Here is a 68043-nt window from a genome sequence, read left to right as displayed (position 1 = left end):
TCTTTCGGAATATTGTGGGCATTCCGGACTCCCCTCCTGCGTTAGGAAACGAGTCGCTGGAAGTGCAGGGTTAGGGGAAGGAAATGGCCGAGAAGATTGTTTTGCGGAGAGAGAGAGAGAGAGAGAGAGAAAGGGCTCAGAATGACACGTTAGTGGTTTAAAGCCACCAATCTATTTTAAACGGCTGAGGTCAGCAGAGGTAGAAGGCAGGGAATGGGGAGCGTGTAATGGAAAATCATGGTGAGCCACTTGCGAGGTACCTGGATGCATCACTGTTCCTTGATGAAGTCGGAGCCGATCTTTGATTTCAGTATGTGAGAGGTGGTGTTGGAAACAGCTGAAATAAAGCCTCTGATGAAGACTGTGACAGTGTCCTGTTGCTCTGCTGGTAGTAAACGAATAGCAAGGGGCCAGATCTGTAACTGGTGTAACCAGCGGAGCCCAGCTAAATCCATAGAACAACACTGATTTACTCCAGCTGAGGATGTAGCCCACTGACTCAGCACTTCGGGTTTTTGCTTTTCATCCAAAGACCTCGTCTCAGGGAATGACACTAACTGAGCCAGGTCCGTGTCCTAAGGGGCTCACTTTCCCAGCCAGATGGGTAAAATGAGAATCAGGCCAATACAACCAAGGGAAAGGGGAAACTTATCACAGTTCAGGGCAATTGTTCCTGTATTTCCACTCTGTGAGCTAGCCAGGCTTCCAGCTCCCCAGCCATTGCCTCTCGTGGGTGGAAACCTGCCTCTCTCTGCTTTCTGACTGTGCTAGCTCAAGGCTTCAGCAGAGCCTCTACCTGAGCACCCACGTTCATTCTGTTAGCCCAGCAACAAACGATCTCAGCAGCCACGTTCACTTTCTCTTCCAGGATAGTTCACAGTGCAGCGGCCCACACAGTCACATTACCTACCACGCAGCCCTTCCTGTGCAAGCCTCTTTTATTTGGAAAGTAAAAAGCGTGACAGGGAAAACATCCCCGATACCAGAAAAGAACCATCACAACTGCCAGAGATCACCCCGACTCTAACAGGGGTGTGGTTGGAGCACCCTCCGAAGGAGCAGCCTTGTGGTTTCAAGTTCCTTTTCAGCTCAGAACAAGCATCCAGCTTTATGGGGCATCCGTAGGCCCAGTCCTTCTATCACTCCCCTAAACATCAAGGTCCTCTGTGGAACAGGGGCCTGTCCATTTCCTGGACTAGTAAGAAGGCCTGGACTCCTTCCGCCTTTGAACCAGCATACGTGCCTCTCTCCAGGGGTTGCTTCAAAGGCTGATAACCAGAGGAATTATATTAGCATCTCCCTTCACCTAGAGAAGTTGCATACAGGTCTACAACACCACCTGCCCTAACCGCATTTTAATACAGTGGCCCCTATAGTTACTGAGCCTTATTCACTCAGGTTTAATTTGGTAAAATACATGCAGGATATGGCAGGAAATGATCCGTCTGGCCCAGCTGCCCTAGGAGATTAGCCATGTTTGTGCTTATGTGGGCTGATCCACCAGGAGACGTCACTGTCACTCCGTTGACTCCTTAGGTCAGCTCCTGGGGAGGCATTTGCATAGTGGCTTGGGAGCTAATGAGCAGGCTGCAGGCAAGGAGAGGGCCAGCGAGAGAGCAGATCCCTAGTGCGGAAGTGATTGGTAATTACTGCAATGGTTAATGCCAAGATTGTATCCAGCACAGAAAACAGGGCCATAAAGAACCGCAGTCACAGCTGGCAGAGCACGGTAGGACTCCAGCGCTCAAGAGATGTTCGAGACGTGTTGGTTCCATATGCCTGGGCACTGCAGGAATTGGGACAAACTTCCAGAGGCAGGAAGGAGGCAGAGCTTGAGGAGGGGCACCAGGATATGCAGTTAATAATGGGGCTACTGGAGAGACTAGGGCTGGGGCTATTTTCATTCTCTTCAGTACGCCAGTCTGTGGCTGCAGCACACAGAAATTCATTCAGCGTTCGGTGACCACCCGTCCCGTATTAGGTGGGACGGTCCCGTATTTGGGATGACAAAAGGCGTCCCGACTTATTTTTTAAAAGGAACCAATTGTCCCGTAGTTTGGCCCTCCCCGCCCCCACCGACCTCTTCCACCAGCAGCTGCTGGCTGGAGACCTCATAGATCACTTCCTCGAGCTGCGGGGGAGCCGGGGGAGCAGGGGCAGCTGCCACATCCCTGCTGCTTCCTGGGGCTCCCAGGGAGGGCCGGGGGCTGCTGCCTCCTTGCTGACTCCCCAGGGCTCGGTGGAGCCGGGAGAAGCCGCCTGTCCCCCCATATCTCCCTGTCCCGTATTTGGAGCAGGGAGATACGGTCACCCTGCTTCAGCATGTCCCTTATTAATGGAAGCTCAGCCTAGGCATTGCTCCTTTATAAATAACCCCCCTGCCCAACCCGTGTCCCGTATGCGTCTTGCTTACTACGCGTGGTCAGCTCCTGCTGCTATTTCATCCCCGACCACTAATCTGCAAACTCATTCTGCATTGGGTGTGCCGCGGGGTGCCCCACACCCTCCCTCTCACACACCTTGCTGTGTTCTTCTATTTAATGGGTCAGGCGTCTAGGTCACGTACATGCACAGGGAGTGGCCCAGTGGTTAATGAGTAACACAAGGAGTTTCCACAAGGATGGTGTTGCTGAATAGAGCAGGGATAGGGCCGTTGGCTGGGTAAACATACACTAGGAACACCAGCTGTTCTTTCATGCACCTCCTAAAGAAAGAACAATGGACTTGGGTGTGTGTGGGGGGTGGAAGGGTGGGGCTGGATGTGACACCCTTCCCACTTGCCGGCTCTGCTCCAATGGGGTGGAAGTAGAGAGATAAGGCTCTTGCTGGACGCATGCTATAGCAGATACATTATCACTTCCCTGCATCCTCCAGGCCCCTCAGTAGCCCTCAAAACCATCCTCATACAGCTCCTCTTCACAGTGCTAGCCCCTGGCAGAGGGAGGTTTGAACCCCGCACTGCTACTCCTTGGGTCTGCCAGGAGGGTTGTTAGTGAGCAATATTAGGGAGAACCTCCCACTTTCTCTCCACAGGAGGTCAGGGACTGACCAGTACATTGGACTCCCCTCAAGGAACACTAACATGTGACTTGCCTGAGGTCCCCGGAACTGTGGGCTGAATGTGCACGTCCAGGCCTGCACGGCCGCAGGGAGAAATTCACCGCAAAATACATCACTTCCCATCGCAAGGTAATGTGAGGAGAACAGTTCCAGGCTGTCCCTTCTGGAGCCCTTGGTAGGGAAGCCTCTTACAGACCACAAAGGGCCAGTGTGCCTTGGCTGCAACATTCATTGAGTTGGGCACAAGGACCACAGTGGGGCAGGACAGGAAAAGGCTAAGCTCGTTCTGATACAGCGATGGCCCCCGCTGTCCTCAGTGGACAGCACCAGCCCTTGGCCCACCAGGGTTCCACCTGCAACCTCAGGGCCCCCTGTTCGCCCTCTAGCACAGCAGAGCCCTGCGCTTACCTGCTCCTCTCCCTCCCAGCACTTTTGGAATGTGCGAATCACCTGATTCCGGCTCCGTCCCCTTCCTGGGCTTTCCATGGGAGAGCTGAAGTTTCAGCCACAGAAGTACCAGGTACTAGCCTGGGAGTTTGCACAGGGGGCGGGGAGGGGCTTAGTGTTAAGTCCTCCTGGGTCAGGCAGCCTTTTGCAGCATCAACTACTTTCCTGGACGTAGACTTACAAACATCAGTCGTGGTACCTAATGTCATATGCCCATAGCTCTCTTTACAGCGTAACTGCCCTCAGGCAGGCTTGGACGTGGGGAACTCTGGAGCTTACTGCAGGCCTCTCTATAGCTTGAAGTAAAGGCCAGCTGGCGCTCAGCTTAGGCTGTAGAGGACACTTATTCTTCCTCTGTGATGTGGCCTAGGTACCATGACATGGGACAGTGAACTGCACCTAGGTGTGTGGGTTGCAACAGCTGCAGAGGACAGCAGACAGACCACATTATCTCAAAATCACTACCACTTTTACTGACCAAAGCTCTCCCACTACAGCAGCAGCAGCTTCCCCCACAGCTGGGGATGGGCCGTGTCACCCACTACAAGAACATGAGATTTCAATGCCCTTTGCCTCTGCCTTGCAAATGACATCCACCTGTGAGCCAGCAGGGGGCCAATGGGAAGCCACTTAAAATAGCAAATAACTGCTGACACAACTTGTGGCTTATTTCTCAGAGGAGCTGAGCACCCACACACATTTGCGTGTCCAGCACCCCTGAAAGATCAGGCCCAGGAGAAGCTGAGGACCAGGGACACTGCTTAGAAGCCTGACGTTAGGCAGGTCTGGATTCCGCTCCCAGCCTCCAAAATGCAGCATTTTGGGGCCAGGGATTCAGTGCCTCAGAAGAGGAACTAACCCTGAGCCCTGCAGTTATCAGTCAGACTCCCAAAATAACGAGGCAGCCTTCTAAAGAACCTCATAGCTTTAAAAGTCAAATCAAGCCCATTGTTTTGTACCAATATCTTGATTATTTTCATCTTCAGAGGAAGCTGCTATCCATCCTCTGTTTGTGAGGGATCATTTCCTGTCCTGTTTCTCAGCGCACTCCCACTGCCTGCTGTGACCACAGCCCGTTCCTGGCATTTTGTCCTATTCCCTGCCTGGCTCCCCACAGCGGCTAATTGGCCGGCATTTCTGAGAGCAGCCTGTGGCGAGTAATGGAAAATGGTGGCCATTTTCAGTACAGACAAGCCATCCCAGGACTGAAGGCAGATAACAGCAACTCAGTGGAACTCTTACCTTCCCTCCCAACAATCTTCCCAGATGCAGAAGCTGGCAAAACTACATCCCTAAAATTTCAGGGACAAATCGTAGTCCACTGAAGTCCACGGGCTATTTGCTCCTCGCCTGAATTTGGCCCATTGCTTCCCTCTATGTCAGGTTGCACTGTCAAACGTCCTGGCCTGGAGCCAGGAGATAAACGCCTCAACCCAGCTTGGGTTTCAGTGTGGCGTAGCATGGCCGGATCCTGCTCTCCCCTGCCCCAACGCAAGCCACAAGTAACTGGAGGGAAGCCAGTGGAGCTACTCCCAACTGACTGTGGAGCAAGTGAGATCAGAATCTCTTCATCAGTCTCTAGGGAGAGGCCTTTGGGCTTCAGCAGTCTTCGGTTGCAGGAGCAGTTCCACGTTTCCCTGGTAACTGTTGCCAGGTGAGACAGGGAGGTAGAATTTAGTCCCTGGGTTGATAACAGAAGACGCTCCCCATTAGGGTGGATAACAAGCTACACACTGACCAAGAATATAATCCGGCTGCTAGTGTCACCCGCTGGTGACTGCCCACTATGTGAGAGACTCAAAGAGGCGTGCGGAGGAGCGTGCTGGCACCAGAAACTTCAGGGGCTGTTTAGCCCTTGGCCCACGGGACCCTGAAGAGTGGGCACGTAGTCTAAAAACCTCAGTGTGTGTTTGTGCATTGCTGCATTGCCCGAGGCCCAGCGAACGAGGGCGGCTGTGACGTGCAGAGGCTGGAGAAGGACCGGTGAGGATGGGCAGGCAGTGGTGACTCGCTCTGAGGGAGACTGCCTGGGAACCGTGAGTATGAGTGAGAAGGGGCCAGATTTCCTGTTATGAGACCCATGAAAAACGGCTGGGAACAGCCCAGTTTCGTGAGAATGAGCTAGACCGAGATAGAATTAGCAAAGATTGGGAAGAGTGGTTGAGGTTAATGAGGATTAGCAGTTAAAATCAGTAAGGCTCGGGATTACCTAGCACCAATTAGAGATGATTAGTTAGCGCCGAGAAAGTATTTCTTCAGATTCAGGTAGGTCAGTGAAGAGAACAAAACGGTGGAGGGACTGAGCCCTGATCTGGTCTGTGGAGGAGGGAGGAGATCCGTTCTCAAGGGGTCCACCTGACGCCTTCATAGAGAGCAGCAGGATTTATCCACTCTAAGCTCTGCTTGCTGTTGGGGAGGGCATCATTTCCTCCTCTGGTTCCCATGGGGGCTTGGTAATATCCAGCTGGAGAAAGTGTTAATTTTTTGGGGTGCCTCTTCGAATCAATGCTAACAAATCAAAGCAAAATTGTGTGGCAAATATGGTTCAATACCACACTGTCCCTTTAAATTCCTGCGCAGCTCTGACCAGCTAATGATAAGTCGGATAATGGGGGCTTTAGACTTTGTGAACTAATTGCACATACACACCACATGGTCTGGCTCGAATCACAGGATAACTGCTTCTTGTCCTGAGGACAATTAGGTGCAGATGAATCCAGAGCTCTCTGCAGCCTGATGCTGACTGACAAAGACCAACCTTATCCAGAGCTGCTGGAATAGGAAGACCCACATCGTCATTAACCCCAGTAGCTAAAAGTACATGTGCCTTGCATGTGGCATTAGCTAAAATTCAGCTTGCTATTGGACACTGGCACCCTGTCCTGGTATGCTCCCAGCTTGGCAGTGAACTGTAAGCTGAGTTCTCTTTCCCCATCAATAGCTTTCAAAAGACATTTGGGGAGCGTGGTTAAACGTTCCCTTTGAGCTGCTCTCCCACTCCAGGGAATGACAGCAACCAAGTGAAGAGGGATAAGCAGCTTCCCCTGGTATAGTCGAATCCAGCGTCTGACAGACAGTAGTTCATTTCCTTTTGAAACAAAGACGTTTACACACACAACTGAGGGGATGGCTGAGAAAACAGACAGGCCTGAAAACAGTGAAGCAAACAGTCCCCAGTCTGGGGAAACAGCCAACCAGAAGCACCAGATTCTTTCCCTCTGACTCCATTGGGTTTCACTGGGAGCAGGTCAGGGCGATGCAACCATCCGGACGAGGACTTCATGCTCTAGGGCACAGGAAGGATTGTTGTGTGGTTGGCATACACAGATGTTTGTTTGGGCTGGATTCAATAGGAGAATTAATCCCAGCCTGGCTGTGGAGTGGAGCGGAGCAGCAGTCCCAGCTCTCCATAAAGGACAGCCTTCTGTAAAAGCACCCAGCCCCTCCCGCTGGAGGAGTGAACCCCTCCTCACAGCAGTTGGCTGCTGGGGGACAGAGGCTTTGTGTGTTCCCTGCCATGCCCGGAGGTTTGGAGCGCATTGGGCAGGAAGCCGACCTCACACGCAGCACTGCTTTTCTGTCAGACATTTGCCTCTGTCCCCCGTTTTTGTGCTGGGTTTCACTGGGGCACTAGCTTTAAACGAAGACACCAAGCCCTTGCCAGAGGCAGGACGAGATGGTTTTCTCTCATGCTGTAGTTCTCAGCCAGGGGCCCGGGACCCTTGGAGGCCACGAGCAGGTTTCAGGGCAGCTGCCACAACAGAGCAGAGAACAGGGCCAGTGCTAGGCTCCCTGAGCACCAGGGCAGGATGCCAAAGCTCGGGTGCCTCCTTCCCAGGCTGAATCTGACTCCTCAGCAGCGGAGCTCTGCAGGGTCCCCTGGGCCCTAGCCCTGGGCAGTAGCTCTCCTGAGGCTGGGCCTGACTTTTAATTTCCCATCTTCCCTTCGGCCAGCTGTCTGTTACCCTTCCTCTCCCATCTTCCACACGGGGAGAAGTTAGCCTGTAATTTCCCTGTGCTTGACCCCACTCCACAGATCCTCTCCATTCCAGCATGGGGCCTACCCCGCCCCTCACCTTCGATCCCAGGGATTCTGAGGGGCAGTGCCGGGCTTGAAAGGCTGCTGGGCACGAGAGGGTTAACTTTCACTCTGCATGGGCTCCATTCCTGGAGGCCTCCTCCTGCAGCTTGCAGCAAAGACAATAATAGGCATGATGGTGTGAGAACTCCCGCCCCCGCCCTCCTCCTCGGCACAGAGGGGGTGACCAGCTGCCCCCCTTTTAAAGGGACAGTCCCATTTTTAAGCCTTCCTACCGTTGTCCCAACTTCTTCTTACAAGCAGGCAAATTGTCCTGTATTTTGTGTCCTCCTTGCTTCCCCCACCTGCCTGCCCCATAGCACTTGGTCCTGCTGCTCACCAGCTGCCCTGCCAGGGACGAATGGGGGGGATCCAGTGGCCAACAGTGGGGGTAGGCGTGCCAGGCTAGCAGCAGGGCAAGGATGCAACACGTGGAGTTAGCAGCTCCTGCTCCCTCTGCTGCATGTGGGTCCTTGGCCAGCAGGGCCCTGGCCGCCCATCACATTTCTGGCCTGCAATGGCTGCGTGCTGGGGTGGCTGGTGCTCGTGGACAGCTGCCAGCTGCGTCTCCTCTGCTGCCCACCCGTCAGCCCTTTACGTTCTCCCTGTCACGCTGTCCTTTCCCTGCTTTGCCCCTCCAGCCCCACTGCTCCTCCATATCCCCACCGGCAGGGGAAGGGGGCCGTGCCCCACTCCCAGCGCTGTGTGGAGAACCAGACTTAGATGGATCATTCAGTTGACCAACAGACTGGCCAGCAGGCTCCTGTCTTCCCCCCCTGCCTCAGGCTGGGCTGGTGGCCCAGGAAAACCCAAGGCCCTCTGGCCCAGTGCATTCGCCAGGAGGTGCTGAGCCCTGCACGTGCCAGTTCTGTGCAGCACTGGCGTGGGGAAGCCTCTTCACCTCCCAGCTAAGCCCTGGAGATGGCAGAAGGGAAGCAGTTTCCAGCCTGTTCCTGCCCCAACTCCACAGCAGCTGCCAGGGCAGGCGTTTATCACCCTTTTCATCCCACACCCCACCCTGGGTCCTGCCTCCAGGGAACACAGGACTGCACTGTTTCCTAGGCACGCTTCTCTGCTGATCTACCCGACCGGTCAGATTTGCTGAAGCTGCTGCAGTCAGGTTCGCTGGGCCCTCTTGCACACTGCATCTTTAGGGCTGAACCTTTTCCTCCCTGTGCTGTGGTGTGAGTGGGCGGTGGGAGTGGGCCAGGAGGTGGCTGAGTTATGTCAGTGGCCAGTAACAGCCTGGGGTGTCTGTTGCCTTTCCACGCTGTGAGAGGAAAAAGGGACACGCTTCTTCCAGACAGCGGGTGGGGGAGAGAAAGAAGAAGAGCTGACTCTGCAAAGACACAGACCAGACCATCCCTCCTTCCCTATGGCTGGAAGCAGCTCCTGTCTCTGACCTCCCACGGTGCCAAAAGGCCACATTCTGGTGTGAACCTTGGCTGAAATATGGAACGGGGGAATGTGTCCTCTGCCCACGTGTTGGCTCACGAAGACATGGCACCGGGTACCCGCAGAGGTGGATCCTTCCTGGAGGTCTAGCTAGGCACAAGAGGCAGAGAGGGCCAGGCAGGAGAGTTGGCTCAATCGGTTGCCTTCCCCTGACCCCCATTTGAGAGGTGTACGGGAATGTGTGTGTGTCCCCTCTTCCCATGTGTATGTGGGGGTAGGGATGTGTGTCACCCCTCCATGCACGAACCATAACGCCTTAAAGAAGGTTAATAACAATAATCCATCTATGCAGGATTTTAATGGGATCTCAGTCAACTTGACGTGAATTTGAATATTTGTATGGCGTCATTCTGATGGCTGCTGAACTCATCTGAACATGTAAGTTTGCCAGGTGTCCCATATTCAGCATAGGGGAATATGGTCTCCCTAGGAACAACCAAGCTGCTCACAGCCACATTCTGGCTAACTTAGGCTGTGTCCACACTAGCTCCCAACTTTGAAGGGAGCACGTGTAGCCGCAGCTCACCCGCAGGTACTTCGAAGTGCCCGGGCTACTTCAAAGTCGTCCAAATTTTGCTACATGCGAGCCGGCACTTTGAAGTTTAACACTTCAAAGTTGCCGCAGGGGAGAATTAGCTTAATGAAATGCTGCATATGCATCACAGCACTTCATTAATAATATCCCGACACCCTACTTACCATGCCCCCTTTGAAGTTGGGAGCTAGTGTAGACACAGCCGGAGTGAATGAACAGGACCGCATCAGGTTAAACACCAGGCTACGTTTACACGGTGCTCTAAACTCAAAATAAGATAGGATAGATAATTTACATAGTGCAAGTTGCATATCCTATTTCGAGTTAATTTTGAAATAGGCTGTTTCAGGAGTTGGTGCTGTTTACCCAGTGACAAATGTCGAAATAGCGTGCTATTTCAAGGCATTCCTTTTCCTTCTGCAATGAGGTGTACAGGGATGCTGAAATAGTGCACCTGTTATTTTAAAAAATCGATGCAGAGTATCTATTTTGGAAGACCTCAGTATCCCAGAATCGCCCTGCAGTGTAGACATAGCCACAAGAACCACGTGATTCTGTTCGTTAAAGTGACAAATTCTTACCAACAGGCTTATTGATACAGTGTCACCTGCTGTATGGAAGGGAACAGCAAAATAATCAGGCAGAATTTGAAAGAATCACACTAAATGATCCCACCAAAATAAGATGTTCCTTTTAACAGACAAGTCACCAAATAGGCAGCAATAAAACTTCCAAAGCCTGAGCTTTACCACCAGAGGAGCATTAAAATCCCCGTCACTAGTATTAAGTCTCAGATAGCAACATGGTATTATTCGTGTGCACTAAGTTATTATCTGCTCAGTATCTAATTGGGTATTGATCAGTCACTCTCATAACAAAAGGTTGCTTTTATATAAGTCTGGCCCCACGTCTACAGTTAAATCCATGGAGTCTCTGGCCCCAAGACTCCAGGCAGATGCAGGGTTCTGCCTATACAGATCTGATAGCAGCGCTGTGGCCTAATGCTGAACCAAAGAGCAATAAGATAGTCTCCAGGACGTCAGAAAGAAAGAGCGTATCAAAACGTTTTCCAAAAGCTAGCCCTGTGCACTGTTTGCAAGCCAAATATTGCTGCACGATTTTGCGCGGGGACAGCCTGAGAGCGAAAGGAAGCAAAAGCAAAACTGACACACCTAGGCTGGAATGCAAAAGCTGCAAAACTCCAGCCTGAGTTTTAAAACAGAACCGTTCGGTTTCAGTTTGCAGTTCTGCAAAATTAGTGAGGCGTTACTGGCTGGCAAATTATTTTGAGCCAACCTTTTCCATTTAGTCACCACCCATCTCTTTAATTGCTTTGAATCCAGAGTTTAAATGTTGTTTCCCCTTGTTTGTTGAATGTTTAAGTGGTAATATGTGGTGATTCCCATTTAACCCAGTTCCTCATCCCAAGCTGCTCTTTGCCTCTTTTCAGGCAATGGAAAGAGGGTTTCGAAACATGCCTCCTCCCATGTCAGACCACATGGCCACAGCTAAATATTTAACCATTCCTCACTGCAAATTCTGTTTGCAGACAGATTCTCCATCCAAAAGCGGAGCGGGGGAACCAGAGCTGCTCGTCTCCCCACTGAGATCCATCTGCCTCTACCCTTGCTCATGACTATATTTGGGGAAGCAAACAGTGTGTTTCTTGGCATCAGCCAGCGATTTCCTCCAACAGTAATGCCTTCTCCGGGGTCCTAGTGCAGCAGTGTTTCCAGGCAGGCTCCAAAGAAAAGGGAAGAGGCTTGTTCTCAAACTGCCTGTGCTGGCCTCTCTGGTCTTGGAGTTTTGCATTTTAGGATGAGCAGAGGTTGCCAACTTCTGAATGGCACCAGACTGAACGACCTTGTCCCACCCCCTCCCTGGGGGTCCCTTCTCCACTCGCTCCCCACCAGCTTCACCCACCTTCTCAGGCTAGGACGGGGGCTCTGGTGTGTGGGGGGGTCTGGGCTGGGGCAGGAGGTCAGGGAGCAGGGTGATGAGAGCTCCGGCTGGGGGTGCAGGCTCCAAGGTAGGACCAGAAATGAGGGGTTCAGAGTGTGGGGGGGTCAGGGTTGGAGCGAGCTGAGCTGTCTCACCTGCAGGATAAATCGGGGCAGCGGCTCCTGGCCCTGTGGTGCCTGCCCCAACTGTTCTACAGACGGGGAGGAACTGAGGGATTATGGTGGCAGCAAGGGTCACCTCCCCCCACACAGACCATGTGGTGGTGGAAGCCAGGACAGCCCAGGAGCCCGCTCCACTCTACCGCGCCACCTTCCCGGCCCTTTGTGCTTGGCTTCTCTGGGCAGCACTTCCACCTGCTGCAGAGAAGCGGGGTGCAGCAGGCTGGAAGAGTGTAGCAGGGCAGAGCAGGCTGCCAGGCCTCTCTGGCTCCCGCTGCCCAGGGTGTGTGTGCAGCGTGACCCCTTCTGCCATCACACCAGACCCCTGTAGGCCTGTAATGCCCTGGGCCTTGTTGTTTGGGGGATGGGGCAAAGGGGGAGAGCCGAGACAGGGCGTGGGGAAAGGGTGGAGCAGGGATAGGTCAAGGTCCGTCGTGGTGGGGGCATTGGCCCAAGCCTTGCATCCCCTTTGCGGGGGGAGGCCCTGGGGCCAAGGGCCTCAAAGTGCAGGCGGGAGCTCAGGGCTGGGGCCGAGGGGTTCGGAGTGTGGAAATGGGCTCAGGGCTGGGGGCAGGGAGTTGGGGGTGCAGCAGGGAGCTCAGGGCTGGGGCACGGGGTGTGGGGTTTGCAGTGGGGGAGGAGGCTCAGAGAACTGGGGCTTTAAGTAAATGCCAAATACTATGAGCTTTGAGAAAGGACACACTTGTCATTCAGACCCAGGGCTGGGAATCACCAAGTCTAGGATCAACTTCCTGCTCTGCTGCAGACTCCTGCGTTTCTTCTTGGACAAGGCACTTCCTCTCTGCGTAAAGTGGAAAACTTTCTCCCCAGCTGTTAGTCTCGTCTATTCCGAGGGTGACCTCTTCCTGGCTAGTCTGCGTTTCACTATGAATCTGTACAGGGCCTCGTAGAATAGAACCCTAAGGGCACGATACACAAGTACTCGTGTATTTGGAGCAGGCTATGGGCAAGGTTCCTAGAGACCATTCACAAGCAGCTCGCTTAGCTGCTGTAGAACCATGCGAGGCTATGGCTGGCTCTGAAGCGCTAACCTCATGTGCAAAACTGTGATTCTTTATCACCATTTTGTAATTTCTTTTGGGAACTTTAGTCACCACTTGCCCAGCTAGAAATAAGCAGTCCCCCTGTCGTTCCATTTCTTAGCTGTCCGATGCTACCTGCTGCGATGCTCATCTTCTCATAGCTCAGGGTCAAGAAAGAGCCGGCCCCTGGGTTGTCAGCAGCCGGTTATAAAATGGTCTGCAGGCAAGATGCAGCCTGTGGACTGGATCCGCCCATAGTCTGTATCTTGCTTGCTCCTGCAGTAGATAAAAGAGGGTGAGGTAAGACATGTGCAGCCCCGGAGAGCTTATCAAAATTCACAGTGTGCCATCCCTCCCCACCCCCACGCAAAAATTATTGCCCATCCCTTTTGCAGCATGACAGCTAGCGCAGTGCACAGCTCACCAGATGGGAACTGACTCTTGCTTCAAATGGAATGATTTGTTTCCAGTCCCTCCTTCTGCTTGCACAGTCATTCCTTGTTTATCTGTCCCGTTTTGTACTGCTGCTCCACAATAAACCGAGAGTTCAAGGCCTTCTCCATAGTAACCTCAGGTCCTGTTGAGTGTGCACAGAGACAGAGGCAGATCCAAACCATTCATTATAGTGGGGATGCTCGATAGATTGGAGAGCAGAATTCAGCTGGAGATCTTACGCTTGGTTTCAACGCTGTTTTATGGTCGGTCGTTAAAGCACGACATCGAGTCAGGTGTAGGATCTGATCTTGGCCCTACCAGTGACTTGCTGTGCAAACTGGGACTGATTCTTTTATTCTGTCTCTCTGAGCCTTGCCTGCAAAATGGAAATAATACCAGCCTCTTGGTGGGGATTAGGCATCTTAATTGGTTAATTCCTGTGAAGTGCTTTGAGATCCTTGAACAGAAGGCAGCATTGGAGTGCATTTATGCCTAATTATAATTAATTCATTTATCATCAACACGGAAAATATAATTAAGAATCCTTGACTACATTGAGTTAGGAGATCACAGGCATTTTGCTCAGTTGAAGGCAGGCTGCACTGGCAGCTTGCCAGCATCCTCAGGGTTGCGTTTAATTTGCATAAATGGAACAGATTACATATTGCTCTTAGGGTTAATGAACAGGCGTGGTCATGATTGGCCCCAGCATGCTGTGTTCCTTCGGCACTCAGCTGAAAGGGGTGCATTACCTTCAAGTGCATTACAGTCCAGCCCCTGGGCTGCACCTGTGCATTGAAGAGGACACCCAGCTGTGCTTCGTGCTGGGGACAAATGAGCTATGTCACAATGTGGCATGAATGCCATTGTACTATGATGCTGTGTCAGCCCCTGATGATATTTCAGTTCTGTCTGGAGAACAGGCCCACTGCTATTGAGTGTCCCATAAAAAAGAGGGCAGGTGGCAGCCGTCCTGTGTCATATGGAGACCTCCAGAAAGCAGAATCATCCACTAAGTAAGGTCTAGACTCAGCAGGTACAAAGATGCTATAACGTTGCAGGCATGAGCCAGGACCTTAGTGGTTCCACCCAGGCTTCCCATTCCTTTTCCCTGGAACAGAGCTCTTAGTGGGGTCTCCTCATGCTTGTTGCACCCGGTATTAGCAACTGGTACAGTGCTGTCGAGGAGCAGAGGAGAAACACTTATTCATTTGCCCTGCTGACGAGGGCACACTGATGAAGTAGGCTGGTTTCCATGCCTTTCAGAGGGAAAGGCTCTGATGGCGGAGAGAGCCTCCCAGAATCCCACCTCTGCTGCTGATATGCTAAGGGGCCCTTGGCAGCTTTCCAGTACCTCACTTTCCCCCTGTAGGCCCAGGATAACATTTGCCCGCACCTCAGAGGGGTTGAATAGTAGCAGAGAGGTAGCCATGTTCGCCTGTATTCTAACAAAACAAAAGAGCCATCATGTAGCACGTTAAAGACAAATGTTGCTAGTGTTTAAAGTGCTACGTGACGGCTGTTTTGTCCTCACAGGGGTTGTAAGGGTTCATGTCTACAAAGCAGAGGCAGGACATTGGATGAAGGCTCCTGCAGAAGGAGTCCAGCGTAGTAGTAGCTGTGGACACAGCATCCCCACAGCTTGGGTGAGCACCTTCCAAGCCAGGCTTGCTGTAGTAGGACTGTCTGGTAAACAACTTCTACCCATGGCTTCTGGGTCTCCCTAAAATAGGAATAATTGGCCAATCACAAACTTCCCATGGCTGAGTCACATCTCTCACAGCCAGTAGGCAAGGCATATGACCATAGACCACCTATGGAACTGACATTGAAGATAACAAGAATGCCTCTGGAGGCCTTTTGATAGCAATTGACTAGCCCATTGCAGTGGTAGTGCTCATGCATTCGGAAAGGGGTCAGACATCCAGAAAATAAGGAGCAATTCCTGTGTATTTGGTGTGGCCCTGGTTGATGGAGAACTGGGCACAGATGGGGCATGAGGGCTGTGGCACCAGTCACCAGCTATTTCCCACATCTACAGCTGTGAAGTTTCCACAGTGCAAAGCCCTGGCCTGCAGGATGAAGGGAAAGGTCCATTCTGTTGCCTTGTTTCAAATTTTCATCTGCCTGTGTTAGACAAGGAGCCATCCCACTTGTCCCTGGCTCACAGGCATATGGAGTCCCTGGAGATACAAGAGAAAGCACCCTAATCAAGAGGCCAGGGGAGGGATTCAGGTGGGACTCAGAGGAACAGCTAGGAGGTGGTGCAGGTCAAAAGAGTTTAAAAGCTCCTCAATTTCCCATATTTCCTACATAGATTATAAGGGAACAGAAAATACTGGCTTTGTTTACTACCAGCCTTCCCCCCAGAGCACTGCAGAGGCCAGCTGCTCCTTCCCACCTCATCTTATCCAACTGCTGGCAGAAGCCATGATTTCCTGGTAAGGTCTTCCCACACAGGCTCGCCTTATATGGGGAACAGGTGTGCTTGTGTGACTGCCCACAGGGGGCTCAAACCTGGGACCTCTAGAGCTTAGTCCAGGTGCCTGGGCAACTTGAACTAAAGACTGGCTGGGTCTCTGCTTAGGCTGTAGAGGACACATTTGTTCTCTGCGAAGGGGTCTAGGTACCACTACGTGGGACAGTGACCCACACATAGCTGTATGTGTTACACTTGCATGTATCATACAGAACCAGGTTACTCCCGTGACCCCTTAGCCAGCTTCCAACTCTGGTCTCACTGTGCATTCGAAGGATCCCCACTTTCCTGCCTCACCATTTGTAATTCTCAGGCAGCGTGCAATCTCCCCACTTCTGGTCTTACATCTATGAGTTGATCTGCTGAGCTCTGTTCACATGCTAGCTCCTGCGGGCAGTTCAGCGTTCTCTTCCTTCCTCCTTTGCCACACAGACGAAGGGGCGTGGAGAACAGCGCCGAACGAGAGGAATCTAACTAGGGCCAAAGTTAGATCTTCAGGGCTGCATCTTGGGCCCCGGGGCACGAAGCAGTCAGCTCACTGGTTTCATTTTTAAAACCTTTCTGGCCCTCGCCGTTGCAAAGAAAACCTTCCAAATGCAACGGGAGCCCAACTGGCCTTCCTGGGTCTGCAGCCCCCCCCCAGATGGGGGCTCCCCCATCCCTCATACTTTCCCCAGGAGGTGACACTACTCAGGAGCTCACACATAGCAGGTTGGCTTTAATTTCAGGGCTGACGTCTCAGAGGGGTCGCCCTGTCGGGAGGGAGCTTTGCCAAAAAACAAGCAGGCCTGGAGCGCCTCAAAGAGGAACACGGTGATTCATTAGCTCCTGAGCTTTGACCCATTCGGGTCTTACCCACGAAAGCTCAGGAGCTAATGAATCACCGTGTTCCTCTTTGAGGCGCTCCAGGCCTGCTTGTGTGAGATCTGATGGTTTCAGTGGCTGGGCTGGAGAGGGGAGGAATGGAGCCCCCGGGGTGGGCGTGCAGGGCGGGCGCAGGCTGAATGCAGCGCCCCCTCCGCCGGGCGGGGCGGGGCCACACGCCACCAGGCTCACGTGGGGCGGGACTTTGCGCCGCTCCCTCCGCACGCCCCTGGGAGGCGCCCTGGCGGCCGAGCCCCGTCCGGAGCCCGACGGGCGCTAGGACCCGGGGGCCGGCGCGCGGAGGCGCTCACACCTGCTCGGCCTCGTCAGCCGGGGCAGCGCGTGCGCCCGCTCCCCGCCCCGTTCCCACGCGGGGCCGCCCGCCCGCCCGCTCGGCGCGGCTGCCAGCGGGACTCGCCGTGCACCCAGCCGGCCCGCGCCCGGCCAGGGGCAGCTGCACCGCGCCGCCTAGCACCGGTGCCCTGGAGCCGCCGGAGCGCCGGGAGCCCGGCCCCGATCCCCGCCCCGAGCAGCCCCCGCGCGGCCGCCTGGCCCTGAGTTCGCTCCTTTTCTTTCCCCACAGGGGCCGAGGCCGCCGCGGCTGTCCCCCGTCCTGGGACCGGTAGGAGCAGCCCGGCCGTGGGAGGGGCACGTTTCACCCCCTCCCACCCCGCTGTGGCGGATCCTGATGCCACCCACGCGAGACGCTGGAGCACGACTAAGGACGTGGGAGTGTCGCCCCATTGGCCCTTGTTCCCAGCTGCATCCGAGAGCGAGAGGACCACGGGGACAGGATGGCTCCTAAAGCGCCTGGGCTGAGCACGGCTAACTCATTGCTGCTTTAACCCCCCCGGCCCCGGGCTCGCGGAAGGGGAGCCTGGCTCAGCCCTGGGCTTCCCAGGATGGACAACATGTGCGAGAGCCCCATCGGGGAATGTTCTGACCCACCCCCCCTGGAAGAAAGGGCTAAGGAGCCTGCGGTGCCCCCCAAGGCAAGGCCGCCGCTCAGCATTGTCTTCTCCACCCTCCTCTTCTGTGGCGAGTGCGTGGCTGCGGGCATCCTGTGTGCCTCCTACAGTCACTCGGAGGACCACTTCTGGCTGACGCTCACCATTCTCTTCATGCTATACCCGTCCATCATAGTCCAGCTGACCCTCATTTTTGTCCACAGAGATCTGACCAGTGACAAGCCGCTGGTGTTACTGATGCACATTCTACAGCTGGGGCCTGTCATCAGGTGAGGAGCACGAATACCAACCACCCCCCTGCCCCAGAATCCTACCCGTGCCCCTGCCCCAGTGAACCAGGGCGGAGACAATCTGTTCCTGAGCTAGCCAGCCGCAAGCCGAGTCTTGTCCCAGGGACACTGTGCTGCCCAGGGAAGCTTCTTGTACAGCGTTCTCCTAGGGAGTGGTACAGTTCTCTGCCATTACAGCTCTACCCTGCTAAGAGTTATTGTTCAGACAGTGCTTTGCCAATGGAAAGCGTTGTGAGGGTTAATATTACTGTCAAGAGGGAGCCTTTGCTGGGAGTGGCTCTGGCCGTGGGTTAAGTTCTTGCCTATCCCAGTCCAGGTGGGGAAAGGTGTAAGAGCTGGGGTACATGTTAGCTACAGGTGCCAGGAGTTCAGAGTTGCTGCATTTGTTTCCCTTTTATCTTTACGCCCTGCCCAGGCAAGGCAAGAGCAGTTGTGAAAGGTGGAGCAAGCCAATGGCTCCCGCTGCCTTCCAAAAAACAGAATCTGTAACTTTGCAAAACCTCATGGGGCTGAGACCCTTCATTATCCCAAAATAGTTCCTGCTGTGCCTTTTCCGTCCCTCATCTTCCCAAGAACAGGCTCGGAGGAATACAGCCCTGGAGATTTCCTCTTCTCCTCCTCTTAACCCCAATGAACATAAGCCACAGGAGCGTCCTCCCCAGCCACCTCCTGGAAGACAGTGGCCATTGGAACCGACCCAGGCAGCTTCCCGCCCTGCCCCCCAGGCGAAATGTGTACTGTCTCCCTGGCGTGGCGTGACCTCTTCTCAGCAGCACCCAGCTCTCTAACCATGGCTCCCTTTTCGCTATCGCTTTTTGCATTTCCTGTCACCTCCGAGTGAGACTGAGACGGGGAAGTGGCCTGTGAAGGCTTTGTACTTGCAGCTCTATGGTACGGGGTGAATTCTCTTGCTGGGGCTGTTTCAGAGCTGAGGTGAGAATAAGGTGTGGTTGGGAGCCCTGTCCCAGGGGGAAGGCAGCTGTCAACTTGGGTTTGATGCTGTGGAAAGGAGGAGAGGAGGAGAGGACTGGGACAAGGAAGATAACAGGCTCGGTGCTAATGAGTCTGAGAGAACAGAAGAGTCCTTTGAGCAGGGTGACACCTGGGTTGCTGTAGCCATAGGCCCAAGGGAGAGAGGAGGTGAGCACAATAAACAAGAAGGAAAGAAGGTTAGGTCTCATTCCTGGAGAACGACAGTGATGCCTCCTTCCAGCCAGGAATGCTCCCCTCCCAGCGTGAGCTCGGCCTGCTCCAGCAGGATAACCTGTTTTCACATACCCTAGATAGCGACGCTGGCCGCATCAGAGTTCCTGAAAGAAACCATGCTTTAATGCCCAGTTTCGGTTTGCAGCTGGGCTGGGGAAAAGGCTGGGTGTGTCCCTTCCAGCCTCCCTCTGTGTGTGTGTCAGTCGCGCTGGCTCATACTTTGTCCTGGAAAACAGGCAGGTGTTCAAGTGTCTCCATGGAGTCTGGGGAAGGAGATAAGTAGGACATATGGTGCAGCTCGCTGACTCAGAGCCTTCCACTTGACAGGGAGCCCAGAACTACCCCCCTCACCCCCCCAAAAAAAAATTTGATGCTGTTAAGGCCACTTCCTCTGACAGGAAACAAAGGATGGAGGAGTATCGGGGCGAACCTCAGCCAGTGGTGCTCCAACTCTAATGGTATAACGCTGTCCTTGACTGATTAGCCAGGCATTTGAGACTTCCACCAGGAGATTTAGACAGCTATGTTACGGATAACTGTCTATTGCCAATTTAAACTGTAGTGTAACTTGCACCAGTGAGAAGACACCATCTGGAGGGCCTCTCTGATCCCACACCTTGCACCAAATACCTAACTTGTCTTGCTGCACAGCGTGTATCTGTGCGAAAGCACAGCCGCAGCTCAGCACGGGGGGATGAGGCTGCCAGGAGCCCCCCTCCATGGCAGCAGTGGAAGGCCAAATGTGGAGTACCTGTAATGCCTTCTGCTGTGATGTGTGCGGCTGTAGCAAGAGGCTCCTTGGAATGCTCGGGAGAGAGCTGCCTGCTTCATGCAGATCCTTTCCACTGAAGCCCTGGAATCCAAATCGCTGAATCTCACGTGGTTTCATTGAGTCATAAATTGGCTCGGACTCCCTGGAAATTTCTCCTTTCCAATGAATGTGGCCTCAGTTCTGAGCTTCCAGCACGTGTAATGGGGCAAGGCTCCTGTCGCATGCGCAGAGTGATGCAGAGACGAAATTCTGTCTTGGTCTGAAATATGTCAATTTCTCTCATAGCGTCAATTGCCCTGATGAGGTTTTTTACTCCTGGGCTTAGAGCACACTCGTTTCCAAGCCGAAGCCAAACACATCTAAGTGTTCTTCAGCAAACCATTTCGCTTTCTCTCATATTTAGTTCAATGCCCCGCCCCCAATGATTTTGATGAATTTGGAAGGTCATGAAAGGAAGTGAGGTTCAAAATACTGCACTGATCCTTCCGAGCAATCTAACCGGGAGTTCCAAAGAAAACCCAGTTCCAGGATATTTCAGAGGTGCGCTGTGTCAGAAGGGTGTCCAGCACTGGCAAAACCAGCCAAACAGCCGTGCCCTGCGTCCGTAGAAGGACTCACGACCTGCCCCAGCTCTTCACTTACTCTAAGGGGGGCAGTGATCACCTGGCTGAGGAGAAGATTCCAGGTTATCCGTTCCCTGGGCTGAAGTTGTTCAGACCCAGTGCATGAGGAAAGGCCATGCTGCCGGAGCTGTTGTGCTAATAGAGAGCGATGCCCTTCTTAACCTGTGTCGTCCCCCCACCCCATTGTATCCTGTTCCCTTCGAGCACTGCAGCAGAGCAAAGTGTGTTTTGGGGTGCATGTCTCCCACAAGCAAATAGAGCGCCCTGCCCCTGGTTTGTATCCAGAGGTGCCATTTGCCTTGTCGTGTCTCCCTTGCTAGTTGTCTTCTCTCTAAACTGCTTGAGTGGAATCAACACCACCCTGCAGGGGAGAATGCGGCCAAAGAGGAGCTTGTTGGGAGGGCTCAGGCTGGCTGAGTTGATGGGCTGCTTTGTCTGTGCAGGTGCATCGAGGCCCTGGTGGTTTACTGTTGCTCAGGGCAGCAGGAGGAGCCGTATGTTACCATCACGCGCAAGAAGAAGCTCAGGAAGGGCTGCGAGGTAGAGCTGGAGCAGGAGGTCGGCCACTCCGTCCGCAGGCTGGTCACGCACCGCAACGCCTTCAAGCGCATGGCCGTGATCCAGGCCTTCCTGAGCTCCACCCCCCAGCTCACACTGCAGCTGTACATCAGCATCATCGAGAAGTACATTCCCGTTGCCAGAGGTAAAGGAGGAATGGGGCAGTGTGGGGAGAGACCAGTGAGGCTCGAGGTGCAGGCCCAGACCTCTGAGTGCTTAGCCCAGCCTGTTGCGTCTGCAAACGTGCACACCGGGGCTGGAAGGCGACCACTGGTCTGCAGCACGTAGCAATGCTGCACCATGCTTTGGGAGCGCAGGTGAAGACCCAGGCAGTATCCGGACAACGTTAGAGGGGAATGCTTAGGTAGCAGGCTCAGACTTGTGGGTAACATCATCATGGAGCCCGCGAGAAGCTCCTTGGCACATAGGACAGCACACCGCTGCGTGGGGTGTGCTAGAAATCGGCGTGTGCAGCTGCGAGCTGAGTCTCCTTAGCCCTCCACAAAGGGTGGAGACAGCTGTAGTTTAGCCCCTAGTTTATTTTTCTGTGCAGGTCTTTGCTCTCTGTCAAGGAGAACAAGCCCCTCTAGGTGAGGGAAGGACGGTCTGGTGGATTGGGAACTGGGGTGGCGCCCAGAACACCTGGGTTCAGTCCTTTCTTCGCCATCTATATACTGCCCGTGTGACCTTAGGGAGTCACAGTCTACCCTGTGCTTCAGTCCCTTGGGATAATGCTTCTCTGTCCCCGGGAGAAGCTAAATCCATGCACCAGCATGAGGTGCTTTGAGAGGGTGATGCTGAAGGCCATAAAAATAGATCCCCGTCTCCACTGTGTGCAAAGAGAGAGAGGGCTCTCGCGTCTCCCTTCCCACCATGCTATGGCTGCTGTCCCCTTTGGAATCTGCTTCTGTTCCACAGCTCATCTCCCTGAGAACGGGTGTTTTTCGTCGTCGCATTTCAGTCTTCCCAGGCGGTCTGTCCTTAGATAAGTTTATGTGACTTCCATGGAAAAATAAAGTCACTGCAGCTCTTGGGATCCGGGCTAGGAAACATGAGAAACCAAAATAACCCTTAATTGAAGCTAATAGCATGAATGATCGTGCGGAAATTGGGTTTGGTGTGTTCAGTTGCTCATGCACATTGAGTACTGTGTTCAGTCATTGGCTGCTCATAAAATCTCCAGTGCAGGCTCGTTTAATAGAATTAGGGTGTGAATTTCTCTCATGGGTTGAGCCCTTTGTGCTGCAGGAAAGGGCAGGAGCAGTGTAAAGAGGCCCTAACTATCTTGCTTCCAGCACGGAACAATTCTCCTGGTGGAGACTCCCTCCCTGCACCCCATGGCAAGTCCTGGCGCAGAGGGTTTGTGGGGACAGGTGGGGTGTGCCATGTGAGGTCATAGCTAGCAGCACTGGGGCGATTTTGGGGTCCCTAGGGTGACTCCCAGAGCTGTCTACACCAGCGTAACCTCCTGCTGCAGTGGCCCTCCACCTTTCCAGGCTGCTGTACTCATTTCAGGAGCCCAATTTGTCATACACCCCCCCAAATAAATACACCTCACCTTAAAAACAACTGGCTTACAAAATCAGACCTCAAAATACACCAGTGTCCCAGTCCGCTCATAGTGGAAGATGGCTTCCTTTCTCATTGTTCCCATGCAATCATAAAATAAATCATTTGGAACAGAAATATGGTGCTTACATTTCAGCGGCTAGGAGAGAGGCTGTGGCCACACTCAGCCAAAACTTTGAAATGCCCAAGCTAATGGTCAAATGGAGGAATACTAATGAGGTGCTGGAATGAATATTCAGCATCTCATTAGCATGCTGCCAGCTGTGGCGCTTCTGGAAGTGCCGTTTTCAAACGTGTGTGGCTCAGCTATGGGGGGGTCCTTTTTGATAGGACCCCACACATTTTGAAATCCCCTTATTCCTATCAGCTGGCAGGAATAAGGGAATTTCGAAATGTGCGGGGTCCTTTCAAAAAGGACCCCTGTATAGCCGAGCCGCGCACGTTCGAAAGAAGCACTTTTCAAGCGCTGGGGCTGGCAGCATGCTAATGAGGCACTGAATATTCATTTCAGCGCTTCATTAATATTCCTCCATTTGGCCATTAGCAGGGCCATTTTGAAGTTTTGGCCGAGTGTGGCCGCAGCACAGAGCCATGTGAGCAAGCCGGTGTATGAAATTTTAGTTTGTCCTGCGGGGGCTATTGCTTTTCATGTAGCCTGGTGTAAAACAAGACAAATATCAAGATGAGCTGATGTGTCCCCGGCATACTACTGGCTACGGAGACAGGTACACACCGCCCTGGAGGAGAACCCCTGTACTAATGCACCTGGGATATACAAGTGCCCTTTATCACAATTTACTAGCTCGGAGGCCACCCAGCAATGTCGACAGCTGCCGTGGGACCTGGGGCGAGGTTGGAGGGGGCCTAGCACCACCACCTGGAAGGGGCGGGGCCAGTGTAGAAGGGGCGGGGCCTAGGGCATTCGGCCCTCAGTGCTGGGTCCCCAGTCCTGCCCCTCACAGCCATGTGCGGTGTGACCACAGCACTGCCACAGTAGCAGGGGCCGGAGCTCTGGGCCCCACTGAAATGCCAGGCCGGTGGGGACAATTGCTCCCTTCCCTCCCTTCCCCCTGCTTCCCCTCCCTCTGGTCGGCAGGCCTGAGATCACACGTGCCTTAAGCTGCTAAAAGCACCCCAAAGGGGTGTGAATTCGTGGGAGAATAACACCCCCTTTCCACTGACCTTCCTGGCCCTGTGCAATGGAAGGTTTCACACAATGAGTGGAGTCCCAGTCACAAGTAACGCCCCGCCCCCAGCTCCGTGGGGAGGCGGAGCAGATTATTCGTACGGCCCAGAAAGACGCTCTCCTTTTCCTTCGCCGCGGCCCTGCCAGTGCATTCCTGCCCAGTCTCTCTCTCGCTTTAGAACAGGCCGGGTCCCGCTCTGTGATCCAGGCGCCGCGGGGAACTTGCTGGTGGTTCATGGAGGGCTGGCTAGCCAGCTTGCGCTGCCTGCCTTCCTTGGGGCACAGCTCAAAGCACCTCCCCTTCTGTGCGTAAGCCAGTGCCGTAGTTGCCTGGGGAGCCTGGGTGATATTGAATGGGAGGGAGGCGTCCTGCAGCAAGGTGCGAGCCAGGCTCTGAAAACATTTGGGGAGTGCTGGAGTAGAACCTGTGGCTGTATCTGCACCAGAGGCAGGCACGTAACCCTAGCTCAGGGGTTTGCCTAGAGAGCGTGTCTGCATGCCAGCTTGAATCTACACACTGCAGTAGCAAATACGTTGTTTGCTCTTTACACCCGAGGTCCGAAGCAATTTTCCTTTCTGCCTGCAGCCCGGCTTCCCTGTGCAGGTTGAACTCCAGCGAGCAGCTACATTTCCTGCGTATAAAGGCTGACTTCATAACGTAGACAGCAAAGCTCACATCTCCCTCGTGTTCTGCTGCACATGGAGATCGTAGTGGCTGATCCTTTGCCCGGCTGCTGCTGAAACATGAGACAAAGTGGCTCCCAGGACATTAGTCATTAAACAAGAGTGGGCAGGGACTTGCTTAACTGAATCTCTCTGAGCAGAATCCGTGTCAGAGATTGCCCTGTGGCGAGGCTGCAAACAGGTTCTTGCCTGGTCTGGAGCAGTGTTAGGTGTGGGTGCCAGCTGTCCTAGCGGGAACTGTGTCTGCTGACTGATTCCAGTGCCGGTCCAGTTTGGACAGGGCCTGGGTGGCTCAGAGTTGTACAGACAGACGCAGGGAATGGGGCCAAGTAGGATTCACGACTGGCCTGCAGCCTGTCCTGCTTGCTACGGCACTGACTGTCTAGGCACTAACACTACCTGGTTCCCATTGCATCTGAGCACCTGGGCTCACTTAGAACCAGGTCTTGTGCAGTCAGCAAAGCCATGATTCTTGGGGAGGAGAGCAGCCAGGCTGTGCACGAGGGGCTTCCTCATCCATTACTAGCACAAGGCAGGTCTAAGCTGAACAGGTGTCAAGGGCAGACTTTAACTCTGAGGTCTGAGGTTGAATTCAGACCTAGCCAGTGCAGGGCCAGCCAGGGCTCTGGAGCTGTTGGCGTCTGGGCTCAGTTGACGTGAGTGAGATGGGTTTGGTAGCTGTCTGAATTAATAAGGTGGGGTGGGCGTGGGGGTACAGTAACCTCCTGCTGAGTCCCCACTTAGCCTGCGGAGAAGAAGGACTGGAAATGTTCCCATGGACTCTGGACCAAAGAGGTCTGAGATGCAGGCAGGAGCGAGAGAGCGCCTTGCTGGGGCGGCTGTAGGGCACACAGGACACACCGTCCTCACCAGGCCCTGTTCTCGGCTGGGACATTCCTTTCCCATTTGGGATCTGCAGCTAACCAGACTGTTGCTGTCCCTCACCTGCAGCTGCCTGCCCCAAGCTGTTCCTCCGCCTGCTCCTAGCCTGCTCCCAGGTGAACAGTGGCAGTTCCAAGTCCCAGCTCCCACCCTGCAGGAGCTACCAGCCCCATCCTGGCTTGACTGGCCATGAGCTGTTCCTCCCCGGTGTCGAGTCCAAGCCCTTGCCCACTCCAAGACCCTTGTGCCTTACCCAGGGGCTGCCTGGAGAGTGGGGAAGAGAGGAAGCCATGGGTTAGAGCAGCACGTGTGGATTGCTCTGTGTAATCCTCTAACCACCCACAGTCACTCCTTCCTTTCCTCCCCTGCAGCAGTCCTGATGGGCATCTGCCTGGTCTCGGTTACCTATGGGGCGCTGATCTGCAACATCCTGGCCATCCAAATAAAATACGACGACTACAAGATCCAGCTGCGGCCGCTGGCTTTCATCTGTATCGTGCTGTGGCGCAGCCTGGAGATCTCCACCCGCGTGGCCATCCTGGTTCTCTTCTGCAGCGTCTTCAAGCACTGGGTCATCCCCATTGTCCTGGCCAACCTGCTGATCCTCTTCTTCCTGCCGTGGGTGCAGTTCTGGCGGAGCGGCGCCCAGCTGCCCGACAACGTGGAGAAGAACTTCAGCCGGGTGGGCACCGTGGTGGTGCTCTGCACTGTCACCCTGCTCTACGCCGGCATCAACATATTCTGCTGGTCAGCCGTACAGCTGAAGCTGGCCGACCGGGACCTGATAGACAAGGCACAGAACTGGGGCCGGTTAGCCGCGTACTACGCAGTGCGGCTGGCGGAGAACGCCGTCCTGGTTGTCCTCTGGTACCTCTTCAAGACGGACGTCTTCGAGTACGTCTGTGCCCCGCTGCTGGTGCTGCAGCTGCTGGTGGGCTACTGCCTGGCCATCTTCTTCATGCTCGTCTTCTTCCAGTACCTGCACCCGTGCCGCCAGCTCTTCCAGCACAACGTCTCGGACTTCCTGCACTGCGTCTGCTGCCAGCAGAGGGCGACGCTCAGGCGCCCAGAACTCGATGCGCCCTGCGAGCCAGGTGTGAGGCACAGCATCGTCTGATGTGCCCGGCCGAGGGAGGGGCGGGGCGGGCCCGAACGACAAACGAGGCAGTCGCTGATGCCGGTGACGGAGAGCAAGCCGTGTCTCGCTGCGACACGGGGCTGTTTGCAGACCGCGGGGGGAGGGCAGACAGTCAGCAAAGCTATGATTGAGGCAGGTGGGGGGCAGCCAGGCTGTGGCCGAGGGCCCTCATCACTAGCACAGAGCCGGTCTGAGCCGAACAGGCACCAGGACGGGATTCTCCCGGGGCGCTCGCCCTGCAGATCTCGGTACTCTGGTGTCAAGGGGGCCTGGGGCCCCACTGCAGGCTGTGACGGGGAGAGGAGCATCCCACCTTTCCGCGCTCTGCTCCTGCTGTGCGCGGAGGCGTCCAGCTGAAGGGACCAGGTCAGTCTCCATTACGACAGCCACCCCGCAGGAGTGGAGGGCACGTTCATCCCCAACCCACCTCCTAATGGGTCAGGAGAGCCCAGAGCTCCGTTCCCCACCAACACACCGTCAGTTTAACAATGCAACTGGGGCCACCCTCTGCTACCCTGAAAGGAGGTTTCTGTCTCCCAGTGAGTCCGGGCATCCGTGGGCACCACTGCTGTCCCGTCCCATTGCACGACGCTGCATTTCTGAGCTGTGTCCATGATTGTGCCCTGCCTCCCCTTTCCCAGTGTCCTCTCACTGGTTATTGCTGTAGCTACGTGGAACTCAACGAGGGATGAAGCTTGAAGTTGACCTGGTGGGAAACGTTGTGTGTTTTAAAGAACTTGATGTCACTTTGGCTCTGGCCTCTCTGTCTCTTCTTGTTTTCTGTGGGCGGCGTGACGGGGTTGGGTTTGAAAAGGCTCAGGGTGCCGGCGATTCCTGCTCAGGGGCAGAGATCGGGGGAATTTTCCTCCTCCATTTTCCTGTTCAGCAGGGCCCCTGTTAACTGTGCTTGTTCTCTTCTCTGCGGGATTGTTTGCTGGGTAAGTTACATCCCCAGGCGAGTCCAGACTGGACACTTGGCCCAGCTCCAAGACCTCAGCCTGAAAGGCCCCAGACTCTGGGGAAGTCTGGCTTCCAAATTCCCTCAGTTCCACCTCCGGCTGCAAGGCTCTGTTACCTGCTTCCCTGCACTGGCTGTGTGCTAAGCCAGTCTCTGGAGGGAAGTGCTCCCTCGTCGGGGAGAAGCGGGGGAATGCAGCCTCATGCTTGCAGTAGAGTCGGGAACATTCCTGCAGTGTTAACGTGAATGTCCCTGGCCCAGCGGAGAAGTTGGTGACCAGGTGGCCAGCGTGGTGACCAGTCCAGGAGTTGGTGACCAGGTGGCCACATGTCATGCCTCTGAGCACTTCTTCCAGCACAGAGGTCTCATCTAAGATACTCGGCGGGGTAGGCCTCAGCCGAGGCAGCAGCGGTCCTGGAAGCCGGAGTAAGTCTGAGGCAATGCCCTGCTGGCATTAGAGCAGTGGTTCTCAAACCTCATTGCACCATGACTCCCTTCTGACAGCACACGTTACTACACGACCCCAGGAGTGGGACCACAGCCTGAGCACAGCTGAGCCCTGCCACCCCTGGGTGGGGGGGGCCATCGAAGCCTGAGCCTCACCACCCCACGTGTGCGTGTGGCGGGCAAAGCTCAAGCAAAGCAGGCAGTGGGGCTCAGGTCCCAGCAAGTCTAATGCCAGCCCAGGTGATTCCTTTTTAATGGCGATCTGGGCTGGGGCCCTGCTCCGGCCTGAGAACCGCTGCGCTAGAGCTCTGCAAGCGGAGGACGGCGTTACACCCTGCTGCTCCCTGGTCGTGGGGCTCTTCCCAGCACTCTGAATAGCAGCCCTTGAATCTGCCCAGACAGCTGGTGGGCCTTGCAAATGTAACCCAAACAGAGGCACCGCCAGGAGAGCGCCAGGGACAGCAGAGCCGAGCTCTTATTCTCTGCCCTGGCTGTGGCCAGTGAAGCTTTGCTGTTGGGGGTCACGGGCAGGTGAGATGTTTCTCCCATGAGAGGGCAATACCAGTAACACCAGGAGAGCTGAGCCAGGCAGGAAATTTCTCCCTGCACGTACAGTAACGTGGAGAGCCCTGGAGGGAAGTGTTGCTACAGCAGGGTGTGGAGGAATTGCTAACCGGCCTAACCTGTTCCTCTGAGCACGCTGAGAGCCCAGTGCAGGCAGCTGGGTGCTGCACCGAGCTATCCTGACGCCTGGCTCAGCCTTGGGTGAGGGGCCGCGTCTCAGCTGCGGGAAGGCCAGAGACGGCAGACTTTGTTCCAGAGAAGCCAGCCCAGCTTGGAGAAGGCCGATTAGCCGATGGGGCCGGAGCTCTCCCAGAGACTAGGGAGACTTGCTAATTACAAGTGTCAGAGGGGCGGCCCTGTTAGTCTGTAGCGTCGAGAACAACAAGCAGTCCTGGGGCGCCTTAGAGCCGAACAGATTTTGGAGCGTAAGCGTCTGTCTTTGCCCACGGACACGTACGCTCCAAAATATGTGTCTGTAAGGTGCCCCAGGACTGCTTGTTAATTACAGTGGCTGTCTACAGCCAGCGCTGTGCTTGGAACATCAGATCTGGGCAATGCAGACAGACGCAGCAGCAGGGAAGGAAGGCCCTGGGGGAAACGGGTCTCTGACAGGCTGGTCCCTTCCAGGGTGAATCAGTGCTCCTGGCATTACAAGCATTCATGCACCACCGCCCGTAGGCTGCCCTTCCATTGCCTGACATCCGCTGGGGGATTGGAGAGTTTAGGGTAGGTTGCTCATGCTCCCCTCAGCACGGCCTCTACCTACCCTAAACAGCTGGCCACTCAATACAAAACGCCACGGTTGTTCCGAGAGATGAAGGGACAGGGCCTGGACTTGAGCCTGCAGGGCTGCACCACGCTAAGGGTTAAGTTCCACAGCTCACATGCATTCTAATGGCCTTTCCTGCCTGCCACCCCATGTCCTGCCAAAGGCCTGGTCCACACTGGAGGTTTGCTGCGGGTAGGGGTGCCCAGCCAGGAGCACGGCGGCCATAGTGCATAGCCGGAGCGCTAAGTGGTTGTGAGAAGGCCTCTGTGCAGCCTGTGCTTACTGGAGTGCTCTCTACGCTGGGGAATTGTGCCAGCACAGCTTCACCGTCAGCTGGTCCCCGATGACTTAATCTCCAGTATAGCGGAGACCTGAGCTTCCCTGAACCTCTAAGTACAAGTGCTGGGGAGGGGAAATGGTGTCCCATGGTTACCAGCTGCCTCCCACCCAGGCAGGCCAGTCCAGCTGACAGGGTGCAGGACGCAAGGTCGAGATGGGAACAAGAGGGCACTGGCACCTAGGTGGGGAGAGAAAAGGATCAGATCCCATCACCCTCTGGCACATTCTCCCCTTCCAGAATGGGAGCAGGGGCATGCCACCGCCAAGTGGGGAGGCGGGGGTGAGGTTGGGTGAAACCAAGATTCAGCAGTGGCTCTGGCCCCTTGATAATGTCAGCTGCAGGCCAGCCATGCTCCCCCGCTGGCACCTGTGCCACAAGCAGGACTGTGATCTCAGCTGATCTGGGATTGCTCGGGGGGGGGGGGGTGGAGGGATGTGCACGCACACGCTCGAGTGGAAGGGACACTGGCCAAGCACCACACAGCAGTGAATGATGCACTGTTTCTCCAGGGAGCTTTTTGTTGTCCAATAACAACCTCCTGCATTTTGTAACTTGTTTTTTACAGTACCGCCCCCCCTCCCCCAACATGGCTCAGATCCCCATTTGTGCTGGAGGATGAACATATACAGTAGAACTTCAGTGTTACAAACGTCCGTGACCAACTGATTGGTCAACCACACCGCCTCAGTTGGAATTGGGCGTATGCAATCAGGAAGCAGCTGGGCCAAAAATAACCCCACAAACCCAGTACAGAACTGTGTTAAATTTAAACCTACTGAAAAATAAAGGGAACATCTTGGAAAAGGGTTTGACAAGGTAACATTCAGAGCTGTTTCTCTTCAATTAAGATGGTTAAAAGCCACATTTTTCCTCTGCGGAGAAACATTTCAAAGCACTGTTGAATCAATGATCAGCTGTTATGCTTCGGGAAAAACACCCGTTGTTATGTTTTGTCCAGAGTTATGAACATTTCAGTTACGAACCCCCTCCAGTCACTCCGCAGTTCTAGTGTATCTAGTAAAGGACAGTCCTTGTAGCAAAAAACTTACCATCTAACTAGTGGAGACAGAGAGGAAAAATTGCTTGTCCGAGGTGTCCCAGCTGATCAGTGACAGAGGCTGGTATAGAACCCAGGTGTCCTGCTTCCAAACCTGGTGCCCCCACCCACAGTAATCCACTTGCATGGGATCCCCCTGTCTTGATCACCATGGGCCTGATTTTTGGGACGTGCTGAGCACCCAAAGCCCCAACAGATGTCGGTAAGCCCTGCCGGTGCTCAGCCAGTGTGCGAATCAGGCACCCTGATTCTAGATGCTGATTCTAGATGCTGCTGCTGCCTGTTCCTTAGGCTAGGTAGCAGGATTAGAGATTCAGTCTGAGCCTTGCTCCCTGGGTGGCAAATTTTATGCTAACGACTAACTTAATGGAACTGTGCAGTCGGCCCCTCCCTTGTGTATTTGTTTTAATAAAATACCTGTGGCAGGGGTTGTGACAGAGGCAGAGAGAGAACAGGATTTGCCTAGCAAATAAAATTACTGAATTTGTTGCCTGCCTCCAGCAGTGCCTGCTACTTGTGGGGAAAGGTGAAAAGCTCCATAGAGCACCTGCCCAATTGTGGGAAATCCTTTCTGCAAGGAGCAGGAACAGCATCGGCCCACCTGTCTCACAACTGGACTGGTGGGAACGCCGACCACCCCCAAGGGTCAATTAGTCCTGGAATGAAACCCGCCCTGGATCCAGATGTGGACTAACTCCGCAGGGGAACATTTTTTTTGTGTGCTGTAGACACTTGTCAGTTAAGAACTAACCAAAGGCCAAACACAGTTTGGATGGAGCATTAAACAGCCACCAGTTTGGAACACGCTTCTGAGCTGCCCGAGAGCTGAAAAGCAGTGTATGCCCATTTAACAGCCAGCTCAGCCATCTAGTACTCCCATACTCTTTGTTTTCTAACAGCTATTTGGGACACCACCACCTATCCCTGCAGACAGCTAGCACCACTCTGGATCCGAGTCCAGTGATAGCTGGAGAAATTCAACTTGGCTGCAAACTCCCCATGTCAGGAGCATCTCTATGACTGGCCAAACCAAAACCCCGGACACGTGGATTTGAGCTTGCTGGTTCACACCCATTTCTGACACATATACACACAGACACCAGCCATACACATCCGCTCTCCAGTAATGCCAGCCCCAAGCCCTTAAATATCACAGTGCAGATCCCCGTAGATCATGGGCTTTTTCAAAGCAATAAACGGGGAGAGGTCTTTTAATTCATGTTTTGGTTTCTGAGCTATCCCTCCAATCACATTTTCCAGCTTTGCTTTGCACCCATGTAGGCTAAAAAAGGCATTTTTAAGTGGAAGCAGAGAATCTCTCAAGACCACCTGAATCCAGGAGCTGGAGCTTAAGGAAAAACACCGAGTATTGTGAGACTTGGCTCAATGGGTGAGACTGGTTTTGCTGCAGGTGTTTCTCAATAGAGCAGTCAGGGAGCTTTCTGTAGAATCTGAGTTTAACAAGAAGAGCGTTTTTCATTTCCTCAGTGGCAGTCCAGCAGGGAAAACCCCTGCAGCTCCATTCCGATGGGCCAGGTGAATACCTGACCTCCTGCCAAGTCTATAAAACAGGTGAAGCCAGTGAAAAGAGAGAGAGAGAGAGTCACAAGCAGATCCTGAGAGATACAGATTGAGGCTGAGAAGGCATAACATCTATCTGGACACAGAGACAGGCAGCCAGAAGACAAGAGGCAACGCCACAGATCCTGGTAGAACCTCAATGGGGAACTGGGTGGTGAACCATTGGTTTTCAGCTGTGGTGATCGTAAGTGACTCTTTACTCATATCAGTTAGAGATTCTTTCTAGACCATGAGGGACACTTTGGAAAAAAAATATCTAGCACTAGCTGGTCATGAAGAAATGGCAAATGCTACTCATTTTTATAACTACTAATAGAGTTACTGAATAAACCTGAATGAAATCCGATTTATGAACTTAAAAAGATACAGGTCTCAACTTAAGTCAAGCACTTCAGTGCACTTACTTTTAAACACAGGGATTTTATCACATGCTAAAAACAGGCTGAAAGCTGTCCTGTGTTGGGTCCTTACAAAACTCCACACCGGGGCTTGTTTGGCAGCAAAATAGATAGGTTGGCTACTTAGACAAGGCATAAACCATTAAAACAGGAAGGAAAAAGGAAAAGAATAGCATAAATCAATTGGCTTGGAACGAGTCACACCAGAAATGAATTTGGCTTGACTTTTTTTTTTAAATCTGTGTTAAAAACATAAAAATCACAGATATCTTTGTTTTGTGTTTAACTGATTAAAATCTACCACATTTATGATTCAGCAAAGAATGTATTCCTTGATCTTCACCTTTTTAGCCACTGAGGAAATATTAACAATCAGATTGTGAAATTCACAGACATTTTTGCAAAAAAGGATTAGTGAATTTCTTCTTGAAATGTTTTCCCCCATGGGAAAAGTGAACAAACAGAATCTAGTAAAAATTGAATTTTCTCTTGCCTGGGAAATTCCAATATTTTGACATCTGCTATTTTCCCTCATTGGGTGGAAAAGTCAAAATACTGAAATTTTGCACAGAATGAAAATGCTGGCAAATTTTCAGTAGAACAGAAACATTTTATTTTGATATTTTCAGTCAAACCACTGGAAATATTTCATTTTGATGTGGTGAAATAAATCGAAACCTTTTGTGTTGAGCCAGTTTGATATTAAACTGCACCAGTTCAGGGGTCTCATGCCTTCGTTCTTCCCTGAGGGCCAGGCTCCCTATCTGCAATGTATCGCCCATGATGCATCAGTTACATGGCTACCATGATGCGCCATATACTGGGGAACTGATGTACTATGGCAAAGGAAACAGTCCACAGAACAGAATGGAGGCATGAAACACAGAACAATCGCTCCACTGAAGGTGCGAAGGAAACAGTCCACAGAATAGAATGGAGACATGAAACACACAAACTATCACTCCACTGATGGTGCAAAGGAAACAGTCCACAGAACAGAATGGAGACATGAAACACACAAACTATTGCTCCATGGATGCACTGTGCAATCTTAGTGTTGAACTGACATGAAACAATAGGTTCCAACTCCATTCAATAAACCTCCATCGATCAATTTGGGTCAAACTGTCTCAAAACACGGTATTTCATTTCCATTTTGTTGGCAGAAAATTGAAACATTTCAACAAAATTTAAACATTTCTTAAGGAAAGTTTTGATTTTGTGGGAAGTATTTGTTCTTCCATTGGAAAATCATTCTGCATGAAAACTCCTGACCAGGCTGCTCACATCCAGGGTGTTGCAAATATTTGCCATTTGAAATGGAAAACTCATTCTCTGTTGGTTGGTCACTTAAGCGTCGTTTCTATATCCTGATGTGATGAGCCAACATATTACACAGTTAGAATGCTGAACGTTGTAACCAAATAATCAGAAGTGCTGCTTTTGGGAGATATTCAGACCTCAGATTTGCTTTTTGGGACTATTCACACTGATAAATCCTGGCTGTGCAAATGTTCATGGAAAGCAAAAGTAACGGAAGATTGGGGCCAAACACATTTACCTCCAGATCCGGTTTTCTCCAGGAACAGCAGCACGCCACTGAGCTCTCGCAGCTTCTACTGATCTTAGGGTCGCCATGGGACCTCAGACCATCTGGCACAAAGCGTCTCAAAGGAGGCGCCAAAAGCAGTGGGCATCTTTGAAAGCGCTGCTGTGTGGGAGCACTCTGCTCTGTAATCAGATGCAGCTATTACAGCCTGTGGGCCACATCCTCTGCTGCCTTCAGATCAGTTACGCTAGCAGCAGATCTGGCCCAGGTTAATTTGCTAGCACACTAGCATTTCCCTTTGAGGTTCACGGAATCAAGCCGGCACAATTCCTTTGTTGTCACCACCTCACCTGAGACACACCTGGTCCCAATCTGTTTAATTGTGCAAGTCTTAATTGCCATTTGACTCTCCTGTCTCCTCGCTCTCCAGGCAGCATGGCTGGGCCTGAATGTTTTCCTCTTTACATACTATTTCCTGCTGTTTGACAGAGATAAGAAGTTCTTCTACACCAGAGTGCTACTTGGGGTAAGGATGGGCTCCCTCCCTCTCCCCATCCCTCTATTTGCCAGGCAATGACTTTATCTTCCCCATCGCAGTCTGGGAGATGCGTCCTCTCCTCCCACCAGCCATTTCCTGCTGGTGCTGCTTCAAATGGACCATAAGGGGCGGCTGTTTGTAACTGTAGCACCTCTGGGATTGCATGACAGCAGCAGCCTGTCTGGTGCTGCCAGCCCACCCCTGAGAGCACTAGGAGCGGCTGATGTACTGTAGCACTCACAGCTGGTGAGCGAGGGGAGGAAAAATCTCACCCTCCTGCAGCCGTATGAAGGGCTCAGGCTCCTGCATTAAAGCCAAATGAAGTGCGATGTTTGCCGTGACAGCTGGCTACTGCAACAAGGCTGGTGGCACCTTAAAGACTCATGATTTTATTATGGCACCAGTTGCAACTCACTTCCTCAGATGCAAGAAGGGAAAGAAAAGGAAAGTAGAGGTACAGGGATGGGTGTGTGGAATCAGAGCTAATTCAATCAGGACAGATGTGGATAAAGAGGTGAGAATACCTACACTGGAAGGTGACATGGTAATGAGTGAGCCATTCCCACTCCCTACTGAGACCCAGTCTGATGGTGTCAAATTGGCAGCTGAATTCCAGCTCAGCAGTTTCACACCGCAGCCTGGTTTGAAGGTTTTTCCCCTGATGATGGCAACTTTCAAGTCCGTAACTGTGTGTCCAGGGAGGTTGATTGCTCTCCCCTGGCTTGTGTCTCTTACTATTCTCAATGACTGGTTTGGGTCCATATACTGTCATGTAGAGACTGTCCAGTCTGTCCAACGGACATGGCAGAGGGGCACTGCTGGAACACGACGCCACGTCTCGTTAGTAGATGTGCAGGTGAACAAGCCTTGAGTGGTACGGCTGAGGTGGTTAGGTCCTACGCTGGTGGTGCTAGAGCAGATGTGTGGACAGCGCTGGCAGTGGGGGTTGTTGCAGGGTAGTTTTTAAGGTGCCACTAGAACACAGTAACATGGCTACACCTGAAAGCTGGCGGCTGGTGGCCACTCGCAGTGAGACTGACCCTGGCTTTCCACATGCCCCTTCCCTCCTTCTTCTGCTTCACCAGTCTGCGCTGGCGTGGGCGCGAGCATCTGCCAAATGCCTGAACTTTAACAGCATGCTGATTCTGTTACCGGTGTGTCGCAACCTGCTCTCCTTCCTGAGGGGCACCTGCTCGGTAAGCGACCAGCCCTGCCCGCCCCGGCTCCCCTTCCCAAGGCACAAACACCCACACTGGGGCCCCGTTCTGGGCTCAGCTGGGACTCCTGGCTCGCCACACCCAATACGGCCACCCCCAAGTGACACGGCTGGGAGCCAGAGTCTGAACAGGTGGGAGAGTGGCCCCCACAGTCCTTTACAAATACTGTGCTCGTTGGGCGGAGATCAGCGCTCCTGCCCCGCTCCCACATGTCCAGGGGAGGAGGTTGCTGCCCCTGGCACAGGCTTTCCAGCATCGCCCCAAGCTCACAGGTCTCATTATTTGTGTGCTCCCTCCCTCAGTACAGCAATAATTGTCCCCCAGCCCTGCTCCTTGCCCCCCTTTGCACCTGTTCTTCCTGAAGCTCCAGCCTCTTCTCCCGGGCCTGGGGGCTGCTTCAGATTCCCCTCCTCCCTGGTCCTGGGCCAAAAGGGGCAGCTTCAGAGGCTCTCTGGGCCGGGTGCTGCAGGGAGGGGATGTGGACCAGCCCGACCCACAAGCTGGCAGGGAGTGGGGGCAGGGAACAGACTGACCCATGGCTTGTGGGGGAGGGTAACGCTCCCTCTCTCTCGCCGCCCTTCCCAAGGGGGTTCTGGCTCGCGAGGGCAGGGGGAGGGCTCCAAGTGCCTCCTGTGTCAGCACCGCTTGGACGCTTCCCTCAGGAGGCAGAGTAGGAGGGCAAGCCACCAGTCACGGGGGGGAATGCTAGTGCCAGTGCCCAGCTGGCTGCATCCCCTCATTGGCTACAGCTGATGCAGCCTGTGCTTGGCCGTGTCCTTGTGCCTGCTTGCCCTTGCCTGGGACCCCTCTGCCCTGTATAGGGAGGGGGAACCCCTGCCCCTCACATCCCCACGGCCTGGCAGCAGCCCCCATTTGCTGACCCGTTCCTCTCCGCCCGGCAGTGCTGCAGGCGCACAATGAGGAAGCAGCTGGACCACAACCTCACCTTCCACAAGCTGGTGGCCTACACGATCGCCCTGTTCACAGGTAACGGGCACCCGTCGCTCAGTACAGGCAACCGCGGCCCCGGCTGACTCAGGCTCCCCATCCCACAGTGAGCACACGCCCTGGCCCCAGCCGCCAGGGGACTGCCGATCAGGGGCCGAGCTCGGTCTCCAGGTGGCGAGCGTGGATTTCATGTCCCAGAGGGCAACGGGGCAGGGCCTTGCCCTTTTCACTGCAGCCTGGGCTGTCCTGAATTGCAGCAGCTCTCTGGGTGTACGTCCACACACCAGTTAAACATCTATGCCACGCTGGGGTCAGCTGACTTGGGTTCCTAGGGCTTGGCTTGCAGGCCCCGTGACCGCTGTGCACGTGCTCCGGGGGGCGGGTCCCAGCAGGTTTTAGTTCCACAGCTGAGACGGCTAAGCCAGGCCAGCGCCACAGGCCTTTTATTCCAGCGTGCGCACGCTCCAATCTCTGCCTGTGATGTTCAGCTGTTCACATCATCGCCCACCTGTGTAACTTCGAGTGGTACAACGCCAGCCAACAAGCTGCGGACGGGAGCCTCCCCGCCATCCTCTCCGACCTGCACCAAGACGCCAGTAACAAGTGGCTAAACCCCATCCGCTCCAACAGCACGGTGCGTGCTCAGGGCTGGCCTGGCAGGGACGAGAGCCCCGGGCCGGCTGCCCCATGTGGCAGGGCTTCATTCTGTGCTGCTTGAGACTTCAGGTGACCGTCCCCACTCCTTGCCATGTTTCCTCGCAGACTCCAGCCTACGTGACGTTCACTACCATCCCGGGCCTGACGGGCGTGATCATCACCGTGGCGCTGATCCTCATGGTCACCTCCTCCATGGAGTTCATCCGCAGGAGCTATTTTGAGGTCTTCTGGTACACGCACCATCTCTTTGTCATCTATTTCGCCGGCCTCGTCATCCACGGCATCGCGTAAGGCCCCACACAACCACCACACCTCCCTCCCAAAAGGCATCTCACTGGCAGGGCCCCTCCACCTCCCTGGCCGTCCTGCTCTCACACCACAACTCTGCTGTGCTGGGCCATCTGTCAGCCTCACCCTCCCCATACCCAGCCCTGTCCTGCCTGATTCACTCTTCCCCTTCTCCAGCCCAGGGCCCTGCTCACATGATCCCCCGTGCTAGGCCGGCGCTCCAGTCCCGAGCAGTTATGAAGGGAAAGCCGGGGGGAGGCTTGGCTGAGGAGATGGGAGGTGACATTTTTCTCCCCTCCCAGTGGTCTTGTTCGGGGGCAGATAGCAGAGAACTTAAAGGAACACGACCCTGAGCGCTGTGCGCAGGACCCCACGAGCTGGGGCAGCGATAAGAACTCCCACTGCGAAGAGCCCAAGTTCGGGAGCATCCCGGCTGAGGTGAGCGTCCTTCCGGCGCAGACGCTCGCTAACAGGCCGCCCTGAGCCGACAGACCCCTTGTCCCGTCAGGAGAGTGCACTGTAGCCCCAGCACTCCACTGTCCATGGAGTGATGGGAGAGGAGATCTCTGACCCTCCTAATTTAGTCCCTTCCTGCTGCTCACTTCTCCCTACAGAACGAGCTCCCTCCCTGCTGTGTACCTGTCCCCTCAGCCCTGCTCCACTACCCAGCGCCTCCTGCAGAGACCTTCCCTCCCCCAGAAATGCACTCGTGGCCAACCCACCTCTTCCCTGATGGTTCCCTGCCTCACGGGGTGGGAGGGGACTAGCTGCAGCACGGCCGAAGGACAAAAGTCTCTGGCAAGAGCAGCTCCAAGCCACTGTGCTGGGGTAGCCCTCAGTGGCGTCCACCTGGGCAGGAGCCAGTTCGCAAAAGGCTAAGAGGTGACGGTAGGGACAACACACAGGGCCAATCTGCTCCAGCAGGTCTGACAGTAGGGAAGGGGGCAGACTGTATGGCTGCTGGCAGGGACAATGCCCGAGCAATGGCTCTCGCCCTCTGCACAATGACGGGTGCAATGCGAGCACCTGAATGAGAGTGGATGGCCACTGCTCGGTAGGTATAAGGTACTCCTGCCAATTCTGGTGCCCACGCCTCTTCCCTCGCAAAGACACTTCCCAACCCATTAGGCAGGAGTGTTCAATCTGGGACTCTCTGTGAAGGGACTTCGGTGCCAAACCTCCCCAGCCCCATCGGCTCTGCTGGAGATGCAGGATGCTCACGTCCAGTTCCTTGCTTCTGTCTCCCCAGTCCTGGCAGTGGGTGCTGGGCCCAATCCTTCTCTACGTCTTTGAGCGGCTCTTACGCTTTTGGCGGTCTCAGCAGAGGGTCGTGGTTACAAAGGTAAGGGCACAGCCAGGAGCAGCCTCTCCTGGGGGTAGAAGCACTGCCTATGGGGGTCCTAACCACTCCCCTCCCAGTCTTTCCCAGCAGGCATTCCCTGTGTGGGGAGCTCTCTGCTGCCAGGGCTCAGCCTGGCACCATAAGGAGCGGTGTAGCTGGAGTGGCAGCTGGGGACTGCCCTGATGCCTTGTGGCTGTGCCTTTCCCGCAGGCTGTCATGCACCCGTCAAAGGTGTTGGAACTCCAAATGCACAAGAAGGGCTTCAGCATGGAAGTGGGCCAGTACATCTTCATCAACTGCCCCTCCGTCTCGCACCTGGAGTGGCATCCTTTCACCCTGACCTCTGCCCCAGAGGAAGAGTTCTTCTCCATCCACATCCGGGCAGCAGGGGATTGGACGGAGAAGCTGATTGACACCTTTCAGCAGCAGAAACCAAAGACCCCCAGGTAGGCGAGGGCAGCATTAGAAGGAGGGAGCCAACAGAACACAACCCTGGGGAAGAGTTTTGTGAGCCGAGAGGATGCAGGAAGGCTGGGTCTACCCCTTACCCGCGTCTTGCCTCGCTTCTGCAGGATAGAGGTGGATGGCCCCTTTGGCACGGCCAGCGAAGATGTGTTCCAGTACGAGGTTGCCATGCTGGTGGGGGCAGGGATCGGGGTCACGCCCTTCGCCTCTGTACTGAAATCAATCTGGTACAAGTTCCAGCACGCGGACCAGCATCTCAAAACCAAAAAGGTAAGTGGTGCAGTGGGGAAAGGCTGGTCCTGCAGCTGCCTGTCCCACCTCAAGCCCCATCTGGCTCTTGTGCATCCTTACGGTGCATCTTCCCACAGCTTTGGCCAAGTCTATGAAGCTGCAGCCTTCCCAGTGAATCATCCTTATGGTGATGGACTCTCTCCTCTGCTCTCCCCCAGTGAACTGTGCACAGCTCTCCCATGCTCAGTAACCTCTCTCTTACTCTTTGTGCTGTGGGGTCCCAGATCTACTTCTACTGGCTCTGCCGGGATACAGGGGCATTTGCCTGGTTCAATGACCTGCTAGCCTCCCTGGAGCAAGAAATGGAGGAATCCGGCAAAGCAAGTTTCCTGAACTACAAACTCTTCCTCACTGGCTGGGACAACAGCATTGTAAGTCACAAAGACCTCATGGTCCTGCTGACAGACGTATCACACTCTAGAAGGGGCTGAACATGGGACAAATGTCACGAAGCGAGGGTTGGGGAGGACGTGAGAGCACCATGTTCAAGGCTAGACAAGAGGAAAAAAGGCACCGGAATGGACATTCAGCCTTTTAAGCCATCAGGAAGGGTGGTAGCTGCTGAGGCCAATGTCTCATGAGTGAGGTTTCCTGAAGCCCAGGGGCTGGGTTCCAGACATTAGTAGGATGGCTGCCTGTTCTCACTGCTCATCTCCTGCAATTTTAGGCTGGCCATGCAGCCATCAACTTTGATAACAACACAGATGTGGTAACGGGCCTCAAACAGAAAACATCCTTTGGGAGACCCATGTGGAGCACTGAGTTCTCTGCTGTCGCAACTGCCCACCCCCGGTGAGTGTCTGGTGCCCAGCAGGCCAGGTTGCTAGAGCGTCTCCCTCGGATGTGGTGGTGATGGGTATAAACGGTGTTAGGATTAAGCGTGCACATGGTTGCAAGAGTTCCCCGGACCTGTAAGAAAATATGTGCAATGTAATTCGTTTGGTACACAGCCCCATCAGCCATGGCCAACGAACGACAAGGATGGGACGTGTTCCAAAGATGAAGACAAGTGAAGGCCCACATGGTGAAGGGCTGAGGACTCAGCTCTCGGGTGGGCAGATTTTTTCACCCCGGTACTAAAAGATTGTTTGTTTCTTGCAGGTCTGTGGTGGGCGTGTTCCTCTGTGGGCCTGAAGCCTTGGCAAAGAGCCTACAGAAGTGCTGCCATCAGTACTCCAGCTTGGACCCTAGGAAGGTCAAATTCTACTTCAACAAAGAGAACTTCTAAGCAGCAGGAACATGGTGACCACATGGTGCTCCACAGCTTCCCAGAGCGAGCAATTATCCACTGCTGCTCCTTTTAAAACTGACTCAATGTGCCCTGAGGATGTGCTAACACTACCAGGAAATGCTGCCATTCAGCCAGAGACCGCCTGACAGAACACTGCACTCCTCCAGTGGAAGTGTCTTTGAATTTTCCATCTCGTATGTCCTTTGGTGGGGACGGGAGGGCCCTCCTTCACCAGTGGTCTCCTGTGAAGATGGACTGAAATGGATTCTGGTGGAATTAACATTATCTTCCACAGCTTGACTGTGGCACCTCCAAAGGCACTGGCGAAGGCTTGGACTGAAGATTGCACTTGATTTTGGGCATGGACGGAGGTGGGGCTTGGGGAAATCTGCTGGGGAGAAGGGCAGAGATCATTTGCAGTTGATCCACCACAAAGGAGGAAACGGGCTCCACTCAATGTTTCTGTAAATGAATATTAAAAATAAACAAAACTTGTTTCCCTTTGTAAATAGCTTGGGATAAAACCCAATCCCAGCAAATCATCCAGTCCAGTTTTAGATGCAAATGCACAGCATTTACCTAATGCCTGGCTGCGTCTGTCGCACCTGTGCTCGATCAACAATTCATACAAGAAAGAAAGGGTAGCAAATAAAAACTGCCACTCACTCTCCCACCACAGGAGTTCTGTCTGGTGACACTGTGAGCAGAACCCTTGAACATTCTGTCACCAGGAGCCCCAGCAGACAGGAGTGACTCACGGAAAGATAACCGGCTTGAACATCTCCAGAAAGGAAGAAAGCCAAACTACCAGGAAGGGAAGAGATTTTACATGATACCGCGGCCACAGCAGACCTGCCAGTTGAGAGCAAAGGGACATAGCAATCTGCTATGGCATTTCTCATGACCAGCTCACCAGCCAGGACTGGTAGCGACTGAAGGATGAGTTTCCCATTTCAGCCTCTAGAAGATCTTCCAGAGCAGGATTTGCAAGAGGGTTCGGACTCTTATGAGAACAGTTGCACTGCAGTTTCCTGTGGCGTACCCAGCTGCGGGCAGAATGCTCCCAGAGTCTTTACCAGCACACAGTTCACTTAAAGGCAGACTCAAGGTGGACTTCACTGGGACAAGTGCAGAGAATACATTTTCATCACAGATGCCCTGGTGAGGGATCCTCATAAACTTTGCCAAATCTCCTGTGGCTCCAATGTTCCCACTGCGCACCTTACCGCTTCAATGGTGGGTTGCCCCGAACTGTTGGATATGTTTTTTCTCTCAATGATAGGGCTTTTAATGAAAGAAGAATGACACAGATGAGGCATTTTTGATGGGGCCAGTTGGTGCCTGGCAAGGTCTCCAGCTCAACTGGGACATTCTTGGTAAAGGGACAGCTTTATCCCATGCTCCTTTCACTCCTCAGAGGCCACCTGTATGAGGCTCAGCAGAGCAGACGTAATACAGATTCAGCTTCTAGTCCCACCACAGAGGCCAGGCTGGCCTGATTGTTCCTTGTCACACTCCCCAGATAACAATTGCAGCTCCTCCACCTTCTCCAGACACCTCCAGTTACTGCATATCTCCTGCCAGAGACTGCAAGTAATGACAGCAGCATCTCACCTGCTTAGCCAATAACTACAGCTGCCAGCAGGAGCTCTGTCTTTCTCCCTCCCCGCCCTTTGAAGAGGCACGTGGAGCACAGACCAGCCTGGAAGAACAAGGTCTGCAAGGTCAAAGTGACCAGTGAGCAGTCTTGGAGCCAGGCTGTGTTGCAGCAGATGAAGGAATTCATGGGTTATACTGGTGGGAGGGCGCCATTCCTGGCCAGATGAAGAGCTCACATGAGCAACCCAGAGGCCTTTGCCATCACTACTGCATCGGAGTCAGACCCAAAGGGTTCCTCTTAAATCTTGCCAAACCTCCTATGGCCCCAATACCCGTTGGAGGTAGTCTCAGTTACAGTCATGGCCGGTACTCAAATTCTCCTCCAAATTTATTTCGAATACTGTAAAACACATACAAACCACAGAAAATGAATCGTACGGAGTTGACACTGGGTGGGAAGAAGAGGGAACCCCTCCTCTGATGACTGCACCAGGTCAGATGGCGATGCAGCTGCTTTCTTGGGGACCTCCTCCATCCACAGGTCTGGAGGCCTGGGTCACCAAGCGTCTTCTAAGCCCTGCACAGATAAAGAGGGATGCTTGAGAGGAGTGAAACTCTGCTCTTGCTCAGTTCCTGTTGGCCTCCCCTGCCCTTGTCACTCAAAGCAACCTAATCATCCCCTTGGTGGGGCAGCCCCAGCGTACAGGAGGCTATGCAGGGAACTCAGCCTTTAACTAGCTCGGAGCAGCATGGTGCACAAGGCACAGGGTCCACACCACACTGTTCTGGATTTCCAGACTGGAGTGTCCTTACAGACCAGGAACTCCCCCGCAGCACAATGGCAGCTCTTCCCAGAGCAATGCTCCTGCCTATACAGCCCCGGGCAAGGAGCTGCTCCGTGAAAGTGATTTCGCAGAGGCTGCAGATGCAGGGTTTTGCTATGCGCCGCCGGCCAGTTCTGCTCTCTCTGGTGCTGCACTGTGTGCGTCTACCCTGCTGCCCTGTCTGGCCCCTCAGTCTCTCATACAACAAAGGAACGTGCCATGCAGCCTTCCACCCACCTGCTGCAGCGGTGCTGGAGCCTCCCCTCCTGCCTGAGCAGGGAGAGCAGCTCATAAGCTTCCCTGAGGGGATTGAATGGGGCCTGTCCCCTGGCAAGCTGTAATCGTCAAACTGAGGTTGGCCCTCCAGGGAGGGTGAGAGAGCAAGGGGCTACCTGAGAGTCAGCACATCCAGTGTGTTGGCAGCAACTTCCAGCTTCCCTGGCTACCAGCCTTCCCTGGCAGACAGTGCACTGGGGTGTACCTAGCACCCTGCTTCACAGAGAGAAAACTGAGGCAGGGACCGTCACGGGCCGCTAGCCACACAGCAGGTCAGGCCAGAGGCAGAGCGAGATCATGCCCCATCTCTCGCTTACTGGAGTATGTGTGGCTATTGAGGAAGCTGTAAGATCAGGGCTGGGTTAGCTGTTGTGCCATAAGGCCAAACGAATGGGAGCAGACCAGCCCTAGTCCAGTCCCTCTCAGACACATATCACCGGAGATGCACCAGACACAGGTGTGACCTTTCCTACAACACATCCACCAGGCTGCTCTAGAAGATACTCAACCTTTCGAGATCACCAGACCTCCAGCTGGACTCCGATTTGCCTCACGTATCCAGGTGTCTCCGCATTTAAAAATGACTGGCTTACAATATCCGACACAGAAATACACAAATGTCACAGCACCCGAGTGCTGGAAAACGGCTTCCTCGCGCCTTCTTACCATGTCATTGCAGAAGAAATCAGTTGGAATATAAATACTGCACTTAGTGACGGTGAAGATTACAGAGAGCAGTATGAACAAGTCAGCGTCTGTGTGAAATTTTAGCCTGTACAGATCGAACCTCTCTCATCCGGCACCTTTGGGACATGACCGGTGCCAGATGAGAGAATCTGCCAGCCTGCGGGAGGTCAGTATTGTCTAGCAGCATTACCAACACTTCCACTGCTGACTGGGCTCCGAGAAAACATTTAGGGGTAAATGAGAGCTAAAGAACAGCACAGAATGCAGAGAGCCAGGACTGGTGGCTACAAACAAACTTTATGGGACTGCGGGAAACTTGGCCACACCCAGGCTAAGTGGTTGACCAGGTAACTAAAATCATGCTGGATCAGGGATGTTGCCAGAGGAGAGAGTTCCGGATTAGAGAGGTTCACTCTGTACTGACTTTACTAGCACTTTTCACGTACTCTGTTGTAACACGAGGCAATAATCTAGATAAGATGATGTACCTATGGAAGACTTCTGGGTACCCTGGTTGAGAACCCCCAGCCAGCCAGACCCAACCAGGGCATGCAGTAGGGCACCCAATTCCATGGGAGAGTCAGGGTCTTTTCCATTTCAAACTACCCTCCCTGTTTCCCCGACACCCGTCATTCACAAGAGCTGTTCCACCACCTGGCTGCCTACAGCCTGGCCCCTCCCTGGCCACAGCAATGGGGCACCCACCCCTTCTCACCTATCACGGAGCCCCAGTGGATTTCTGGATCTGCTCCTTCAGGATGAGGATGCTTTGCCTTTGCTCTGGGGGCAGCATGGCGATCTGGTCCGCAGTCAGCTGGAGAACCTGCATGATCAGGGCAGCCTGCAGAGAGAGGGGAGGATCAGGAACACCTCACGTAAGAACAATTGCCCAGGCGGGAGAGGGCTGGGAAGGGTGAGAGAACAGCCAATGAAGAGGAAGCTACCCAGGGACCAGGCCGCTGGAGGGAGGGCAGCAACAGACAGGAGAAGGCAAAGAGCAGGAGCACTATAAACTCTGATGAAAGGACCTGGCTCATTGGCCCCAGGAAACCCTTCACACCGTCCATCTTGCTGCTTATAACATGCTCTTGGAAAGCTGCAGAAGCTGCGTCTGCCCAGGCCGAGTTGGCCCCATCACAGAAACTACAAGACACTGGAGTCTCTCGCTGTGCCAGAGAGGAGGAGTGCTGGGTTCATTCCCAGGGCACTAGGCATCCAGCCCCCTTTATTTACTCACCTTCTCGTGATCTTGGGGGGTGACCTGGTTCTGTCCAGGGCTAAAGCCTCCTGGTTGGCCAGCTCCTTGTACCACTGGCCCCTGCATGCCTCCTCCTTGTATGCCAGGCCCTGGCATGCCACCTCCTTGTATGCCTGCCCCTGGCATGTTGGGAACCTGTGGGCACAAAGAGATAGAGGTGACTGGGCCCTTCTGCTCTTGTAGAGTTGTCCACAGTCTGGATTCTGCCATGGAAAGGACAATGTGCCCTTGAACATCAGGCGGGTAACAAGTCCCTGGCACCATGCAAGGCCTATACCCACATGGGGGCCGGGAGTGGGGTGTGACAAGGGAAGAGGTCCTCCAAGTTCTAGAGACCTTAGTCCACGTAACACCAGCAATAGCAGGAGAAGGCCAGCCTTATGGGTAAGACACTGGATTCGACTAAGGGCAGTTGGATTCTGTGCCCACCTCTGTCACCCACACACTTGTGATCTTAGACAAGAGACTTATGGCCAGACTTGTTAAGGGCTTCAGCCGCCTAACTCTCCCTGGAGTCAATAGGAGCTAGGTGCCTGACCACCTTGAAAAATCTGGTCCTGGGTCTCCTTGTGCCTCAGTTCTTTCTGGGGAACGGGACTGCACTCTCCTGCCTCACAAATCTGGTAACAACTGCAAGGCACTCGCTTGGGGAGTGGAAGCGAGCTGGCCTGCTCCCAGCAGAACTGTCCTGCCTCAGGATTTGGCTCCCTCAAGCTAGCAGAGCTGGACGCAGGGCAGGGCAGATGAGAAAGGAAATCATGATCCACTCCCGTGGTTAGGCCCAGCAGAGGGGAGGGTAGGTCACAGGAAGAGGCTAGGGGGTCCCTACACTTTTCCAAACCTTCTTTACATGTATTCTGAGTCCCACCTGAGACAAGACAAGAGAACAATGTGGGCTGGCACATGTCAGAACCAGACAAAAGCCAGCAGCTCCAGGTCCTGCAACCCACCCTGGTAATACCTGGTGCCAACTGCCAGGGATGTGCTGACCTTGGGTCCTTTGGGACAGGGAGTGCGATCAATTCCCTGAGGTTTGCTGGTCGGCCTGCTCAGGCAGTTTGCTTGACCAGCGGGATGTGGGCTGTTAAAGCACTGACATCCCTTTGAGCCCTGCCACTTAGTTCTTGTCAGCTGAAGAACAGAGCAGAAGATGCCGCATGTACCTGTCTGGGTCCCTGAGGGCCACTTGCTCCCATGTTAATCGGCCCAGGCCCTTGAATTCCACCAGGCATTGGGCCCCTTGGGTTGGGGCCAGGACCTCTGGGCTCCATGCCTCGTGGCTCCATGCCTCTGGGTTCCATCCCTCTTGGCTCCATGCCTCTCGGCTCCATGCCTCTGGGTTCCATGCCTCTCGGCTCCATGCCTCTCGGCTCCATCACTCTCGGCTCCATGCCCCGGGGCTCCATCACTCTCGGCTCCATGCCCCGGGGCTCCATCACTCGCGGCTCCATGCCCCGGGGCTCCATCACTCGCGGCTCCATGCCCCGGGGCTCCATCACTCGCGGCTCCATGCCTCTGGGATCTCTCCCACCTGCAGAGAAAGAACATGCCATACAGCAAAGCCCAGCAGGGAGGTGTGCGTGGGAGAAGGTGGTGGGCACACACTTGCTTTTGAAAGTTAAGCCTTCTCTGATCTCGTGACTGGCAGAAAGGCAGGTGGGGCCGCGACTGGGTGCGCACGGCACCAACCGACAAATCTCAACATCTCCTCCCCTCTGCTTGTTCCTCCCTCCAGCCCCGGGTAACTCTCCCGCGCCTCCAGGGACGCTGCCTGGTCCTGCCAAGAGGGGAGGGGACTGGACGCGATGACCTCCCAAGGTCCCTCCCAGCTCTACGAGATACGTATGTTATGTTTCACTGCCCCACTCTCCCATCACAAGGTAACCGGCTCCTCTCGTGGTCATTTCACATTTCACTGACAGCAGCTCTCTCACCTCGCGCGTCCATCAAAGGCCCTCTTGGCTCTCCCATCAGTGGCCGGGGTTCTCCCATCGGCCCTCCCCTCATTTCATGTGGAGGTGGGCCCCGATTGTCATGGCCGGGCATATGGTGCATGGGTGGCCCCTGGTGGGGTGGCCCAAGGTAGCCTCTGCAGAGAAAGGGGAGAGGGAGTCAGACACCCGCTGGCACCAAGCAGGCCCAGTGCTAGGCAAAGCACAAAGCTGGCTGTGCAAATGCCACACTCCCTGCACAGCTGGGCCAACCAACACAGCACAGAACACTCTCAGCAGCCAGCAGGGGAGCCACCAGTGCCACTTCGCCATCGCTCCGGCCACAAGCAGAGGGGTCAGAAACACCAAGGCTCAGACTGGCCCCAGGTCACCCTCTGGCTCACTCACCTGGGCTCCACTTCTCCAGTGACTGAGAGCAGGGTCCCTCCACGCGGGTCATTTGGGGCGTCCCCCAGAAGGCCGCGGGGTGGCGGGCCGCTAGCTGGCAATGGTCCACGCTGCATGGGGGCCCGTGGGTCCGGCATGGGCACTGCCAAGAAGGCAAGTGAGGGAAATTAGTGATGTCAAGCACTGGCGAGATCACACCAAGGTCCTCCCATGAGACAGCACCAGGTGGGATGCAACCACGCCCCACCCCCGGTGCTCCCTGCAGCTCGGACGCACGCTGGCTTGGCACAGAGTCCAACCCCCCACCCAGGAAGTAGCTGGAAGTGATACACAGCAAACAGGGAGGGACCTTCCCACAGACAACACTGCAGCTCCCAGAAGCGGGGGGCCTCCGTGCTGAGTTCAGCCCTTCCTGTCCCCCACAGCGACTGCCATGGCTTGACAACAAAGTCCAGAACCGAGACTGCGTTAACTACCGACAGGTCTGGTCACACCCAGCGTGAGCTACAAGGTCAGCTGCAAGCCTAGACAGCCCAGGTCCGCGAGGACAAACCCAGACACCCCATCCATGTCTGGGAAGTCCACAAGCCAAGCACGAGCCGCACGACCTCCTGGCTCCTGCTTCCTCTTGGGCTGGGTGAATCTTCCCAGAGAGAAGCCTGTTCTCTGCAGAACCTTGCACTAGTCTCCTCCTGAACCAGGAGGCAGCTCTGCCGCGGACGAGGGCTCCCTTCCACATAGGGCAGGCTAGACAGCGCTATCCCAGTCCCATGACCCCAAGTGAAGAGACCCCTTGTGCTGAAGTCCAGGCTTTTTCCATGCATTCCACACTGAGCCCCATGTCAAAGGGGGCTGGCAGCTGCCATGGATACCTTGAACTCGCTCGATAGACGCAGGCCTGGCAGGTCCCACGGGCGAGAGCTGCAGGTTTCCTGGGCGAGCAGCAGGAAAAGAGGGAAAAGAGCAGACACATGAATGGCACAGGGACGTATGCACACACAGATGCCTGGACAGGCCTGCCGGCACCACAGGCCCACCAGTGCTGCAGTGTGCTTTCCTGAAGGAGTGAGCTCCCTCCTCGTGAAACAGGCTCCGGCTGAATCGGACTGCGTCTCTTAAAGTGGCACTGCCAATCCTGCAGGCCTCGCTTCCCAGTAATGCCGCTCAGTGACAGTCCAGTGAGGAGCATGGCCTGGCCTGCACTCACCTGGGCATTATTCTTCTCGGTCACTGTTGGAATAGGGATCTACACCATCAGACTCTGCTGCATTTGCACGTTCATTTAAGAGATGATGAACGTGTAGCCTGAATAGCTGCAGAATTCCTTCTGCAAGCGGGAGGCAGCAGGAGGGGTCAGGCTGTGCCTGCTGGCTTTGTTTACCTCAGAGCGCAGCCAGACTGCTCCACTGGCTGCTGCTCAGGGCTTCCCCAAACAGCCGCAGACATGAACCGTCTCCGTTTTATCGCTGCTACTCAGGACCCTGCCGACAGCAGGAAGCTGCAACGAATCATACTGATTTCACTCGGCAAAGCTCTGGGCATCAGCATTCAGGCACCGAGGCTGTTCGTGGGGGAGCAGGCCCCAAAGGTGAAATCACAACAAGAAATTTGCCATGTTCTGCTCCAAGACTAGCGGAGGAGTCACTCTCCCCACCTGCCACAACAGGAAAGAACAGGAATCTCTTTGCTGTGATAAACTGGGCCCACTGGACAACGAGACACTGCACTGTCTAATTGTATTAAAGCTCATCTCAAGATACTGGTGCGCAGCCTTCCACACCTGGCACAAAGACTAAGCAACACCTCTCCACAGAAACACTTGCTGCTTTGATCACCAAGCCGGCACATCACTATTCTTCACAACTGAAAAGCAACCGCTCCCTCTCCTGGGCAAATGACAGACGGCACCGAAGGCTCAACAATAGCAAACAGCAGGCAACAGCTGGCTCCCAACCACCTACCAGACAGTTACTGGCACAGCATGGCTCTGCCTGCTCACCACACACACACACACACACACACAGATGGAGGGACAGGTGCGCATGGACTCACAGACAGAAGGGAAAAGCTTTTCACATTCAATGAGCTCGGGGTGTCAGTTGTGCGTGTGTCGGGGTAATCCCTGTTCCATCAATGGCACAAGGTCCCGAACCGCTCAATGACCCAGCCTGGAGGCAGGGAGCCCTAGGACATGCTGCATCGAACATGGTTTACCTTGTCCACGTTCCATGGGAACTGGTCCACCCCCTGGCATCCCAACCTGAGGCTGCATTCCTCCTAGGAGGGAAGAGCAGAGAAGTAGTTATCTGTCCTCACAGATAGCTATTGGGATGCCCCACCCTGCCCGACCCAATGACTTCCACCTGGCCTGACAAACTGCAGAGACAGTGGCCCCTCTTCTAGTTGGCAGGCCCAAGAGTTACTCCCTTGGCTTCAAATCTTTCACCTGTGTAGCTGCCTCTCTCAAAAGGAGGCCAGGCCCCGGCACCCTGGGACAAGTTGTCTCTGAAGAAGCTGTGGGCAACTTTTACAGTTGGGATTCAGACATGCAGAACGTAAAGGAACACGCTCAAGGAGCTCACCTCCAGGAGCCATGGGGCCAGGCCCTGGGCCACCTACTGAGGTTGGCATCTGTCCTGGGGCTGGCACGCCACCCTGCATAGGAGGCTGCATCAGAGGAGGAGCTCCATTTACGTGCATGCCACCCTGTAGGGGGAAAGAAATCACACTGAGTACCCCGCCTCACCAACAGACACGTGCATGGTCCTCCACATGAGGTTGCAGGCAGAGAACCAGGCTTCACCCACGCCCACCCACCAGAGTTTCACACCACGTGTCTGTGCCCATCTTCCACACCGGGACTGCACATCTTAATCCCCATTTCAACAACGTGGGCTAAACAGACAGATTCTTACTATGGGTTGTGGCTGGGACGACGGGGGGTTCTGCTGGTTCATCTGTGGATTAGGTCCTGGACCAGTGCCAGGGCCAGGGCCAGGGCCAGGCCCAGGGAGAGGGCCAGGGCCAGGGCCAGGGCCAGGGCCAGGTCCAGGCCCAGGCCCAGGCCCAGGCACGGGCTGAGCATTGCCTGGAATCAGAGGTGGAACGCTGGTCTGACGATGCAGAATTTTCTACGGGCAGAAGATGAAGAAGAAAGAAGTGAGTGAGCCAACTGGACACGGCTGTTCCTGTCATCCACCTGCAGCCCTGCCGCTCCAGACAAGTGCCCTCATTGATCCCAGACTGAGCAGTGGGCTGGTACATACCAGAGCAATCTCCGGATCGACGATCCTCATCACCACTTGGGCCTGGAGCAAGGCATACGCCAGCTGTGGGTTCTGCAGCAACATGTTCCGCGCCTCCTGAGGGCTGTTCTGCACACACAGCTGAAGAGCAACACACAGATCAAAGCTATCATTAGGCCTCACTATTGCTTCTCAGGACTAGGCCCGTCAGTGCTAACTGCTGCGCCAATTCCTCGGGGGCAGCGACGTTCCTGGAAATGCAGGAGTGGCAACATCCCAAAGGGCAGGAGAGTTTTGCTTCATGTGCCTGGCACATTACGTAGCACTGGCAGGGTTAATACGACAGCCAGTAGCGTACCTGGCTTCGTGCTGTGGACTGAAACACGACGACAGTTAATGGAATCACACAGCTCAGGCTGCTCATAAAAATGTGCCTGACCTCAACCCACTGTCCACGACCACCTCCTCTTCTTCACGGCATTAGCCAAACTAACAGGCTAGAAGGATAGTAGACAGCCCGATACTAGACAGCCCACCTACACGTCCAAGAGCAGCTGTGGTTTCCCCAGAGTCCTTGCTTGTCTTTGCCCTGTAAGACCATCGCTGTGAGTTTGCAGCACGGTTCCCCACTTACCTTCATCTGCTTCATCAGCTCAAACATCTGCTCAGGTGGCAGGCTGGCAACCGCCCTGCTGATGGACTCAGGGGCATCTTCGGGGTTTATCGGGTCTCCATAGGGCGACTCAATGATGGGGGCACCTGTGCCCAAGCCTGGCAGGGAGAGAGGGGGGAAGACAAAGAGAAAAGGTTAAATACACAAGCATCTGATCTCAGCCTTATTTCACATCATGCGTGCCACCAGCACAACAACAGGTGCTTTTCGCTGAACCGTTCAGGTGAAAGGCCAGTGTTCCACAGGAGGGACCCACAGCTGCATCTTCCCAAGCAGGGGGGAGGGAAACGTACTTCTGAAACTGATTCAGGAGTACCATTCTGCAGCCAGAAGCTACGTCGGATCACAGACCTGGAAGGCACCTTGAGATGTCATCAACTCTAGTCACCTGCACTCATGACAGGACCGAGAACAATCTAGTGCATCCCTGACAGGTGTCTGTACAACCTGCTCTTAAAAATCTCCAGCAAGGGAGATTCCACAGCTTCCCCAGGCACTTTATTTCAGTGTTTAACCACCCTGGCAGGTTGGAAGTTTTTCCTAATGTCCAGCCTTGCTGCAATTTAAGCCCTCTGCTCCACTCCTCCCTGTAACCCTTTTAGGTACTTGAAAGCTGTTATCACATCCCTTCTCAATCTTCTCTTTTTCAGACTAAACAATCTCAATTCTTCCAATCTTCCCTCATTGGTCACGTTCTTTAGACCTTTACTCATTTGTGTTGCTCTTCTCTGGATCTTCTTCAATTTGTCCACATCTTTTGTGAAATGTGATACCCACAACTAGACACAATACTCTGGGGGAGGCCTAATTAGCGCAGCACCGAATGGAAAAAAGTTACTTCTCGTGTGCTGTTCACCACACTCCTGTTAATACAACCCAGAATGATCTTTGCTCTTCTTGCAACAGTATCACACCGTTGACTCCTATGTAGCTTGTAGTCTACTATGACCCCTAGATTCCTTTCTGCAGTAGTCCTCCCAAGGCAGTCACTCCACATTCTATATAGATGCAACCGATTGTTCTTTCATGGATCCTTGACTACAAGTCAAGGCTCTGAACGTGCCCAGAATTCTTACCAAGTCTATTAGAAATTGAGGGCTGCACCACAGTTCCCTAGAAAGATGGTTTCACACAGATCTGCTGTACAGACTCTTACATGAGCCCTGACACTGGATGTCACAATAACATGATCATTCTTCATCCACCTTTTTGTCTAATGTGGCACCTCACCGGTTACAAAAGGTAAATAAGGGTAGTGATTGGTGTGGTCACAAAAATTACAAGTCCCTGAAAACTTCTTGCAAACTTGCTTGGAGCTTTTCATTGTCAACCTCGTTATAATAAGGGCAGGGAACTAGAATTTATACCTTGTTTAGTATTTAAAAAAAAATGGTTTGAGAAGCTGGTTTAGGTCAAACATTATGGTAGCATGATCCCCTTCAATCCAAAATTCAGACTCACTCTTCAGCTCCTCCTTGTTCTTCTCGCTGGCTGCATTGTCCACACGCAATGCCCTTCCACTGAACTCACGCCCGTTCAGGTTCCGCATGGCGCTGAGCGCCGTCTCCTGGTCTTGATACTCACAAAAGCCATAGCCCTTGGGTTTGCCTGTCTCCCTGTCATACACCAACCTGGATGGCAGAGCCGAAAGAATCAGAGCTATTAGGCGCAGTAAGCACAAGGGGAGAGTATTACATGATGCCAAAGCATCTTCCAGATTGGTATCACCATCCCCACAACCTCCAGTCAGAGCCCAAGTGGATGAAGGACAAAGCTTGTGTTTGCCAAGTATGCCTGAGACCCGTCTGCTTGTGCCTGCGAGTGCTGCTAAGTGCAGAATCAGCTACCAGATCATGCCTGTTTCTGGGAGATGCCAAAAAGAGAAACAGTTCTCACCTGAAACTGACAACAGGTCCGACCTCTGAGAAAATGTCCTTTAGCTGCTCCTCTGTGGCTTCGTATGGGATATTCCCCACTATGGGAGAGAGGTGCAATGTTTCAGTACAGACCTCGAATACCAGGAATAACAGACGGGAACACTTCTCCACACGGAGATGGGAAAGAACAGAAAGGAACCTAGGGATTGCAAAGCCCAGGGATGGGTGCGGGTGAACACACACACAGCCAGGTTTCTGCGCATGGAGCATTGCTTCAGCTGCTCATGTTGCAGCAATGTCCTGTTGCCGGTACAGAATCCACTCAGACACATTTCAGGACTCTGGTCATGTGCTCAACCCACATATAGTTCAGAAGGAAATGGCAGGAAAGTGGGTAGTTATACTAGATGATATCACAGTAAGTGGATCTGAGTACGTCAGCTATGTTATTCACAGAGCTGAAGATGCAAAACTTAGACTGATGGTCCGCAGGAGGGCAGAGTAAGCCTGGGACTAAGAGCAGTCCAAGGACCATGAGAGTTTAAAGTGCGAGCAATCCAATGGGAGATAGCTGAAGTCCAAATAAAATGAGCAGCCTGAAAAGATTAGAAATCATCATGTGAAGATTTGACCTTCTTTGTCAGATGAGTAGGTCACACATCTGATCAGTGAATCACAGACTAGTGGAGCAATACCGGTTAAGTTCCTTCCTTCCCCCCACTTTTACTGCCATGCATATGACGAAGCAGGTCTTTGCCCACGAAAGCTTATGCTCCAAAAAAATCTGTTGGTCTATAAGGTGCCACTGGACTTCTCATTGCTTTTACGGATACAGACTAACATGGTTACCCCCGATACTTACTACTATGCTTTTATTGATTAATGGAGGACACAGATATGTACATTACAGGAACTACAGCGAGCCTGGGACCCCTTTATAGGCAGGTTGGCAGGTCTCATTTCATGTTTTCTCTGCTATTCTTTTCCTATCCGTTTTAGTGAAAATACTGGTTGAATATTTAGTTTACGCAGGTTTGGTGGTTCCTTAATTCCATTTCTGCTTGCCTGAGGAGTACCAAGGGCCCATGCTGAGGAAGGTGAAGGGGACAGTGCTATGATTTTCACACAGCATGCCCAGGTGTCTCGCTACCCAGGGCCCAATCCTAAGGCTACTGCTTTCTATGGAGTTTGGCCCTTAATCATTGCAGAATAGTCAAAAAGTGAGTGTACACTTTTTAACTCCACCCATCACATTGACAACCAAAGAATGTGACCCCCGAAAAGGCTCTGAGAAGGGTGACATGGCAGGAGACAGCCTGCGTCTCCTGTGAGTAGCAGATTAGATTTCACATAGATGAGTACATCACTGGGTTTATCTACTCCACTGTCACTGGCCGGCACCTGATACTCCTGAGGAAGGCAACTCCTCAACTCCCCCTGTACACTGGCCTTATTGCACACTTCTGCACTGCATTGGGGGGAAGGGAGGGGGAAGTACTATGGGCGGATATCCTGCAATGTGAAATGTGTGATGTGACTATTTCATCGCAACCTGTATAACAACCAACACGTCCCACAATTATCCATGTCCCAAATTATCCCTTTTAAAACCCAGTTGCAATGTGATTCCCTGACACCCCAGAGCCGGAAATCCCAGAGACTGTGCAGCAGGAAGACATTTTCTTAACTTTGCTCCAAGAGTACCTGCTCTGACTCTGAGAGACCCATTCCTTTGTAATAAGAAGGCCAAAGGAGTTATTGCAATTTTCACTAACCTTTTCCACTCATTACTAATTCATACTTGCCCAAATAAATAATCATAGCTTTTTAGAATTTTCAATATGCAAAACCCACTTACAAAACAGAAACTAATCAACCTCCTTTCCTCTCTTTGGCCCATACATGCTGGATACACTACACCAAACAAAACCACACAACTTCCTACAGACTTTCAGTACCAACTTACAGCAGACATTTTTTGCAAGGACTGAAATTTACTCAAGATTGTTCTGGAAACAATGAAATATGCCTCCCTACTTCACACACGGGCTAGTTTCCTGGCTCCCTAGGATCTCTGGCTGCCTGGTGTGCCCACCTAGCAGGCTGTGAGGTTGCCTGGTTCCAAGAGGTTCTCAGACTCTCTGCCAGGCAGCTAGCTTGGGAACCCATTAAGAAGGTCAGCATTTGTCATTGGAAATGTTTTACTTGCCCTGCACAATAAATAATACAGTGAGAACGATAGCAGAAAAAAAGCTTTCAAACCAAAACCAAAAAATATGTATATAATTACATATAGCAAGCACAATAGACACTTGAACTTCTTCATATACTTGCAATGCTTTAGTGATCCCCACGCTCAGGTTGAATAAGGCATCTCCAGCTTTTAAAGTCAGTTTTCAGTAGGAACAGATGAGATTTAGTGCCTGCGCTGCTAAACATTAATTTTCCTTTTACTACCTGCCTTAAATTTTCATTCAATGCTCAAGGCAACCATATCTTCTATGCTGCTCCCTCGTCCCAATTCCAACAGCCCCCAGGGAACTCTTTGGGGCAGGAGATCACATTGATCCAGGTATTCTCTCTTTCCAGCCTGTAGCTGGTGAGTCACTGATAGCACAAGCCTAGGTTTGAGAAGAGTTTTATTGAGGACCCATTCCGCTCAAAAACATGCATTATTTGTGGGGGTCTCCTTCCGACACCAGCATTGTGACATCATAATGATCACCACGACAACTTGCTGTAACATCACATAGAGAGTGTGGTCTCTGGGGTAGCGTTCCCGTTGGCGGGGAAGAGAGAAGAAAAGGATCTCTCCACCCAGTGGAGCAGGAACGCTACTCTGTAGGCCTTTTTGGAAGGAAAACCCTGGGTGCCTCTGCTCCTGAGCAGCAGGTCTGACCAGGGCTGGGAGAGCAACGGGGAATGGGCAGGGGAGAACCTGGCAAGTCTGGGTGCTGGGGGGAGAGCCAGGATGGGAATCAGGTTTTGGGCACGGAGGCAGAGTAGGCAGGAGAACGCAGGAGCTGGGCGCTAGAGAAGGGGAGCCGGTATAGGATGTGGGGACATGAGACACATAGCAGGTGGGGGGACAAGAGTGTGAAGAGAGAGTCCGTGTGGGGCGGGAGTCCCAGGAGCGGTGTGTGAGGGGGCAGTCCGTGTGGGGCAGGAGTCCCAGGAGCGGTGTGTGGGGCAGTCCGTGTGGGGTGGAGGGAACCAGGAGCGGTGGGGCGGGGCAGGAGTCCCAGGAGCGGTGGGGGGGGGGGCAGCCTGTGTGGGGCGGGAGTCCCAGGAGCGGTGGCGGGGGGGCAGTCCGTGTGGGGTGGAGGGAACCAGGAGCGGTGGCGGGGGGGCAGTCCATGTGGGGCAGAGGGAACCAGGAGTGGTGGGGGCGGAAAGTCCGTGTGGGGCAGAGGGAACCAGGAGTGCTGGGGGGCAGTCCGCGTGGGGTGGGGGGAACCAGGAGCATGGGGGGAGCAGTCGGTGTGCGGCGGGGGGAACCAGGAGCGTGGGGGCAGCAGTCCGTGTGGGGCAGAGGGAACCAGGAGCGATGGGGGGGGCCAGTCCGTGTGGGGCAGAGGGAACCAGGAGCGATGGGGGGGGCCAGTCCGTGTGGGGCGGAGGGAACCAGGAGCGATGGGGGGGGCAGTCCGTGTGGGGCGGAGGGAACCAGGAGCGATGGGGGGGGGGCAGTCCGTGTGGGGCGGAGGGAACCAGGAGCGATGGGGGGGGCAGTCCGTGTGGGGCGGAGGGAACCAGGAGCGATGGGGGGGGGGCAGTCCGTGTGGGGCGGAGGGAACCAGGAGCGATGGGGGGGGGGCAGTCCGTGTGGGGCGGAGGGAACCAGGAGCGATGGGGGGGGGGCAGTCCGTGTGGGGCGGAGGGAACCAGGAGCGATGGGGGGGGGGCAGTCCGTGTGGGGCGGAGGGAACCAGGAGCGATGGGGGGGGGGCAGTCCGTGTGGGGCGGAGGGAACCAGGAGCGATGGGGGGGCCAGTCCGTGTGGGGCGGAGGGAACCAGGAGCGATGGGGGGGGGCCAGTCCGTGTGGGGCGGAGCGAACCAGGAGCGATGGGGGGGGGCAGTCCGTGTGGGGCGGAGAAACCAAGAGCATGGGGGAAGCAGTCGGTGTGGGGCGGGGAAACCAGGAGCGTGGGGGAAGCAGTCCGTGTGGGGCGGGGGAAACCAGGAGCGGGGGGGGTCCCACGAGCGGGGGGGGGGGGTCCCAGGAGCAGGGGGGGGCAGTCGGTGTGAGGCGGGAGTCCCACGAGCGGGGGGGGGGTCCCGGCGCTGCCCCGCTCCCAGCGACGTAGTTCATCCTCGGCTCCTCCTCACCGAACACGGAGCGCAGCGACCGATCCACCGCGGGGTCCCGCACCGCCAGCCCCGCCATTCTTCACGCGCCGCCAGTGCAGCGCTTCCGGTCCTCCAACCTCCCACTTCCGTTACCCTCGTGCTCCGGCGGGAAACAACCACAGCCACTTCCGTTCCGCTCGCTCTTCGCCCTCACGACGTCGTCTGGAGCGAGCTCTGCCGCGCGCTGCCAGGCCACCCGCCCATAGCAAAGATGGCGACAGCGGGCACAAAACAGAAAGCCGCGATCCTGTTCCGGTAGGAAACGTTAACTCTGCGCGTCCCGTTCCGTGCACGCCTGGGCCTTGAAGCTCCGCTGGCTGGGTAGGGAGCGGGGAGGCCCGGGCGGTGACACCCGCAGTGGGGGAGGGGCTGTTTGTGGCGGCACGGCCGCTTTCAGCGCGTGGGGGGTGGGTGTCAAGGGCTTGTGTGGCAGCCTGGGGTGAGAGGCGGGTCACGTGGGTGGAAGGCAGGAGACCCGTGGGTGGGGGCGCGTGGCCGTGGATGAGGGGCTGGGGGTCGGGGGGGGGGGCGCGTGGCCGTGGGTGAGGGGCTGGGGGGTCGGGGCACATGGCAGTGGGTGAGGGGCTGGGGATCAGGGGGTGCACATGGTGGTGGGGTGAAGGACTGGGAACCAGGGTGGTGGTGGGTTGAGGGGCTGGGGTCCGGGGCATGTGGCGGACAGAAGATTGTCCTGGAGTGGGTGTGTAGTACGTGTGTGGTGGTTGGAGCAGATGGTGATGAATTCATTATGATCTTAAATAAATGGTGTGGCTGCTTCTGTTTAATCCCACTGGTGCTGCCATGCTCAGTGCCCTGGGGGGAGGCAGGAAATGTGCCTCTAGGTTTGCCACTGCTGCAGATTGTCCCACTTACAATGGCCTACACAGCAGTTGTGTGATGGGCGTTGCCCTGTGCACACAGAGTGCTAGGTGGGAGGGAGCCTGTCTCAGCATCATATATGCCCTGAAGCATCCTTCTGTTCCCCTTCAGCATAGTCATCTGCTGGCTGCCCACACCTCTATCAAAACCCAGCCCAGGTACCACGTGGGCTGTGAAACCCAGAAGTACAAGTGCTTCAGTCCTAGCAGGGGACATTTCTCTTACTCCTCCCCTTTTCTGGTCTAGGTCATGTGAGCACAGCTCTACTGACAGCATCGATTTGGTTGCTCGCATGCAGTGTTCTTGTGCAGTGCTGCTCACAGGTGCGCAGCTAGAGCATGCTGAGCAATCTAGGGCTTTGGTAATGGGGCTATAGAGATGTCTGCCTCCATAAAGATAAAAATCCAGCCCAGGTCAATACTAATCAAAAGTCACTGTGATCTGACGGCTGTTTGGTGGCCTGCACGAAATAAGTTGGTTGCTCTTCATCTGTCTCCTAGTGTCCACGTCACCGTTTGTCCTGTTGTTGGCTTCCTTAGCAGAGAGATCAGGGCTACAGGTTGCAACTTCAGTGATTCTTTTGGGGCAATGCCGAGAGATACTTATCCTGCAGCTATCTGGAATTGCCAGTAACGGATTGAATAGCTTTGCCTACCACCAAGTGAGACAATGGAATGATGTTTTCTTCTCTTCCAGGTTCTGGCAAGATGGATGCAAAGAATATGAATTCTGGTCCCGTCTCTGCACTTGTTATTGAGTCACGGTTTGCCCAGCGGTTCAGGTGCAGTACAGAGACACAGATGGAGGACAAAAGCCGACAGACATTATGCCTGTATTGAGCCGAAGACCTGGTCATTAACATGTGTTCAGCTCAGAACAGAGTTAAAAATCCTGTGCTCGTAGAAAGCACAGGATTAGAGTAGAAGGGGATGGGTGGTCAGAAATGAGATACAGAGCTTGTACTGCAGGCACTTGCCTGTGCTATGCTTGGCTCAAGTCGGCTTCTGTTGTCTCAGAGCAGTTACAAGTGCGAGTGGGTATCATCCCCTTTGTATGAGGGGAAACTGAGGCACGCAGGGAGGCAGCAACTTGCCTGTGGTCACTCAGTCATTCACAGAGCTGGGAATAGATTCAGCTCCCCTGTCACTAGACCATGTGGTTTGTTAGTCAGCAGATGATCTCTGCAAACTAGGACTGAGAAATGTGCATGGAGCGTTCCTCTGCTCAGGCTAATACGAGAGGCTTGAGAGCATAACGTCAGTGAACGATTCTTATGTCCTTGGACTTGCAGGGTGTATTTGGAGCGAGAGGGGATTCTGGATGTCTGTCATCGTGTGGAGAAGCTACCGGATGGCACAGTGGCATTGCCTGTGCTGGGAGAGAAACTCACCGAGCAGCACTTACAGGCACTGCAGGGGAGCCTGCCCCCTGAGACGACATGCACTCTGACGTGGCTCCAGGTCAGCAAAGCACTGGTTTCCTCAGTAGGATCAGGGATGGGATCTACCATGTCAGGCTCTTGTGCCCCATATCCTGTCTCTGAACAGCTACATCTTCCTGGGTCATTGGCATGCCAAGCCCGAAAGGCATCTTTGCCATTTGTACATACAGATCTCTAAGACAGTGGAATTCCTTCCTGACTCCTGCCATCAGCTGAAGAAGAATTCACCTGAATTCCCAGGACTGTCTTAGCCTTGCCTGGCACTGGCAGGGAGCTCTGGTGTACAAAAGCTCAGTAGAAGCGTTAGAATCCAATTCAGTTCCTATGTGTTTTATTTAGGGTCCAGTCCTGCCAGCTGCTGAGCATGCTCCATTCCTGTACAAGTTAGGAGGCTGTGTGGCAGCTGGGGAGCGGGGAGAATCCTGAAACTTCAGGATCAGGTCCCCTTTTCCTTCAATGTTGGGAGCACGTGCTGAGTTTAGCAATGCCAGGCCTGCCTGAGCTCCGGCAGCTTGGCTCCACCCTAGCAGGCTTCCACTGAATTCCTAAGTCTTAGCTGAGGGGCTGCTTGGCAGGCACCTCGTGGATCACTGGTGGAGCTGAGACTTTCAGGGCAAGTTCAGTGGGAGATGGGGTTGCAGGGAGCAGAAATATCACATTTTAGCTGCTGTCCTGCACAGGGCCTGCTAGGTACTTCCCCTATGGCCAGCTGGGAAAACACCCAGCACCAAAAGGGTTGCCTGCATTCCAGCATTATTAACAAGCAGACAAACCTCTCTGCTGTATAAGGAGGAGACTGGGTCCTCTTTGCTGGGTGCCTATCACAGCCTCCAGGAGCTGCCAGTGCGATGGACAGCTCATTGCCTGTATTTAAAGAGCACTGACTGCTCCAGCCTGCAGGACTTTACACAGAGAGGGGTGATTTTGCCCAGGGGCCCTGAAGCCCCTTTAGTCTGTGGTGGATTACAGCAGCCAGCATGATGGAAGAGTTGTGCTCAGGGAGTTGGACTTTCCGGTCCCATGGGGAGGTGAAGTGACCCAGCACAGCAGCTGTGGGGTGGGTGTTGCCCTGTTCACACAGAGCGCTGTGCGGGAGGGAGCCTGTCTCAGCATCAGTGTTTCCCTGAGTGGTTCTTTCCCAGGACCCCATTCCCTCGAAGGCGGCAAGACTCCAGTTGCCGGCCCGGAAGCTGTGTACTGAGCTGCAGCGTCTAGTGGTTGCCTCTGGAGGCAGGTGGTCAGATGAGCTGGAGGACGATGTCCCTCATTCCTGGCACCGACACGGAGACCTCATCCTGCTGAGAGCGGACAGCTTCAGGGCTGCAATTTGGAAGGAGCTGGGTAAGAGGAACTTGTGGCTCTTCTCTTCTGAGATGCACTAAACCTGTGTCCTCTAACCCACCCGCTTGAGCCTCTCTTCCAGGACCAGAGCTCTGGGAAACAGTTGCTTCTGCTCTGGGAGCCCGACGCATAGCCAAAGGAGGGCGAGTCTCACCAGATAGGCTACGATCCCCTACAGTGACCCTGTTGCTGGGGCAGGATGGCTGGGTGGAGCATGTGGACAATGGAATCAGGTAGAAGGTGGGAACAGGGGTGGGGCGGAAGGGGCTGTACAGCTGAGATGCAGTGGGGAGGGGTTGCTGGCCAGCCCCATGTTGGTGGCTCTTGATGGACCTCTGATATTTTCCCAGATACACATTTGATGTGACCAGGTGCATGTTCTCTCCGGGAAACATAACAGAGAAGTTGCGGGTGGCATCGCTGCAATGTGCCGGGGAAGTGGTGGTAGATCTCTACGCAGGTAGGTGTCCCTGGGGCCATGGGAAAGGGCTGGCTTCCTCCACTGCATGCTGCCATCCTCTGGGCTTTGGGAGCAATGACCCACTCTGTCTGAGTGTGCTGGGGCTCTGAGAACAAAGTTTGTGGGCCCTGGATTACAGCTCCCCATCCTCCCCTGTCTGGAAGCAGCCCCAGATAACAGACTGCTCTGCTGACTACAGGAGTTCAATTCATCCCAATGCTCATAATTTGCTCAGCACTATAAGTTGCTCACCTCTCCACTCCATGCCTGACATATCTCTCCAGTAGCCAATGCTGTGTGCTTAGCAGCAGCTTTGGCCCTGGGCCCTTCTCCATCTCCTCCAAAGCTCTGCCAACAGCTTCAGTCGGTAGTTCTCTGCTTCTGAGGCCTTCACCCTGAGCCCGAGAGCTTTGTTCCTACCCAAGGGGCTCCATGGCATTGAGCCATCAACTGCATCTGTCTCCTGCATCTTCAGGGATTGGCTATTTCACGCTGCCATACCTGGTTCATGCTGGCGCTGCCTTTGTCCATGCCTGCGAGTGGAACCCCCATGCCGCTGAGGCCCTGCGAAGGAACCTGGAGCTGAACGGCGTGCAGGATCGGTGTCACATCCACCAAGGGGATAACAGGCAGGTGAGCAGAGAGTAAGCCTCCCCCAACTGAGGTTTGCAGCAGAGTGCTAGGGAGAGGAACTCCAAGGGTACAGCCCATGATGGTCAGACCCTAGGAAGGGTTATGTGCCTCTGCACTCTAACCCTGTGTCTCTGGGAACTGTGCCTCTTTCCACCTCCCTCTGATGCAGCAGCTCTTTCCCCATGGTGCAAGGGATGGGAGCTGAGGGCTAGAGAGTGGGGCGGGGTGGGGCAGGGCAGTGGGGGGAGGAGACACTGTTACATTGCAGCTGTAGGAGACAGGGACCTGATGCATGGAGTCTGTGTGACGAGCCCTCAGTAGATCTAGAGCACAGACATGAGATGGCGCTAATGGGTCCTGTCTCCTGGAGGGTTTGGAAAGTATGTTCTAGGGCAGCGTCTGATGCAACCTGAAGTGCCCCAAGCCATGGGAAACTGTAGGTCTGTCTCCCTGTTAGGACTCCAGTCTGGCACAGGTGGTCCCTGAAACAGCTGTCAGTCCATCTCTGTGGCCTCTCTCTGTCTGGCCATGACACTGCCTTTGGAGTGCTGCGGCCAAGCAGCAGTGCAACTTCTGGGGGATGGTCTTGGCCTCAGCAGACAGAACCCTCTTGGTTTTTCAGGAAATTTAATGGCACCCATCTGTTGCTCCCCCCGCCAAGCAAGAGTGTGCGAGCTGTGCTCTCTTGCACCCACCTCTTCTTCTGGCAGAGCGGTGGCCCCTTTATGTGCTGCACCCCTGAGGGCAAGAGAACCTCTCTGTGCCTAGCAGTGCCTTGCTTGGTGCATTCTCCCCTCCTGACATGGGGCTCTCTGTGCTGTATTTCTCTTCACCGTGCCCTCCCCTTCTCGTTTCTAGCTGGACCTGCGGGACGTGGCCAGCAGGGTGAACCTAGGGCTACTCCCCAGCTCGGAGGAGGGCTGGCCTGTTGCCTGCCAGCTTTTGCGGAAGGACACGGGGGGCGTTCTCCACATCCACCAGAACGTGGCGTCCTTGCCAGCGAGGGCTCTTCATTTGCACGGGGGCCATGTGGAGGAGCACCAGCTGCAGCACTGTCCAGAGCAAGCTCTCTGCCACAGGCAGGAGGATAGAATGGGCCAAAGGAGCCGCAGGAGCCCAAAGGATGCCGACATCGGGGATTCCAGGAGGGAGACCCAGGCAGCCGTGCCCAGGGCTGAGTGGCAGAGGTGGGCAGAGACCACAGGAGCGCGGATCAGAGTTCTGCTTCAGCAGGTGCATGGGAAGCCCTGGAGGACGAACATTCTGCACATCGAGCCAGTGAAATCCTACGCGCCCCACGTGGATCATATAGTCCTGGATCTGGAGTGCCGCCCCCTCTCTTAGGACACTGGGAGGGTAGACTGTGCCGTTAGGATCCCCAGGAAGGCCACTGTCCCCACTAGCAAATGTGCAGGGGAAGCTTAGGGCCCATGCCTGAGGAGAGCGAAAGCCTGAGCGGACTCGGGCACTCCCAGATAGCACCTTGTGAATGGGTTCAATGTGACATTGCTCTTTGCCTTCAGCTCTCTTGGGACCCCACTTCTCTCCAGACCAGCGTCTAACAGCTTGACCTGACTGTCCTGGTGCTCCCTGCAGCTGATGATAGGGCATTCCCTGCTCTCTGTGCTCTTCACTCTATTTCAGTTGCCTGCAACCAGGTAAACCATTTAGCTGCGTGGGTTGTGTCTTGCAGTGGGGTGGTAGAGTTCTCCAGCACTCTGCTGCAAATTCTGTCCTTTCCACCAGTGCCAGGAGGGCACCTGGGCACGGCAACTTAAGACTGTCCCAGTGCAGGTTCTCCAGTTGGGCCAGAGAGCATCTCAGGCCTGCCCAGAGGCTGCGGGCTAATAGTGGCTCCATGGCCATGAGGGTCTAGGCTGAGACTCCCCCCGACTTAACAGCTGTTTGTGACACGTGGAGAACTCTGGGGCATAGTGCAGGATCTGTGAGCTGCCCCTCCTCCCTCAGCTGCTGCCCCGGTCTACTCCTGATTCCTGCAGAACTGCCCTGATCTCAGAGCTCCGTACAGGCAGAGCCCTGCTGATATAACTGGGGCTGATTGTGAGCAGTGTGCAGGATTAGGGCCTTTGTACTTTATCACAGCTAAGAACATAAGAAAGGCCCCGCTGGGTCAGACCAAAGGTCCATCTAGCTCAGTATCCTGTGTGCTGACAGCGGCTAATTCCAGGTGCCCCAGAGGGAGTGAATCGAACGGGTAACAATCTCTCTCCTGCCATCCATCTCCAGTGCCTGTCAAACAGGGACACCATTCCTACCCCCTGGCTAATAGCCATTAATGGACCCAGCCTCGATTGAAGCACAAGACTTCTCTGTGTTTAGGCGGCTAACGTTCAGCTTTATTGAATTCAGTAAGGCAACAGATGAGCCAAACTGGACACCAGTAAAACCAGGTCCAGCAAGGCTGCTTGATGCAGCTAACTCTTAGTGTTTTAGACCCTTCCACAAACAAAGCCCAGTGTCAGAGGCAATTAGTTAGAGAATTGTAAATCATTTCTCAAAGAGAAACCGTTATCAGCAAAGAGAAACAGGTACAAGGGAGCTGGAGCCTTAACTCCAAACAGCCCATTAACCCATTCCATAGAGCTCATCCTCCCTGCCATTCCCAAACAGGTCAAGGAAAGGACAGGCTCTTGTGTGCGTGCAGAAGTAAGGGATGTGAAATGGCTGCTTATACAAGATGGTTTCCACACCTCCATGAATTCATCTAGCTCGTTTTTAAACTCTGTTATAGTCCTAGCCTTCACAGCCTCCTCTGGCGAGGAGTTGCACGCTTACTGTGCGCTGTGTGAAGAAGAACTTCTTTTCCTTTGTTTTAAACCAGCTGCCCATTAATTCCATTTGGTGTCCTCTAGCTCTGATATTACTGGAACAAGTCAATAATTTTTCCTTGCTCGCTTTCTCCGCACCGCTCATAACCTTAGTCTCCTCTTCTCTAAGCTGAGAAGTCCTAGTCTCTTTCGTCTGTCTTCATATGGCACCCGTTTCAAAGCTCTAATCATTTTAGTTGCCCTTTTCTGAACCTTTCTAATGCCAATATATGTCTTTGGAGGTGAGGAGACCACATCTGTATGCAGTATTTTAGATGTGGGCAACCCATGGTTTTATATAAGGGCAATAAGATGTCCTCTGTCTTATTCTCTGTCCCTTTTTCAATCATTCCTAACATCCTGTTTGCTTTTTTGACTGTTGCTGCCCACTGCGTGGATGTTTTCAGAGAACTATCCGCAATGACTTCAAGATCTCTTTCCTGATTAGTTGTAGCTAAATTAGCATAGTTGGCGTTTTGTTTTTCCAATGTGCATTACTTTATATTTATCCTCATTAAATTTCATTTGCTATTTTGTTGCCCGCACTCAGTTTTGTGAGATCCTTTTGAAGTTCTTCACAATCTGCTTTGGTCCTAATTATCCTGAGCAGTTATCGTGTGCAAACTTTGCCACCTCACAGTTTACCCCTTTCTTCAGCTTACTTGTGAATAAGTTGAGTAGGATTGGCCCTAGAACTGACCCTCGGGGTGCACCACTACTTACCCCTTTCTGTTCTGAAAACTGGCCATTCATTCCTACCTTTTGTTGCCTGTCTTTTAACCAATTCTCAGTCCACGAAAAGATCTTTCCTCTTTCTTAGCATCTAAGGGAGCTTATTCATCCTCTTGTCCCAAGTCTGGACCTGAAAGTTGCCATGTTGTGTGCAGGGCATGTTTCAGGAAGCCCTGGCAAGCGGTACTTCTGCTACCCCTAGGGATTTGGGCCTGTATTTGTGTAAAATAGTAGAAAATGAGTGAATGTACCAGTGCTGAAAAGTGCCAAACAGATCCCCGGAGACCAAAGCCTCTCCCCCTGCTTTGAACAGGTGCAGAGGCAAGGCAAGATTTTCCTTCCCAGAAATTTACTCCTGGCCTGGATGGAACATAGGAGCTGCCTGACTGGATCACGCCTGCCAGTTTCCTGTCTCCAACAGTAGCCTGTGCAAGCTGCCTCGGGGGTGGGGGTAACCCTGCAGAAGGTAGCTATGAAACATCCTGCCCTCAATCTTCTTCCTAATCCCTGTTTTTTAGAGGCTGGTTTGTGTCCTGATGCAGGTGCTTAAATCCCATCCACACCTCGGCATGATTTGTCCCCGTACCATTCTAACTCTGGATCTTGTTGTGCTGCCAATCCTTGCTGGGGCTAGTGAGATCTTGTGGCAGGTGAATTGGGTATTGTGTGGAAAAAGGATTTCCTTGTATCAGTTTTTAATTCACCCTCTTCCAGTTTCATGCCATGTCCTCTCGCCCCTCTATAGCAAGAGAGGGTGATCTCCTGTGTCAGTACCGTTCATTGCCGTGTCCTCTCTAGTGCTGAATGGGGAGAGGGTCCCATTTAATCCTTGGCCTTAATTTAGAAGGTGGAAGCCATTTGTGTCATTGGGCTTTTCAAAGGGGCCATGTGTCCACTGAGAACTGAACCAGAACCACCACACTGGTTTCGCAGAACATGCTGCTCAGCAGCCATGAAGTGGCAATGACTTCCCATGGCTAGTGACCTAAGATGCATCAGGCCCTTGGGGCTGAGAGTTGAAAGGCTCTGGCGCTCTCCACCAGATGCCTCTTTTTGTTGCTCTTGTTCAGCCAAGGAGCAGTCTGAGCGACGGGCTCATTCAGCAGGCATGTACTGTGTAGTGCTGTTATGAGTCCCCTTGCCCTCATCCACTGGCCCTTGAAACCTCACGGATTAGTAGGAGGGATTCTCGGACCAACCAAGTCTCATCAAGAAGCATTAAACCACCAGCTTAAGTGGAGTGAGGCCTCGGTGGGATCGTGGCCAGTCTGAGCACAGCTATTTGTTTTAAATAACAGATACCGGCCTGATGAAGTAATGGACAGGGGGGCCTTTTCCTTCCATGGTTCATCTGGGCTGCCAGAGCTGCTCGAATCAAAGACGGTAGCTGCATGCGCTGAGTGGCGGCAAGAATCAGGTGACCTGGCTGCTCCAGCTTCCTCCATGAGTTGCCTGTTGCTCCTTTGTCGAGTTCTTACTCGTGATGAGACTGCTCCCTTTACACCTCGGGAGTCTGTTGGCCAGGGACGTAGTGTTGGGAAAGCAAGCTGATGGGAGAGCCCAGGGG

The 68043-nt window shown here is 54.0% G+C and overlaps 4 protein-coding genes across 7 annotated transcripts; 3 read left to right on the top strand and 1 right to left on the bottom strand.

Annotated features, from left to right (window-relative positions):
• The first annotated feature begins 16865 nt into the window (after nt 1–16865).
• Nucleotides 16866–27143, top strand: XKRX (XK related X-linked). Its single transcript, XM_075007994.1, has 3 exons — nt 16866–17753; nt 20819–21078; nt 25626–27143. Exons 1-3 carry the CDS (start codon nt 17419–17421, stop codon nt 26369–26371), a joined length of 1341 nt encoding a protein of 446 aa, XP_074864095.1. The 5' UTR covers nt 16866–17418; the 3' UTR covers nt 26372–27143.
• A 4116-nt stretch (nt 27144–31259) lies between these two features.
• NOX1 (NADPH oxidase 1) lies at nt 31260–41527 on the top strand. The gene is made up of 13 exons (XM_075007615.1): nt 31260–32296; nt 34490–34581; nt 35679–35789; nt 36713–36797; nt 37247–37392; nt 37521–37702; nt 38006–38141; nt 38953–39045; nt 39256–39491; nt 39618–39780; nt 40026–40172; nt 40469–40593; nt 40903–41527. The coding sequence occupies exons 1-13, from the start codon at nt 32248–32250 to the stop codon at nt 41027–41029; spliced, it is 1692 nt and encodes a 563-aa protein (XP_074863716.1). The 5' UTR covers nt 31260–32247; the 3' UTR covers nt 41030–41527.
• A 1473-nt stretch (nt 41528–43000) lies between these two features.
• Nucleotides 43001–58267, bottom strand: CSTF2 (cleavage stimulation factor subunit 2). Of its 2 annotated transcripts, XM_075007661.1 has the most exons (15): nt 58142–58267; nt 53830–53908; nt 53395–53564; nt 51895–52031; nt 51282–51401; nt 50931–51146; nt 50598–50721; nt 50230–50292; nt 48888–48947; nt 48016–48157; nt 47611–47765; nt 46840–47207; nt 45656–45811; nt 45134–45259; nt 43001–43208 (listed from the first exon to the last, which is right to left on the bottom strand). In XM_075007661.1, the coding sequence occupies exons 1-14, from the start codon at nt 58197–58199 to the stop codon at nt 45137–45139; spliced, it is 1971 nt and encodes a 656-aa protein (XP_074863762.1). In that variant the 5' UTR covers nt 58200–58267; the 3' UTR covers nt 43001–43208; nt 45134–45136. The 2 variants fall into 2 exon arrangements, with proteins under 2 accessions (XP_074863762.1, XP_074863763.1); XM_075007662.1 differs by lacking the exon at nt 48888–48947 and having other exon boundaries at nt 58142–58266.
• A 20-nt stretch (nt 58268–58287) lies between these two features.
• Nucleotides 58288–66277, top strand: TYW2 (tRNA wybutosine-synthesizing protein 2). Of its 3 annotated transcripts, none has more exons than XM_075007665.1 (8): nt 58288–58417; nt 59738–59822; nt 60333–60501; nt 61625–61823; nt 61906–62056; nt 62174–62283; nt 62759–62916; nt 63775–66277. In XM_075007665.1, the coding sequence occupies exons 2-8, from the start codon at nt 59749–59751 to the stop codon at nt 64258–64260; spliced, it is 1347 nt and encodes a 448-aa protein (XP_074863766.1). In that variant the 5' UTR covers nt 58288–58417; nt 59738–59748; the 3' UTR covers nt 64261–66277. The 3 variants fall into 3 exon arrangements, with proteins under 3 accessions (XP_074863766.1, XP_074863767.1, XP_074863765.1); XM_075007666.1 differs by lacking the exon at nt 58288–58417 and adding an exon at nt 58470–58483; XM_075007664.1 differs by lacking the exon at nt 58288–58417 and having other exon boundaries at nt 59719–59822.
• Nucleotides 66278–68043: the final 1766 nt, after the last annotated feature.

Source organism: Carettochelys insculpta, chromosome 13 (assembly GCF_033958435.1).
Source record: "Carettochelys insculpta isolate YL-2023 chromosome 13, ASM3395843v1, whole genome shotgun sequence".
NCBI classification, from domain to species: Eukaryota; Metazoa; Chordata; order Testudines; family Carettochelyidae; genus Carettochelys; species Carettochelys insculpta.
Note: the sequence above shows the minus strand (reverse complement) of the source record. Positions and strands in the feature narration are given on the sequence as shown.

What these genes read in the sequence shown, in the direction of transcription:
- XKRX (XM_075007994.1), top strand. Translation starts at nt 17,419, where the DNA reads ATGGACAACATGTGCGAGAGCCCCATCGGGGAATGTTCTGACCCACCC. An exon ending in CAGCTGGGGCCTGTCATCAG is followed by an intron (nt 17,754 to 20,818) that starts GTGAGGAGCACG and finishes TTGTCTGTGCAG; the next exon opens with GTGCATCGAGGCCCTGGTGG. An exon ending in GTACATTCCCGTTGCCAGAG is followed by an intron (nt 21,079 to 25,625) that starts GTAAAGGAGGAA and finishes CCTCCCCTGCAG; the next exon opens with CAGTCCTGATGGGCATCTGC.
- NOX1 (XM_075007615.1), top strand. Translation starts at nt 32,248, where the DNA reads ATGGGGAACTGGGTGGTGAACCATTGGTTTTCAGCTGTGGTGATCGTA. An exon ending in TCCTGAGGGGCACCTGCTCG is followed by an intron (nt 35,790 to 36,712) that starts GTAAGCGACCAG and finishes TCCGCCCGGCAG; the next exon opens with TGCTGCAGGCGCACAATGAG. An exon ending in CTCGTCATCCACGGCATCGC is followed by an intron (nt 37,703 to 38,005) that starts GTAAGGCCCCAC and finishes CTCCCCTCCCAG; the next exon opens with TGGTCTTGTTCGGGGGCAGA.
- CSTF2 (XM_075007661.1), bottom strand. Translation starts at nt 58,199, where the DNA reads ATGGCGGGGCTGGCGGTGCGGGACCCCGCGGTGGATCGGTCGCTGCGC. An exon ending in GAACAAGGAGGAGCTGAAGA is followed by an intron (nt 52,032 to 53,394) that starts GTGAGTCTGAAT and finishes TCTCCCTGCCAG; the next exon opens with GCTTGGGCACAGGTGCCCCC. An exon ending in CCCCCCAAGATCACGAGAAG is followed by an intron (nt 45,260 to 45,655) that starts GTGAGTAAATAA and finishes CTCTCTCTGCAG; the next exon opens with GCTGCCCTGATCATGCAGGT.
- TYW2 (XM_075007664.1), top strand. Translation starts at nt 59,719, where the DNA reads ATGTTTTCTTCTCTTCCAGGTTCTGGCAAGATGGATGCAAAGAATATG. An exon ending in CGGTTTGCCCAGCGGTTCAG is followed by an intron (nt 59,823 to 60,332) that starts GTGCAGTACAGA and finishes TTGGACTTGCAG; the next exon opens with GGTGTATTTGGAGCGAGAGG. An exon ending in GCACTCTGACGTGGCTCCAG is followed by an intron (nt 60,502 to 61,624) that starts GTCAGCAAAGCA and finishes GTTCTTTCCCAG; the next exon opens with GACCCCATTCCCTCGAAGGC.